The following is a 72089-nucleotide window of genomic DNA, read 5'->3' on the forward strand; positions in this document are numbered from 1 at the left end:
CCTGCTTTGAGGTGTCCAAATTGACAGGCACCAGCCAAAGAAGTTCAATCCAAGATCTGGAAAAGTCCTACAGCCCTCTTGAGCAGCATCTCAGGCCAGGCAGGATACACCAAAACAGAAAGGCACACCTGTGTTCAGCCAACTTTGAAATCCAAGCTCATCAAGAGTGACCTAGCCCAGTCAAGCCAGGTTCCTAATCTCTCTTACTTGCAGGTATCATTTTCAAAAATGAGCTCTCTTCTATGCACTTCCTTAGAAGTTCTTGACTATGTTAACTGTTGTTAGATTTAAACAATGTCAAAGTTAATTCTTCCCTCCTGATTGCAGTTTTGCTTAACCTGGTCCACAGCAGAGGTGGCTAAACCTCCTCCCAACCCAAACCCTGATGTGAAGTAAAAGCATCTACAGACATAGATGTGACCAGAAGACAAAATGAACAGTACAATGCACTTTCTAACCAACTGAAGGACCTTGTGATTGCCAAGTGGCCCACAGTCAAATCACACTGACATGTGTGGTGCACATACCAGCTTCAGTAGCTGTTTCAGGAAACAGGATGGTTTCTGAATGAGAGCATCCCTTAATAGTCACCCTGGTAACAATTTATTTAGAAAATAGCTATAAGCCATGGATTGATATAATCAGAGCGCTAAATAGTATGATCTTTTTGTTGTTTTCAGTAGCCCATAAAATATAATATTGATCTCTTTCAATAGTAGTAATGGAAATGCAAATATAAAATACAAATGTGGTTTTCTCTCCACAGACCTGAGAGGCGCCTGTTTTTCAAACTGGGGACTGACCCCCTCTAGATGTCTACAGTCAGCACAGAGATGCATACTCCTTGTTTTATTCCTTTCCTTCTAGAAAAACTAATTTACCTTCAGCTTGTTGTTTTATCTCCATTGTTCAGTTGCGTCCACCTATTTTCCCTTGGTTTCTGCATCCTTTGGACAGGGACTAATTTTACAATTGTGCCTCATCTGTCACAGTAGGACTGTTCTATGATAGGAGCACTCAAATATATCTGCAAAACCAAATAAATATGCAAATAACTGTAAAAATAAGTAACAATAAAACCTAATAACCAAAATGATGTTTAAGCAATTCTGGCTATTTTGGGCCAGATTAGGCAATTTAAAGTCTGTCATGAAGAAGGATTTGACATGAATACAGCAGAGCCTTTGCAATGTAGCAACTGATTGAACAAAACATCAGGCAATATTTCAGTGTTTCATGCAAAGTATTGCAGTCAGAGGAGAGCTAGTAAATATGATCACTACTTTCCTTCTTGTTGTTTCACTGTTGAAACAGAAGAGAGACAATCAAAATAAGAGGAAGTGGACTTTTGTGTCTTTTTATCATCTGTACTTAGCCAACTTTTATTCCTAACAAGTAAAATTTACTCTGGTAACAATCCCCTTAAATGCTGTGAAATAAATAAACTTTCAAATTGAGTATCTTAAAATTTACCTAATAACTTCATGGTTCTTGGAAATTATAAGATCTTTGAAACAGACACTTTTATGCAATCAATTCATCATAAATTAAGCATAACATTGCAACAGAACAATAAAGATTAATTCAGTTGACTTTAATGTAAATGTAATTTCTGTTTCTCTAGGCGCTTCATAACAATTGGTCAGCATTTAAATATGAGTCAATCTTGGCCTAAAATGAAGTCTGTCCTCACTTTTTTGCTCCAATATTTCTTCTGGCCATACATAATGTAATTGAATCTTGAGAGGAATGGGTATTGTTGCTCTGTCTATGCCTCTACTGCGCACTATCACAAACACACAACTTAGAATTTTGTATCTGGTTGGTCTGGTATGAGTATCATAAATGGAAAAACTTATAGAACATACCCAGCTAAATGAAATTCTACATTTTAAGTAGAAAGAGAGGAAAGTGTTCTAAATTGCATTAAAGAAAATCCCACATTTTTGAAGGAGGAAACAATGTTGCTGTGGTGTTGACCAGAGAATGAAGAAAATTCCATGAAGGAAAGATGCTTTGACCCTATAATTAGACATGGGGATTTAAAAAATGGCATACCAATATTCCAAATAAAAATGGTGAAAAATACTTCTTTTAAAGCAAGGTCAGGATTTTATTAACATAGAACATGCAGAAGGTCCTAAATGTCCTCATGGCCTTAGCCATGAGAAGTTTTTGATAAATCCTGAGCCATTTATGTTACTGGTCACCAGTAACGTGTATGTTTCTCTGATAGACTCACAGAGATATCAGTAAAACCTCGGTGCTGCATCTCACACAAAGACAAAAACTACCAAACAGACCAAAGGAGCTCCCTGCTGCAGGCAAAGGAGAACCTGCAGAAGGTCACTCTGCAGGTGCATGTTGGGAAATTTGCCATAGGAAGGGGCAGGGAGGAATTAAGTCAATTCAAACACGCAAAAATTATGTTCACTGTATGTATAATACTCATGCAACGGCCTTTTGCAATTGTAATACAGACTGCCTTGGGGGAGCTGCAGGAAGAGTTTTGCAAGGAATGAAACTGTTCTTTTAAAAGACAAAAAATTATACATGAATGATAAAGAACACTGAGATGACAGAAATCAGTTACCTGTTCATATTCGACATGCTCCAGAGGCATATCACTGCAGTACAGATTTAACCACTTATCCAAAATTCTCTATAGCTATAGCAACTGCTCAGGCACACCTCTCCTGCTAAATCCACAGCTGAAAATAAACATATCTTGTTTTTCTTCTAAAATTTGCATCTTTGCATTTAAGCCCTTTAGTATTTCCATAACAAACTGTTTAACATGACAGTTAAAAAATTCATTAGCAATGTGTGCATTTAAATATTGATTAAATTTTTAAATTTGTGTGTGTGTGTGGGTGGTTTTTGTTTGGTTATTTGTTTCAAATAGGTTTTGGAGCATGTTTGTAACGAAAAACTGAAATCTGACTTGACAGCATTGATTATGGGATCTATGAATTTAAATGAGCTTGGGTAGGTCCAAAAGGACATGACCACCTTTTCATTTGTAGGAATAATTTGCTGGATAATCCTAACTCTTTTTGCTGAAAAGACTGAAATGTCCAGTAGTCAAAAGGCAAAAGTAAAAATCATCTCAGTTTTTGTTTCAAGGATTTATAAATCAGTATTATTTCACCTGAGTAACGTAAGGAGTTCTGTTTCTAAGAGAGGCTCAAGGGCAATCAGAAGTAGAGAGGCCAAGAGAACTGAGCTCTGTTGTTTTGGTATCTACACCGCTGGTGTTTAGCAACTATTTTACCAGCAATAGAGATCTTGGATAGGTGCCCCTGGGTTTTAATTCCTATTCAGTTGAATTCAATAAGTACCCTATTCTAATGTAACCAAAACAGTGGACGCAGGAATTCAGCTTCCAGCTTTTCATTCCCTCGGCAGGAAATCGTTGCTCTTTTTTCCAAATCACTGAAAAGAAAAAAAAAATCAGGAAAATATTCAGAGAATGAAAATGTTTGAGATAGAAAAGAAGGTAATAATTTACATATGTGCATTGAAAAGTTTTGAAAATTAGTTTTGGACCTCTGCTTGCAGTTGCATTTCTTTCCCACTTACTGTTGCTCTCTAACAGCAAACTTTGTTCAATTCTGTCAGAGCCAACAGGAAAACAGTAGAATATCACCCAGCAGATTCAAACAGCAGGAAAACAGCTTTGCCAAAAAATAAGTAAGTAAATAAATTATTTTTTAAATCACTGATAAGTAATATAAATAAAAGTTTTATTATTGATGCGTCCATGCTATTATCACACACTCTAGAACACTCTTGTGTGGTTTACAGCTTGTTCACTGAGCAGGAAACCATTCAGCTTCACTCTGAGCTCAAAAGCTGCTGCTAATCTAAGTTATTTTGTAATTGTAAGAGTGGGCTAGTTGAAACTCTGAGATTTGTGGTGGTATTTCCCAAACTTTATGCAATTCCAAGGGTGGATGCTTAGCTATAGCTAAAATGAGTGTGCATTAATGCAGTCTTAATGCGATCCCTGGCCAAATCTTCATTGCAAAATAGCTTTTGATGTTGCTTCTGAATACTAAGTACTGCTACTGCAATGATCCACAAATGTTTCTGGGCAGGCTGATACAGAGCTACACTCTGGGTAAATTCTAGGGACAGTCTAGCTCCAGTCCAGTGGGTAAAGAGGGTCATGGTGAGAGAACCAACACCAGAGTAGGGCTTATGTGGTTCTTCCACACCCAGTATATCTCATATATTCTCCATGGCAGAGGAATAGCAGGATGCAAGAATACCACATCAGGTCTAGGGAAAGTGTTATACTTATTTGGCAGAATGGGAAGGGAACCATGTGGAGTGGCACAGCTGCACATGGAAAGAGAGTTTTAGCTCCTGTCTCCCTAAGGAAATTCATCCCTCCAATAATACACTGAATATGTAAAGCATCAATAAGGCTGTTACAATATTTATGTCTACAATGAATGTTTGCAAAATGAGTAGAGCTCTCTGCAACAAACTTGGAGCTGTAAGTGAACATAAAATGTGAGGTTTGACCCAAGATTGTTGAATTTCCAAATCTGCAAAGTCATTTCTCAAATGCACTCTTTATCCTTGCAACTTTCGCTCATTAATTTAAACTGGATTCTTTAGAAGTTTCATAGAACAATGGAAATTTCTAGTATTTAAGGGGATTTTTTTTTCTGTTTTTCTGTATTTAGATCTTGCCCAAACATACATGAAGTAATGAATCCAAATAGACATCGGAAAGGTAAAATTCCTTCACTGCTGAAAAAGGAAGTACTGTATCCTGTTTCTTACTCAGAGTCAATAAAAGTCTGTGATAGATCTGAACATTTTAATATCATAAAAATTAAAATTAATTGGTAGAAAAAATGAAAATCTACTACTAAGGGGATACCCACTAATGCAGACAACTAAAACATGTTTATTTCCACTGTGCACCAAAAAATGTTTGGCTTCATGATGGTATACACTGCAAAAAACTAGGAATAAGTTATTCTCTTGATGCAGACTGAAAACATTAGCTTGGCTGATGGCTTCTAGAAAGCAACTGAGGGAACTTTCTCTTTTCCCTCTGCTGCTACCTTTGAAGGTCTCTCCTCATTTTGCTGTTTGCTGTTCCAAAACAAGACAATGACATAGGATCTCTAAACCTGTTTCCATGACAGATTGTCAGTAGCAAGCATGTGTTTAAACTACATTAATTTCAAAAGCAAATCACTTCATTAACTTAAATTCTTTGTAAATGACACTGCAGTTCACAACTGTAGCTGAGCTGAAACATTTAATGCAAAGCATATAACATTATCTAACTAAAAAGTTAGATAGCACAGCTAGCCAGATAAATTTATTTGATGTACCATATGTTTATAGTGCTAGTTTGCTTAAATGCATTCAATATCCATACAATATAGAAGATTTAGGTTTAGGGCTGGAAAAAGGAGTTCTGGGAAAAATAAAACCCAGCAATCAATCATCTAACTGCAAATCTTTTATTGTTGTGGATAGCTGGCCTTAGCCCAAATGCCCACCATAACTGGTATTTATTCACACGCCTTTTTCATGTCTCTGAAGTGAAACCTGCCTAATCTTTTACTTGGTACTCCAATTAAACCTGTATTATGAAGGAGGCTTGTTTGTCTAGCCCCTCTATATGCTTTAGGAAGATGCCTACATACCTGAGCAGGACAAGGCTTTGCATCATAATTTTGAGCAAGACAGTAAAAAAAGTCGCTCTGAAAACATCTACACAGCTCTTCCTTGCAGCATTTCCAGCTTCAGGGTTTTTTCTACTGAAGTGGTTAGGATACACCCTTGAAGGATCACAGGTTGTGATTTTATTAAATCACAGCCCACAATTCTTTATCACTTTCTGCCACTGGCTGAAACAACACAGTGACTAAAAAACCACTGTGCATTCATAGATTCAGAGAAGCCAATGGGAACAGATTTACCTTCTGCTTTCCCACTTAAAGGGTCATATTTTTGATGTTGGATTTTTGTGTAGGAATTCCTAACCTGCCACCCTTTTAAACAAAACTTTTTTAGGTTACCATGAAACATTAAGGTTGCCACAAAATGCACACACTGTTTTATTCCATTGCAAATTAAAGAGAAGATATTTTTTTCCGTTTTGTCCTTTGACATCAGGCATTCTTTGTCAACTGGCAGAAACACACCCACATGTATGCCTCAGAAATATAACATCTTACTATTATTATAAGTGATAGTCTCTATTTATCAATTTCCCAGGCAAAACACTGAAAAAACTTCCAGAATGAATAAAACATGATGAGTCCCCTATAACTTGAAGAGACTCTAGCCTGTGCCAGCTTTAAATCTTTATCTTGCAGTGAAAAAAATTATACCAGAAGGTCCAGCTGATTGCAGCTACTATCTTCATTATGAAAATTATATTCTTAAATAACAGGAAGAGTGGTTTCTCACTGGTTTGCACTCCTCAGCTAGCACACAGCAAATATTTGGGCAGTTACCTTATGTAGAGGGCAGACCCATGGAAAAGCAGCACCAGGGCTGCTCCCTTGACTGGCCCAGTGCAAAGCAGGCTTAAGAAGAAAGAAGGCAGATGGAGTTCATCCCATCTCCAGTGATTCATGCAGAACAGAAGAGATGATAAACTGACCTGGATATCAAATTGTAAACTGATACTGGATAGCAATACATCACCCCACAGGCTTGTGTTGAACAGGCCCTTTTTAGCATTAAGCCATGAAATGCATGGGCAATAGCATTGATGTTTACCACTGCAACTCACTTTTTTATTGTTGAGGATAAATCATCCACACTGTTTTTATGAACAGAAGTACAAAGGCTAAAAATTAAGACACTGCCTTTTTATTATTATACTGGTATCACCTTTAACTGGGTTTACTTCTGATTAGCACCAGTATAACTGAACAGAAAATCAGACAAGTAGCTTGCATGAATAAGTCTCCTTCCCTGTCACCCAGGAATGATCCTGCAAGCAGAGATTAAAGTACTGCCTATACTGAATAAATGAGCATTCAATGCCATCTGCTGGGGTATACAAAAATATGCAATACCAGGCTCACAGGACCAGAGTGACAAATGCAAAAAGGGTGTTTAGGCAGAAACTTGCTTCTTCCAAAATACAGCTGTAAGGGAGGGTTGTGGGATGCTGGCTGTCCTTAATACCCTTCAGCTATGGGGTACAACCCCTGGACAAGAAGTAATTCTGATTTTAACTCTCTCCTTAGCATAAAAGTGTTTCAGTGCACAACTATCCCTTTTTTCCTAAGCATTACAACATGCGGTAATTATTTGTTATTGGTTGATCGTGATAGAAAGACTTTCATGCTCTGCTTTTGAAATCGGGTCATTATGTAGCCAGAGATTCAAGATTTGTGAGATTGCAGGCAGGCTAAGGATTGAAACAGTCTAGAAGGAGAGCACATACTGGGCAAGGTCATACCCATGGCTGTTTTGCATTAAAGAGTCACTGGGTTAAATGTGTAAATCAGGTGAAGTGCAGAAGCTGGGAGTCTCTGTTGAGCAGCTCTTTGGCCCTGTAGCTCATGCTCTCCTGGCTGTACCTTGGGACAGCTTCATGGGCAGACAAACACCACTGAGAACAGTTTATAGCCTGAGAGCTGGAGCGTTCCCAGATTTGGGATTTTCTTCTGCTACGAAGAGAACAAAACACATTTCTATCCACAGAGGGATTTCCAGACCAGGAGTCCCAGAGATCTCAAAGTTCTGCACCAAGAAGCAAAACTCAGGAGAGAGACAGGAGTTCAAGCACATCCTTTTTTGGGTGTTTTGGGGGGGGCGGGCTTAGATGTGCTCATGATTGTGAAGCCCATTTCCACACAGCTACTTCCTCATGCACTGAACAGGTCCACAAGGCCCTGGGTGGACCTGCTTCATGTCCTTTTTTCCATATCTCTAAAATACTGTAAATAAATACACTAAAAGCTGCAGTTGGCAGACTTTATTCCTTTATATAAGTTACTAGCTACTGTTATAATTTACAACAGAATGGGACCTTCTGACAGCTTTTCTCCATTTTATACAGAAAAGAGAACTATTCCTGCTAACACCTATAATTCTGTAAGTACCACATGTTTTTCCTAAAATTTTACTTTTTTTTTTCACTTGCTGATGTATGTTAATATCATCTTGGCTATAATACTAACAAAAAATGCAATCATCACTGGTTTTTAATGCAAAATAAGGCATAAGAATTGTGAATTATAGATGAGAACTTTTACCTTTTTTTAGCGGAATCTAGACTGGTGAAGTGACTCACCAATTCTCCATTTATGGGCTGAATCTAAAATACACCTTTATCATAAGATCAGGTAAAATTAACAGGAGTCAGGCTGAACAAGGATGTAAGTCATAAATCTCAAGATTAAATATGTAAGCAATACAAATGAAAGCTGAAAAGCAAACAGAGGACATTTCAATATCTTTCCATTTGTATTTGAAATCTGGGTTTGAGTTTCAGTTCAGGCGTATAAGAAAAGACTGAAAATACCTTTTAAATCACAGAAATATGAAAATAAAGCACTGTAATTTCTGTGTTTTAATAAGCAAGTTGGACAAACAAAGGATGACTAAAGAAGTTTGATGCAATCAATACTTATCTTCATATTTCACAGAATGATTAATAACAATCAGATGCTTTATGGCATTAATTCCGAATAGAAGGCAAAAACAGCACAGAGCAGAATTAGGAAAGAATGGTCAGGAAATTATTTACTTATGCTAAGACACTTAAAGAATTATTTAAGAAATTTCTGAGATATTAATTTATTCTCTTTGGGAATTCTCCAGAGTCCCGAGTTTCTAAAATTATGGAAAAGAACAGTGGTAACCACAATTTCTTCCAAGAAAGACAGCAAATCCTGAGGATTTATTTGGACCTGGAAAGATTATTAAACAAAGTCAATCTGAAAGCATATTTTGGAAATAATAGGTCTGATTATGTAAAGAATTGTTAATGTGACATGAAGAACATCTCATCAATTCCTCAAACTAAAAGTAATTTCCTTTCCAGCAGAAATACGACTACAATAATGAGAAAGAAAACAGTAAATATGATATATATTGCTTTTTATTAGGCCTCTGATATTTCCCAGAAGACATTCTCACAAGTACATGCCTGGTCTAGATGAAAATGATTTCATCTAGATGAAAGTGCTTGCACAACTGATTGAAAAAATAGCCACTTTCAGCCTAGCTGACAGTATTGAACTGGATAGATATTGACAGATATTGAACTGGAAAGAGTGGTGCAGAGAAGAACCTGAAAACCCAGGTACCTGCAGGGTCTGTCCAGGGTGTGGTGACATTTTTGTGTACTGTCATAAATACAAACCTCACCCTGCAATGTACTGTAAAGAACACTTCTGGAAGGTCTGCCTCATGTTGTAACAAAGATGTTTACAACATAGAGTGTGCTCACAGGAAAGTAACGCTGGGGATATGAGATTCAAAGTCTTTTAAGTTGGTTGACAGTCCAGGAAAGATTTAAAGTATATTTGCTTAGTGAGGAGAATAAAAAAGTATATAATTATAGGCATTAGTAGAATAAAATTTGAAATAAAGGTGAATAGTAATCAATGTATTTCGTGTCCTTGGAGAGTAAAACAAATTGGCTTCAATTCTAGCACTCAAGAGAAAAAGCATGAGCTGAAAGGGCAGTTAACTGAAGGGTAGAAGGTACATCAGGAAGATATTGATTCCCCATTAGTAATTAGAATAAAACAAACATCAGGGAATAAATTTGAGAATCAAATAAATTTGAGAATAGAAGAAACATCAAAGAAGACCCAAGTGCATGGATGCACCTACGCTGTTGGTAACAAAATGTGACTTGTAGAGGCAGGGGGTACCCTCAGTTGAGATTCCTCAGCAGCAACATTGGCTCTGTGCTGAAGGAAGGCAGCAGTTGTGTTTCAGTGAGTGAACAGTGAAGATGAAGAATGCAGCAGCACTCCATAACACAACCTTGAACAAACCTACACAAGTGTAAAGACACATCCAGAGACATCCTGAGTCACTCTCAGCACCATATTTCCATGGACTCCACTCTTCAATACATAACTCACTATCACTATCACTTGGACTGCACATTTGTTAGCACAAATTCCCCAAAACACTGAATGTTTTTATTTTGAAGTGTGACATTTTTGATGAGCTAGTTAAGATATTCTTGCAAGTAACATATGTAAACAGTCAGTATAATACAAATACCACATGGATAATATTATAATAAAAGATATAGTTTCAAATGTCTGCAATGATCATAAATTAAACACTTTCATTATATTTTCAAGAGCAGAGAGGCAAAATTCAGAGAAACATTTAAGCTGTCTCCCAAATGGCTACTTCATGAATCTAAATTAAAAATTGAGGCACTCAAACCACTTCCTCAACCACTTTCCAACCTTTCAGTTTCTGTCAGAAAATTTCCCATGCACCAAAATGTCTGGTTATGGCAATCATGTATTTCCACACTGAAATCAATCTTGAACTTAGATTTATTTGTATTATCTGTATTTCTCCTCTTCTCTCCAGAGTGAATACTTGACAATGAAGGGCAAGAGTGACTTCCAGCTTTCCTCTGAGCTATCTGAGGAGGAAGACAATATGTATGAGACTGTAAATTCTTCAGTGCTGGAGGCTGTTCACTCTTTGAGAATCCTTCCTGCCAAACCTCTACAAGAATCTGAATATGCAGGTAACATTTTCTGTCTGGGGAAACTGAGCAAAACCTAGAGTTGAAGAGGAGCAGTACAGACCTGGAGTTTTCTGTCCAGATTTTTTTTAAAATTAAATGGTTCAACTGGAAAAAAACACTGGTAGGTGGAAACATGGGAAGAGCTTTGTCTGCTTCTTCATATTCGAGTTACCCTGATCTTCATTAGATTATGCTAAATTAATAATTAAACATTGCTCTTTCATTTTAATATTACCTTCACAAGATAAATTCTATTGTCCCATTCCACATAGAATGTGCAAAAAACTGGCTGATCAGACCCACAGCCATTTCACAAAATCTCACTGCTATTTAAGCCTGGAAACCTTTAAGATTGAAGGCATATTAAAGAACACACTAAACTTTCCTCCAGATGATAATGTAGTATCCTTTCTAAAGGAGTTCTCTGATGCTTTAAATAGCAGTAATAAGCAATTACTGTGAGTGTATTTCTCAAGCATTCTTAACTTTGTAAGGTAGCTGCTTTAATCACCTTCTGGTTTACTGAAGATTTTCTAAGTCACATTTAATGCCTAAACATACAGAGGCAATTAATATCCCATTTATGGAAGTGAAATGTCATCCTAGCTGTGCATTGCTCCAATCCAATATAAACACTCTAAAGGTTTTAAACAGTTTTAGAAAATGGGGGGGAGTCCTAGATGAGAAAGACTGGAAACCATAAACCAGACAGCTTGCTCCAGTTCACATCAAACTCAGCAAACACATTTTCTACTCATTTTTGTGGGAGTTTGTTTGATGTCTAAACAAATAGATGTCTTTTAAAGTGAGTAAATTCATCAGTGTGTGAAAGGACCACAATCAGTCTGAACAACAGATATTCTACATTATGTTCCAAGACTAATTTGTCCATTTTATTTGGAAACTTGAAGTAAATTCCAAATACAGTTTTTATCTTGGTTAGTAGTAAAAACCTTCATTTAGCAGTCAGCATCTTATGTTGTTTATGTAAGATTGCCCTGAACTGGCCAAAAGACATACTTTTTGTTTTGTGATTTAAAGTAAAACACATTAAACAAAAAGCTACTTTTTGCCTATGTATTATGCCCAGTAACTATAATGTGGCAAGATACAGGAGCGAAGAAAGGACTGAAAATATTTTTCAAAAGGGTAAAATTCAATGCTAAAATTTTTGCCATCTTTAGATAAATACAAGTGCCCTTGAGATATAAAATTATTGACTGAAAAATACATGTTAACATACAACCTGAGCATTTCTTTTTGATGGCCAGGGATGCAGGTTTTTATTAAAAGCTAAAGTAAAACTTGAAATACTACCTAGAGAATAAAACCCCTACAACCCTCACAAAACCAGAACATCATGACAGCATTGCCAAGAGCAAAGGTTCAAATGAAAAACAAATTCAGTAATCTAACCACAGTTAAGGTCAAATGTCTGCCTTAACTGTTTACCAGCTTATGAAGGCTTTTATTTATAACCACAGTGGGGACATTAACCATAAAGCTATTACCAGGATCACGCTCATGTTCTCAATATAGCTGCTATAATGGTTGTTAAGTTCTGGAAAAAAAAAAAAAAAGCTATATAAATGATGAGACCTGACCTGAAAAACACATTTTGAACATTGAAACCTCTCCTTCTTCAAACATTATATTACTGAATTACTCAGGCTTGATTTTTCTTCCTCTTTTGCAGATACACGGTGCTTAAGGCCTTCAGGTACCACTTCCCCAACAAGTGAGAACCCATCTCAGCCCCCTCGACACTCAGCTGTAAGCAAAGATACTAAAATTTTTCCGCAAACAGGTTTCCCCTTTTCTGTAATATCCCCCAAAGTGCAGTCTATTTAAAGTCTTGGCCACATCACGTTCATGTGCAGCAGGCAGCCCAAGTTCCTGTGAGCTGTTCCTGTTTCACTTTGCACAGATGCCTCTCCCTGTCTCTTCCTTTCACTCCTTGGCTGCTGGGCTAAGACTCAGAGGCATCCCAGCCAGGAGCAGCACCCTTTCCACTGGCCATACCTTCTGGAATGATGGCTAACATCACACCTTTCTTTTGGTTTATTAACAGATTCACACATTTGATCCGGAGAGGAGAGCAGTGCCAAATGTAAGAGGTATAATTTAAAAAAACCCCACCCATTTCTGCAAACAGAAATAGTAATTTCTACTTCTATAATTAACTTTTGTACATAGGCAGAGATTACAGGTGACAGAATGGACACAGTTTTCAGAACAGCAGCTGCTTTCCAAAATAATCATCCTGCAAATTTTGCAGTACTCTTTCAACTATCTAACACTGAAGTAATTATTTACAGAAGGAGATCTGTTTTATCTCAGGAGTTGTCTGCTCCGACAAGGGGAGAAAAAAGGCCCTTCAGTTTAAAAATCAGATTTTCCTTTTTGCTATGTTGTAAGGACATAAGGGGCAGGGAGAAGCCAATGTCTCCTGAACTCTTTCACCAAAAGCCTGCAAGATCCCCGCTGGGCTTTACTTCTAATAACATAATTATTTTTCACTCCCCATCCTTCTCAGGGGTTTTCCATTAATATATTGTAAAACATAATCTAATAACCATTTTTAACCAGTAATACCAAGTTTACCAATTCCCACTAGGGATTTACATCCTAGGGTGACTATTTACAAAGGCTTTTGGACAATGTTCTGACCTACTCAGAATATGCCAATGGCGGGGTACATCACCTAGCTTTTTTTTTTTTCTCTGCTGCTTTACCTTAAACCCTAAATTTGCTTCAAAATCCTTTAATTTACAGTCAAAAATGTACCTTTAATTTTTGTTCTGTTTCTTGAGGTGAAATCAGAGAAAGGCAATCTTATTCTTCAAGAACTTCATGAAGTCTCCAAATATAAAATCCTCTGATTGACAATTTCACTCAATTGTAGGATTGTTTTGAAAGTAGGTTTCCATACACTTTTTTGCATTTCATTTACTTTGGCTATAGCAGTACCTCATGAAGTCAGCTACTGAAGGATTAAATATATTATTATCTTTGAAAAGGAATTGTATTTTTTATCGTACCATTTTCAAATCTTTGAACACAAGGTAATATGGTTCATAAATTGCAATTGCCAAGCCAAGAAAATGTGACCATTTTGTGTTTGCTGTAACAGCTGATTTTTATAAAGTATTATAATTTGACCAGGCAGAAAAATAACTCAAAGAATTCCATGTAAAACAGCATTTCCTCCCCCCCCCCCCCCATTATTTCACACTGTAATGCAAAATGTAGAGAGAAGTAATTCCTACAGATGATGAGAAAGCACTATATAGGTTGAAAATGGGAGGTTAGATTGATTCTTGTGAGCAAATCCCCATGTAGCCTGGAAAAAAGCTGAATTGCGATAAATTCGAGTAAGCAAGCTTCAAAATCTGCAGAAATCAGTAGGCAAGGACAGTTTGCCAGTTTATCTAAAGCTCTGAATTCCACCAGGATTTAGTAGGTTGGATTTACATGTCTCCATGTGATGTGTGCTGGTGTTAAGATGAGCCAAAGCCAGTACAGGAAGGTAAATTAAACTCTGGTGTTTGAGAATGCAACTGATTCATATTTTTAGTACTTCTTGAGTGAACAGTGCTTATAGAGATCACTGTTATTTTTACATAATAGTTACACTGTTTTTAAATATATCCTAACATTTTTTCATATGCCCAGTGCTATGAAGTGGCCTTGCCACAAGATGGCATAAATAGCACAGAAGACATTTTTTCAGCAGTATTTTCTAGAAATGTTAAACATTTATCATTATTTTATTCAGAGAAATTTCTTTTGGTTTATTTGAAGGAGAGCTTGAGATCTGTTGTATGTCCTTTGCATTAGTTAGGATTTCAGCATGTAGAACTTAGAAAAATGATTTCAATATAGCAAAAATAAAGATTTTTTTTTAGTAGTAAGATGTTAATTAAATAATAAGTCATATTTTGATACATTTGAAAAAATAGAACTGATTTCATTGGTTTTCAGTATTTTTATAAATTTCTATACAAAAATAAAAACAGACAAAAAATGCATCCCCAACTCAATAAGCATATATATATATGCATATAAAGTCTCTGGAAAATATTTAAATTTACAATAACTGAATGAATATCACCCTCAAATGTTTCATTCTGAAAGCAAGAGCAGAGTTCTAGAGGTAGAGCCAGGGGAAGGCAAGGAATGGGGTTGGACTGCCCATAATAATAACAACAATACCAGAATAAAGCTGCAACATCATTTGTGAATTATTGGGTAGCACTCTACTAAGAATTATTTGTAATTATTCTTAGGAGGAAGAGTGAAAATACATGGATACCAGGTAAGCAGAGAATCTCTCATCAATTCAATTTTTTACGGTTTATTTTGCCATTCAATAGATTTTTAAAAGCAGGCTGCCATTTTGCTAGCACTAGCCAAAGGAAAAGAGAACTCCTGTCTACATTTCCTCACTCACTTGCATGCACATGAGGATGTCTTTTATTCCTCAGTGATTTTAAAATGCCATGTTACAGAATGATGTTTTGTGCTGTAGAGCACATAAACCCTTTGACTCTTGACACAGGCATGCCTACTTAATCTAAATTACCCACATTTCTCTCAGGTAAATGAAGTGGGGGTGGAAAAGCTTACAGAGATTTTTGTTTCCTCTCTTTTCCAGGAGCCAACACCTCCCCCACGGTAAGATCACATCAGAGATCACTTACCTGTGCTCCCCGGGGAACTCAGTGCTAATGAATGCTCACATCCATCGCATCCATCTGTGCTGCTCATGGTAATGAGGTGCCTGGAAGTGAGCCAGCATCCTTCCACTGCTGGCTGTCTTTGGACTTAACAGGTTCTGATGTGGAATTAGGGAGAACAAAACACGAGCTCTGAGCATTCATAGCAGGAGCTCAGGCCTGCATCTTCAAAACCAGCCTGGCTGTGCCTGCAGACAAGTCAAAAGCCTAGAAATATTGAATCTGGTTCAACCCAGGTATAAATTGCTGGGGAAAAAAATATTCCACCAATTGAATTCGTGCCTTAGGCTCTGTTCACTGTGATAATATTGACTTCATTCTCACTTAAATCAATTTGCCTCTTTTTTTTTCCTACACATCTAAATCATGTATGGAAATCAACTGGAATATTTCCATTACTCCCACAGAAGACAGACCAAGCCCCATTCCACAAATATGTTTTTCTATATATATTTGTGGAATATGCCCACAAATAAAAAATTAATTACTTCTTGATTTGGTCAAACTCAAATAATAACTGCTATAATTAAAAAATCCTTTCAAAAGGTCATCTAGGAATGGCAAGCTTATTAATAACCTCCATGCCTACACTGACTGCCCTAAAACATAAAAAGAATTTTAAAATATTATTAGCATTACATATTTATATTTGACTCTAAAAAATATGAAATATCATAAAAGGGCAGTAAATCTTCACAAATTCAAAACCGTATTAATGCAGGAAGAAGAGCATTCTCAATTCATTATTCTGTAAAATTTCAAAAATTTGTTTCTGTTTGTATTACAGTGGCCAGAATGGTTCCTAATTCTCTCACTTGACTTAATTTGGGTAGGTAGTGTGCAGGCACACAAGGCTCCCTCCCCAGGAGCCCACCACTGAAGGCAGCTCTGCCAGCCACCTTGGATGCACCTCCAGTTCTGTCCAGCCAACCTCTCCATGCTGCAGCTTCCAGCTGGAGCTGGGCTGTGGCTGCCTGGTCTCAGAGCACACACAGGGCATGCCCACATCCCTCAGAAAACACCGGGCCCATGGCACCTCTGAGTTTTCTGGGATGAAGAACATTTTTTCCTCTGTGTCTGAAACTGGATTGTGTTCCGTGGACCATACACAGAGCCATACCCACCTGGAAATATCCACACTGCAGAGCTGTACTTGGCACACAAGAGCACTATTTAGTGGCACACACACAGTGCAGTAATGTCTTGCAAATGTAGAATATTGTCCAACATTACTGTTGCTGTTGAAGGGCCCTGAAGAGCTCCTGGATCTGAGCTTGGCTCAGCACAAATACATGGAAATACTCTCAGAAAATTCCAGTCTCTTACTTCCAGAACTTGCGCTTAAAACACAGTCCCTGCACCTCCTTTTTTCCCCAATAGCTCTTCAAGGTCTCTTTTGACTTCTCTAGGCCTCTGAAGATGCTGCCAAAGCAGTATCAGCCCCTTCCTCCAGAGCCAAGAATAAGCAGCCAGGTCCTACCCAAGAGGAACACGCTCAGCCGAGACCCCACCTTTCCAATATCAGCAGAAGTCACAAGGTACAGTGCATTCCTCACTTTGTTCCCTGAGAATCAAAACACTCTCGCTGCTCAAACCACAAAATTTTACTTCTGTCATACCTCTGCTTTGCTTAAGAAAGTTATTCTTTAGACAGCTGTGAATAATTGAGAGAAGTGGTATTTAGTGTAATGTGACACTGGCATTTTTTTTAAAAAAAGAAATGACAAAATAATGGTAAAGGAGTAGAAAAGCACACAGAATTTTCATGAACACTTCGTTTAAGATTTTTTTCCTTAATAATATTTAGAGGTCTTGCAACCACTTTTAAGTACAAAAATGCTATTTACTTAGCACAATTAGTGAATCAAGTGCTAGGGAAGCACACTGACTGCTCCAGAGATACAGAAACTCACTCCACATCCCAAAGACATTACATGCAGCAAAAGAAATGACTCATCTGTAGGCAGAAGTCTGGCTTCAGCCCATGGGACCAATGACTCCAAGCTACAAATCACTTCTTGCCCTTTGCATTTTGCACTCCTCAGCCACACAACACCCGTGGGCATTCAGCATCCTTGCACTTGCCTATTTTTTTATAAAGACCTGGCAGTGAGGATGAGCCACCTGAGGCACAAACACGCGTGCCCAGCTGTATGACCCAGCACATGCTCATGCCAGGCTAGGAGTCTGGTTGCTTTTTCCACACGACACACACCTGGCCAGATGAGCAGGAACACACTCTGCTCCCTGCCACACAAGCAGATGTGTGCCTGCTGTGTGACCAAAATTCACATTCATAACGGGGGACAGTGTTGGACACATGCTGGCAACAGGAATGACACAAATCCAGGGGTTATGATGCTCAAATGACTCCTATAGCAGCCAGAAGCTGTGTCAATCTTGTCCATCCTCCCTTAAATGATTTCAATTTCAGCTCATCAGGATGGAATTTTGCTTCATTTTACAGAGATCACTTCAAATCCTTTGGGGGGAAAATAAGCTTAGAAATCAAGAAAATAATCTTTGGCTTAAAGTATGTATTTAATGAGTGAGCTCTAATTATGGGTTATTGGGTTGTGTTTTTTTCCTGAATGGTGCTTAAATTTTTTCATGGCTTAGGTTCCAAAATATGTTGTTTGCTAAGACATTTTATTAATATGAAGTGGCTTCATACTCAGATGCAAGACCTGACATAGAGCTGCAAAGTTCCAAATCCCACAACTGAACCCCTCCCTTGGTAGGGCAGCACAGATTGAAAGCTTTTTGAGAAATGTTATAATCCATGCTGCCAGCAGATATCAGTATGCAGAGCGCTTGGATTTAAAAGGTCCTATTATAAAGCCAAATTCTGTAATATAAATACATGTCATGGCTGTTGTACTAGGGAGTTTTATTACATGAGTAAAACAGAAGTGGAACAGAATAAGACAACACAATATCTGGGAAGGCACTTGACAAATTTCCTACAAGCACTTCACTCAAAATATTTCTCACTCATCCTCAGTCCAGTTACAGCTTTGTAAGAAGAAAACAGACCCATGAGCTGCAGAGGGAAGGACTATGGCACCACAGCTTACAGCCCTTTGCTAGACTGAAAGCAAAGCTGTCCCACCAAATATGTGATTTAGGAGTGCAAGTCTTGTTTTCCAACAAAAATTGGAAGACATATAAAATTTAACACATCATTATTTATACACTCTAAAAAATAGCTTTATAAAAAAATAGGCAAGTGCAAGGTCCTGGAAGGTATGTTAGAAGCTCTGATGTGATTGAAACTTTTCTATGCCTGTGGTAAGCAGGCCATGCAAGGGCCATGTCCCTTGGAGGTGGAGGCCAGCCCTGCAAGCACATCTTTAATGTCATGGAACTTGACCACACATCCAGAGTCCTGAATATGAACTTTCACACACTAAGGAATGGCCCTGGAGACCAAGCGAACAAATGAAAGAAACTGACACAAAAACAACTATCCAAAGCAAAACAGTTCCTCTCCTTTCTCCTAGCCTTCTTGAATAATACTGATAATCTCCAAATTTCTTGCCTCAGGCCTCCATGTTGGTTGATGTTTTCAACACAGACATGAGGAAGAGAGCCCTTGTCCCTGTTGAAAAACAGCTCCCAGGGTTTCCTATACCAGATCTTCCTTTTGTCTTCTGACTGATTTAGCAAAATATCTCACTGTCATATTTTTTCAGTCCAGGAGACAGGCTAAGCAGGGACTAAAACTCAGAGCCTTCCAAAAACTACTAGATGCTTATTCACACCTTATGTTGCTAAATAGCTTGTAAAATCTGGTACCCTGCCTCTTTCATTAGGAGATACAAGCTACTAAAAGCTGCCATAAGCTTTCATCATAACCAAAACATCTAACAGAATTTGTCAGACTCAATACCTCATCCATTTTTTTTTTTGAAGGAGAATATTTCCTTCCCAGGAAAGGATACTTCTGTTGATCAGGCATATCAGGAGAAGGCAGAAAAATACCTTAACACCTATTTAATCAGGGCCATGAGGAACATTCTCCACTCATCTTTCCCTGTTTTGCACCTCCTTTCCCCTACACTTTCCATTTCAGCTCTGTGAATGTTTCATTTTTTAAATTCTTCAGTCTTTAAGGAACTTACTTCCATTTATAGCTGACTCTAACATGTGTAATAAGACTTTTTGGCATGAGATGAGAAGTGCTGAAGTTGATACTCCTCTTTTTCCCTTCCATCCAGTATAAATCCTTAACAAAGTTGTCTTTTACCGTAATGAATTCAGTGGATGCTATTCTTTTTTTAAGGAGGTCCAAGATAATTCTCCTGAAAATAATTCATGTAAAAAATAACCAGCCTCTGAACTTCTCTAGCAGTAGCAAAATCCTTCCCTTGTCAAGACGTAATCATCACTGATGATGTACTCAAAGTGATTTTTATCATAATTAAATATTTTGTTTATTATTCTTTCTTTTCCAGGCATTCTTCTGTTAGGAAATCAAATACAGTAAGTATTCATCTTTGTAAGTATTAGGACCATAAAATCCAAACACATTCCATGGCTATGTATGTATATGTAATAGTATTTTAGCCTATTAGGTTAAAAAACATGTAAGAGTCACATTAGCTTTGTGTCATAAAAGTGTCCATATTTAATATGTGTTGCAATTTCAATACTGCTACTTCCTGAATGGATGAGGTCAGTTTCTGAATTTGTTTGTAGAAATAAAAACAAAGGTACATTGTAAAGCTCCCTGTCCAACTGCCCACATAAAGCATCTCTTGTAACTGCCTGATGGGGATGCCTGTGAAGAGGGAGACACTCTCCTTCAGACAAACAGAGAATCCACATACATTTTTACAAGCAGAAAACTGAAATTTTAAGGTCAATAGAGGAGTCTAATAGCATTAATGTAATATAAATACTTGAAGTATAAGATGACCCATTTCAATATGAAACAAGAATGGACAAATTTTAAATCCAGTTTTAACAGTGCCTGCTATCCCCCAGCTCCCTTTGGCCTCTCCTTCCCCACTCACTTTCTACTCAGACCAATGAAGTAAAGCAGAGGTTTTAGCAATAAGGGGGTTTAGTTATGACAAGAGGTTTCCTATAAAGCTTATTAAGAAATACAGTCCCTACAATCATGCAGAGTGTTAAAGAATGTTTGTAAAATTTGGAAAGAGGTTATCATTTATAGCATTTTGTGCTTCTTACTGAATGTTTTAGTTCCTGCACTAATGTGTTCCTACTGAATTGGTTTTATTTTTCTCTCATTAAAGGGAACAGAAGAAAGGAATCTAGAGTAGTTAATCCCAACTGTTTCCTTCTACAGCAGGTTGAAGCACAAATCTGCAGACTTGTCTAAATTTTAAATCCATTGAGTTTTTCTTCCCCACAGCTCTGACTAGGAGGCTGCCCCAAACCTCACTCCTCCTGATTAGAAGCTTTAGTTTGAAAGATGGTGACAAAAACATGGTTTGATAGCAATATTGTAATCAACACTTACTGCTTAAAAAAATGATATATTGGCAAGAAAGACACCATTTAAAAAAAAAAAAGGTTTTTCTTCTCCTGGATGCTGACTCATTACAAACCAAATACGAAAACACTCCCAAGAAAAATAAATATCTTACATCTGTAATTAATATTTCTGGCTGAACAGTGTACAGCTGCACAAATACTTCAGCTCTTAACAGACTCTTAGTTTGGTTACATCTTAAGGAGAAATAGTGTGTGTCTCATGACATGGAAAAGATAAAATTTAATTTTGGTCACTTCCCATTCCTATAGATATGCAGGCCTAGACAGTTTCAGTGTGACCTGGAGAAGAGAATGTGCCCTTGTCAGGGTTTCAAACACCAAAGAGCAGGTTTGAGAGAAGGACTGCCCCTCACCACAACCCAGCCAGGCTGCAGGAAAGGGTACTGAGGGGCCTCTTGAAATTGGAAAGAACAAAGGCAAAATGCAACCTAAGAATGAACTAAACCTTCTGCTCAGCTCAGAAGGACCTGGGGACCAAAGGCTGAACACGAGCTCTGGTGTATCCTGGATAGCCATAAAGGCCAAGAGCATCCCAGAGAACAGGGGAAGGGACAATTCCCTTTTGACTTTACTCACCACTCACTGGACAACACCTGCAGAACTGCTCAGAGAGGGTCAGCACAGGGTCTCCAGGACGTGGAGTGCCTGTGAAATGAGTCTGGTGGGACTGGGCTGCCCTTGCCTGGAGAGGGACGGCCCTGGGGGAGCCCAACAGCTGCCAGGCAGTGTCTGAGGGATGTTTGTCAAAAAGGCAGAGCATGGTGCACCACAGAGTGCATAGGGGAAGTACAAGAGGCAACAGTCTTGAAATGATGAAGGTTTCAATCAGAAATAGGGGAAAAAATAATTATGAGGGTATTGAAAGAGGTTTGCAAGAGAGGTTTGCAAGACCTGGTTAAAGCTCTGAGATCCCAGGTCTCATCTCACAGTTCTCCCTGCTTTAAGCAGGTCCTTGGGCTAGGACCTGCCCAGGTCTTGTTCAGCCTGAATAAGACTTAAAATTTCCAAGTAATCAGTAAACATAATTGGGGAAGTAACTTATAAGGAAAGTTCAAAATGCAGTACCTACCAAAAAACCTTTTTTTTTCTCTTTAATATTTATGCATTATAGTCTTAGATGCATCAAATTAACAAACAAAATAATTTATATTACCATTATTTTTATCTGTGAATCAAAATAATAAAGAAATACAGTGAAAGTTTAGGAGCCAAACTCCAATCTTTAGAAACCTATCATTCTTAATTTTAACATAATGTGTTGGATTAAGACTCTCCACACAGTGATTTTGAATGAAATATCTGCCATGACAGTAAAATAATTGTGCTGTCAGTTAAGGAGCCTAAAAAGAAGTGACTGATTTTAATCTTTGGGTCTCTCCAGTCAGCCATAATCAATCTCAATTTAATACAAGATCAAGGAAGGAAAACCATATTCTAAGTTAAATTGATACACAGTAGCCATCATGAAATGGTGATCTTTGCAGTAAACCACATGTTCACTTACACCCCTAAAAAGCATAATTCTCATTGTTGCTAGCAGACTGAGATCAGCATTCAGCCCAGGTTTTTGACAAAGTGATCAGTTATTAATGATTGAATGTCTATAAATGACTTAAAACTGGTGGATAGTTGGATCTGTAGTTGGGGTAAATTCAAGTTACAAATCCAAAGAAAAATATTTACTATGTTATCATTTTATACAGGTACCTGGAAGACAGCAAGGTCAGTATTCAATATTATTATAATAATTTGTTTTCTTTCCTTTATATTCCAAAACTAAAATATTCTATCATTAAAATTCTAACTGAAACAAGAGACATTCCCCAGGTATACATCTGCTACGCATGGAGAGAGTTAGAAACCTCAACAGTTGCTGATGAGCAGCAGAAAAAAGGAAACTTAACTTGGCCTTAGCTACAGCTATTTGGGGAGCCAGGGTAACACATTTGTCCTAAGCAAGTGTCTTTTGGTTTTGGGGAAAATGAGAGTGTTGGTGCCTAAAAAAAACTCCAAAAGAGATCTGCACAGAGGACATCACCCTTCTGATAATCTTGCTGCTCTACCATTATTTGAGGGTGAGAATTTTGGAATAAAGTTTTTGAAAAGCTTTAGGCTTTTAAAGCTAATTTTTCTTTTAAAATTTGAAACCTCCAATGTTTTAAAAACATGTCAATTCTTTAAATGTACATACAGGTTTGAAAAAAGGGCTCAAACCACTCACTGTGTCCATGTGCACAAAGGTCCATGACAAACAACATTACTCCAAAATACTTTGAAGACAAATACAGGTTACATGGCTTTCACGCTGTTTATACTTTGTGTTAATTTAATAAGTTCATCATTTCCTCTGGCTTTTCCTTTTGTGGATTAAGGCACTATTTCCTGATTTTCAGCAAGAAATAGAATCGACTGCTTTAATAAATTCAATGCCTATCCTGTCCTATAAAAAGAATTTATGAACTCTCCACATACTTCTTGTTCAACATTCTACATTATTTACTATTATGTGAAGCCATATTTGGCATCAGCAAACCCTGTAATGTCCCCCATGTAACATTCAGTCCTAGTCCAAATGTTTCCCACTGAAATCATTAGCTGACTCATTCAAGCCAGACTGATTACAGCCCCTTAAGGTTTTCTATTGAACTGCCTCACCCTGATGTACCCTGAATTTACTTAATTCATTTCACAGGAGTTGCTAGATGCTCTCAGTTAGACCAAAGGGGAAATACTAAGTTCTTATCCTTTTTACTAACAGTTACAAGTTTGGGGAAGAAACCTGAAGTACCTTTTCAAGCACAACATCATCCTCCTGAAGCCAGGTAGGAATAGAAGAATTTAATGAGTTTGTACTGGATGCTTCAAAGACTAAACATTCTGCCCTAGAAAATTGCACTTCACTGTGCAACAACAGCAAAATGATACCACTTTCTGATGCCATGCAGTGATATCTTTTGCCCTGATGTATGTCAAGAACATCTTTGGGAATTTCTTTCAAGCCTTTGTAATTGCACAGCCAATTTTTATCTTTAATAGCATGCTGCTGTATTACATTTCTGCTGCTATTTCTGTGACAGGTTGTTAAATATATTTTATAAAGAAGTTCTGCTATCTCCAGCCTCAGAATTTCCTCTCCCCCTCATTTTCTATTTTTATTTACAAAGGATACACACCTGGCTCTCCAAAGGCTGATTATTTTTCCACAGAAATCTTCCATAGTTAGACCTACTTTGTTTTTCTAACCTATACAAATCTTTCCTTTCTAAATGTCTATAATCTCTATTCCACTGAAATATGCAACAAAACTCAAAAATATAGGAGACAGCATAGGAAGTGTATGAATGATTTAACATCCTCCCTAGACAAATACAGTATCTCTCATGCAACATTGTTTACAATAAAGGCATTTCACTGGGATAAAATTACTGTATGGAGCAAATATGACCATATTTGTGACCCCTAGTATTCTCTTTCTTCTTATGCTTCTGTTGTGAGAAGTTATTTGGTCAGTATTCCTCCTGGTGTAACACAACAAAATACTACCTGGCCAGCCACTCAGGAGTGGTCTAGAAAATCAGAAGAGGCAGGGAGGAACTGCTCCCTGGGCCTTCCTATAGAGGCACTGGGAACATCACCTGAAATTAGCAGTGAACAAAAGCAACTGTGCTTTACTACACATGCAGTGTATCCTTTTATGAAGACTAAAAACCCCCAAAACTCTGTGCAATTTGAAAAAGTGGCTCAGAAAATAAGGGAAATCTGTCAAAAGACACTAAATACAAAATTACCACCCAAAACCTGGGAAGGCCCAAAACTGCCATCAGTAAGAGAAAGGGGTATTCTGGGGAAGCACAGCTATGCATTGCTCTCTAATTTGACTCTTACACTGCCAGTATAAGAAATATTTTTCTGACATTATTTTATTCATTGCTTTTTCCTAGCCCTCAAAGTACACGGAGCTCTAAGAACATTTGCAGATCAGGTAAGAACCAGAGATTGCTTTGAAAGCCAAACTAAACATGGAAAAATCAGAATAAGAAACAGATTCAGGTTGCTATGCTTGTATGTCTGCACTGAGGATTTTCAATGCACTTCCTACTGCCCTTGACTACACAGCATACTTTTACTCTCCTGTAACTGTCTCTGCAAATGTCCTTTTTGATCAAAAAAACAAACCCCTAAGCTGTGCCACGAACCTATGAGTGCTTAACATGAACTTATGGTAAAAAGAAATACCACCAGGAAGAACATATGGACTTCATTATGTGTTCAGGTCAAGTAGGATTCAAATTAACTGTGGTCACTGCCAGGCAAACCAAACCCACCTCCCCCAGCTTTGCTTCACAGGCCCCAGCTCCCGGATTCTGGGGGGTCCCTCCATTGAGCCTCTTCCTTCTTGTGCTGGGGTGCAATTGCACACACTCTCCTCTGGACACCTACTAAAAACCCTTCTGTACAGAATCCACAAGGCTCATCTAGGTCTCTGTTTGCTGCTGCCACTGCAGACACTTCCCACCATCCTTACCAGGGCTTTTGCTCCTTTAGGCTCTCTGGGACAGCAGAGTATCTTTTTTCCTCTGTCAATTCCTTGCCCTCCTGAAACAACAGGGGGAGAACAAATAAGTAGCCTTTCCCCTGCTACTCTATAATTGCCTTTAAAGTCTATATTTGGCTTAAAGAATATTGTAAGAACAAATATTAATTTTATTAAATCTTATTTCTTGACAAGGTGTCGTTAGCTCCCTCTCAGCCAGACTTGGTACATAAGCATTGCAAGAGAATTTTAATTTTACCCTTCTTATCCCACACCTTAAGACACATCAGGAAAAAGATCTGCAAAAAATACACAGCACAGGTCCAAAGCAACTATGGCCCTAGCAGAGGGGTCTCTTTAAAATAAATCTAGGGATGCCAGCCACTAAAAATGCAATGCAAACAAAAATGCAAAAATCATGATCCAATAAGCTGAACAGTAAGAACATATCACATTTTGACAAGTCAAAGTGATTGCAGAAACAACAGGTTGATGACTGGTGCCAGGCCCTTTGAACAGTGGTTTCATTACTGAACAGACTGAACCGCCTGCTAAATATCATGGCTCTTTGTCTACTGCTATCTTGTTTTAAAAGCAAAAGTAACACAGTTATAAATCAGAACAGGGAACAAATATGAACAAATATAAATGGAACGGTGAAAGGCAGTGAAAACCACTCCCCCTCTTAAAAGAAAGTCATCCTAGTAAAATTTAATATTGCTATATGCTACACACCAGCATAACAATAATAAACTGATAAAGCATGAGCAGATAAAGCACAATTAAATACCACCTGTCTCTGGTGAGAGTAACCAGAAGGTAAAGATGGAAGCCATTGATAAACACATTTTTCTCATTTACTTTTAAAATAGACACTGGATCATTTCTCCCACAAGCATTGCATGAAAAACACAAAACTGTTTTCCGTTATACAGCAGAATATGGTGGTTTTTATCTTCAATTAACAATTTTTCCTCATGTCACACATCTGAAAATTACATTTGATCTCCACATTGAAAGGAAGCCCTTGCTTTTCTGAGGCTGTTTCTGCATCCTCACAGTCAGCCCAGGCCTCCTGTATTACATGACTTCTTGTGCTCCTGACCAATCCCTGCATTTCCTTAGCTCCACAGAGACCTGGGTAGCTGGGTCCAGCTTGTAAAGACAGCAAATCACATTTGCTGTGGGAGAAGGATTTCAGCTACTCCAGGCCCCTGTGCCAGCAGCACTGCATGGAGAGGCACACTCAGCCAAAGACCAACAGCTTCTCCTTAATGCAACAGCAACCTCAGCCCTTGGTACTGAATTTGTTAACTCAAACAAGTCACAGAGAAAACTGAAACTCAGCAGCATGGCAGAGCTTCTGAATCATCTGAGATTTCAACAGCTTAGTAGAAACAATCCTCGTTGGCAATGGAATAATGAGAGGCTTTAATATGATCCAATGTAACAGCAACACAAATAAATCCAACACAAATAAAAGGGCTCAAAGGTGAAAGTAGAACAGAATGAACCACTATCCTTGTCCTATATTTAGTATTTTATTTAGCATTTGCTGTTTCATTTACAGTTTATTATTTTGCTATGTCCACAATAGCCTGTCAGACTGAAGTCAATTAAAAACCATCAGGAATCTTATGTGTTAAATCTCTGGGGGCATTAATCTGAAATCATTGATGCGGCATTAGCATAAGACCACTCTTAACACACAGCTCTAAATTTTAAAGGTTAATATCAAAATACTCTAAATTAAAAGTACTATGCTCAAAAATACTAAGTAAAACATAGTGTAAAATTAAATTATAGCTTTTAAGAATGCAACCTTTTTTCTTCTGAATTTACTTTTACAGGTTCCACATTAAGTGTAGATAATTTGACAGTGAAGAAGCCACCACCTCCTACATCATACGCAGCATGCAAAAATAAATCAAAACATTTGCTTGTAGAACAGGAAATGCAATCTCTTACCAAACCCACTGAAAAGGTAAAGAACAGCTTTGCTACATAAAAATACAAGTCTTTAGGAAACAGGATTAACACTATATGGTACCACCCCGGATTCCCTCTGAAAGCTGTGGGTGTTCAGCACCATTTAGAAAGTCCAATATGAGCTCTTGAAACCATGGATAAGAATGTAAATGTCTAATTTAATTAACAATTCCTAACAGGACTTCTCAATATAGATGCATTACCATTATATACTGTGCTGCATATGCTTTAAATGCAGATTAGATAGAATCTGATTTTTATTCTGCTTGTTGTTAATTTCTATACACTGATTACGCTATCTTAAAATTAAGGATTTAAACAAATGTGAGTGGTATGTTGGAGAATATGATCGCCATAAAGCAGAGAAGATCCTGTTACAGAAAAACACTGTAAGTACCATTTATGTCAAAACATGGGATGTGAACTCCTGGGGGAAAATTTCTGTAAGCTGTCCACAATGGCATACAAGTTTTGTTGTGAACTAACCATACAATCCATCATTTAAATCTGTATCTTTCAGGATGAGACATTCTTGGTTAGAGATTGTTCAAAGAAATCAAAGGCTGAACCATACGTGTTGGTTGTTTATTATGGAAGAAGAGTATACAACATTAAAGTACGGTTCCTGGAAGAGAGCCAACAATACGCCTTGGGAACAGGGCTCAGAGGAGAGTGTGTAAGTAAAATCCCATCTGCTGTAACAGCCCATGGCTTTTATGTTAGACCTCACAAGTTCTTAATACTAAATATTAGTTACAAACTCTCCCACATAACAAACTTGTTGTTTCGTTAAAGTTTCTTTTACAATACCCGAATTTTAAGTGTCTCAAAATTCGAGCAGCTTCAACATAATTTAATACCAAATCTTGCATACCATGCTGAAATTCATATTTTCATCAATTTTAAAATCTTCTAAGTACTTACAATACTTCTATCTATTGTAAGTAGCACCTGCAAACTAAAAAGGAAAGAGAAGCTCTACCTTTTCTGGTATACATATTATTTTAGCATATTTTTAAACTTGTGATAATTTAAGCAGGCATTTTCAAACATATACAGCTCCACATAATATGACAGCAGGACCTAGTGCTATGAAGCAATAGGATAACAGTTGTCATGGATATTCAGAAGCAATTAAATCATGTGGGTCCCTAGCAATCAGTCTTTCAGATATGGTAAATTTCAATTAGAAAATCCCTTTAGATGAACAAAGCTTCTTTACATAATTAAATTCAATTATAGTCATGATAAAAGTCTAATCCTTATTTTTCATATATGGTTAAATGATAAACACTGTATCTGCAAGTCTTTCACACAAGAAAAAAATAATTAAAACTGAAAGTCAACTCCATAAAAATGTGGTACTTGCAAAACAAAACAAAAGAACCAAACAAAGATTTTAAAAAAGACAAACACAATGTAAAATTTAAAGAATGCTCAACTACAGAACAAAAAAGCAAGGCAACAAACTCCTATGGGTCATTAGCTATGTAAATCACAAACAGAAATCCAACTCAGGTGAACCAGCAAAAACTCTGTAGCTGAATCTTCAATTATATCCTTTTCATGCATGTCAACACTTTTCAGAACTTACCTTTTGTATGGTTAGACTTTAAAAAGCCTGAAATCACAAGTGACCCAAGATGATTTAAGGCATTTGATGGGTCCAAAGCTTATATTAAAATTTTTATTAGAAAACATGGGATAGGATCCATAAGCTTTCACAAGAGGAACAATGTTTACTGGCAAGTTGTTCTTCAGGGACATTTGCTTAATGATAAAGGGGGAAAAATCCTTCATTATGCAAGCACGGTGAAACAGTTTGGAAGCTGGAAGGTTGCACAAATCAAGACCTGCACTGCATCATCCTGGTGCTGCTGTAGTGACCATCAGTATTCTGTAAAGCACTGGCTTCATTACTGACCTGAAACTCCCAGATGATTTCCTGGAATTTTAGTATGACTTAGGAGAAAACAAGTTTAGTTTTCCATGGTTCTAACATTGTTTAGTCTTCCTGTAATGGCTCTAATACAAACAGGCTCAGAACAGACACAATGACACCAATAAGGCATGCTACAGCATAATGTAGTATATGTGTATTCTCAGTAGAGAACAAAGATCCAGAACTAAATTTTCATTAGGTTAACAGTTTTAACGATTAAGGTAACTGGAAAATTACTTGAACAGTACATGAACAATTTTTACTGAACTAAAAGGAAGGAGAACACAATCCCTCCCATCTCAGGAAATACCAAAATATATGACTTTGTTGTTTGTTCCAACTTCTGCACAGACAGTACATATCTTAAACAGTGGGTCTGGACTGACTAGTCAAATTGCAAAGTACAGCTCCAAAATAAGAATTCCAAGCATCCAGTTAACAGCACAAAGAACATCCAAGACTTGGCTCTACCAGGCCAAATCTGTAATCATGACTGCCTACCTTATGCCTTCTTCTTGGAGGATTCTTTCTCTTTAACTCAAATCTTCCCCTGGATCAAGCACAACAGAAAAAATCAGAACTGCTTTGCTGGTCAACTAAGTGTTGCACCAGGGAATCACAAACATGGCAATCTTCCACTCCTATGCATTATTCTCAGCAGTAGACATGAAAATAGAACAGGGCACAAAGCACATATGCAGTAATGAACAACCAGTGGCACCAACATTGCTCAGAAGAGCTTCTTCCATCTCAGGCATTCTCATAGGGTTCTTCAAAAGGGCTCTTTCTTGAAAATTCTCACCTCAATTTTTGCAGCTTATCTAAGGGGTTTTTTCCAAAGAAAGTGACAACACTTTGTAAGGCTGTGAATTACAGAAAATTGCTGTCTATAATTTTTAGTACCCATTAAAAAGCTTTCCAGAGCATTCTGCTTAGCCCCTCTGCAGGCATACCCTTTGTTACACCACATTTTGCAGTGCAGCCAGACCTTGCTGCTTCATCTAGATTAGCTGAATATTCCCTCTTCAAGCCAATGAGAAAGAAAACTAAACACCAACCAACATGTGCAGACCTATTACATTTTTCCACAGTTGGTGATTATATTCAGAGATTTGGTCTTGCAGTGTGTTTTCACTTTTGAATTAATCTATTTTCATCCATTAAAAACACATTTTTCCTCACACATAAATATAATTATTCAAAGTTTCTGTATCTTATTGCAACTTCCGATTTTTACTATACAGCCTACAAGTTGTTAACATATTGTATCACCAAATAAGATTTTAAATTAACAGTTATTTTTCAAAATGTATTTCATTTAACTCTCATGAGTGCTTTTATTATTAGTTCCCATGTAGCCCTGTAAGGTCGTAAGGAGGAAAAAAGGGATTGATCATCAGATTTTTATGGTAAAAGTAACTGAAGTTCCATGCAGCCAAATTAGTATCAAACTCAAATATAAAAAATTGAAGGATAAAAAAAAGAAAATAATTTACTCTCTTAGTGGAGCTACATTTTTGCTAGCTATTTAGCCACAGATGTTCACACCTACATATTTAATATACCATATTGAGCTTTCTAAAGGCCAAATTACATAAAGCTATAAAGTTCAGATCCCCAAATGACACATACATGGAATTTAGGAACTTATATTCAAAACTGAGCACCCTTTACTTGGCTGTTGCTTTCCTCTATTCCAGACAATGTCACTATTAAAGACCCAGAGATCCTTGTAACACTGGCTTTTTTCATCTGCATAGTTCTTTTGAAAATGATGAAATACAAACCTTGCTCATATTTAAAGCTGATCATGACACAGAGTTTACATATTTTTCTTATCTCCTTTTCAAAACTAGATCTGCCACATGTAAAATACATGGTTTTAGCATCTCTGCAGTATCAGTCTCAAATCCCAGAGCAGTGAAAAATGTGTAAAAATGAAAGACAGAAGTAGGCTTCTCTTTATCTTGGTGCCTGCTTTACACAGAAGATCAGAGCAGAGCCTGATGTGTATCTCTGGATCTCCCTGTTCCAGCCACAGATACTTTCTCCATCCTCACCACTGCATTTGCAGTGACCTTTCATCTTCAAACTGTAAGTCATAACAGTCACATAACTTCACTCAATTAATTTCCATGTGAGCCAAAAGGATTAGCTGCACCCACCTTCAGCAGCCACCAAACTGGCCTGGCCCATCCCAGCAGATCAGGGAGCATTCCCACATTGCCTCCCAGTGACAGTGTCATGTCAACAGTTACTGCAGGAAAAGTGGCACAACAAACAGCCAGGACCTTCAGCTCAGTGAGGTTTACAAGATAAGCATCTTGTCCACAGCTTAAATGACAACTCAGGGATGAAAGGTCTCCTTCAGGATGTGCAACATAGCCCAGAGTTACACCACCCCTCCAACACAATTGAGAGCTACACCTTTCACAAGCAACCCTTGAGACCCTACTCCCATCTCCCCAGAACTGGAGACCTGCAGATGGGAAATTCCTACAGCAGCAGAGATGGGCTGAATCTCTTCACACAGCAAAGGGAAACCAATCAAATACTGAATTTTCTTCATCTTTATGTCTCTAGGTGTCTTTACACCTAAGAAAATGTGGAGTTCCATTAAAAGAGCAGAGAACATCAAATTCTGAGACATTTTTCACCCATTACCAAAGAGCTAGAAAAATGAACAATGTGGCATTAACCTAGTGAAGCCTAATTACATTTCCAAAGCAGATGAACAATCATTGTAGACTTTCTGACTTCCCAACCAGAAAACATTCAAACACAGGAAAAGAACAGGCGCTGGAAGTGTTAATTTAGAATAAAAAAAGTAATGAGTACTTTCATAAGGCATGAAATACAGACCACAGTTTTGCCTCAGTTTTCAGTAGCAACAGTGACTTTGAACATAAGCAAAGACAAAACAAATGCATACGTGTAAAAATTATCAAAACAAAACTTGAAAAAATTACCATACTAGCTTTGAGATCAAACAATTTTCATCTTAATACAGGAACAGTTTGCCCAAATCACATCCTTAATCAGATTCTGTCGTTATAAACTAGGTGTCAATCAGGTGGGGGTGATAGACACTACCATGAGACACCACCAAGTGTAGAATGAAGAGCCATGCTTACAGCAAATGTTATATAAATAGGTGATAAGTACTAATGGTCAAAGTAAGCTTTCATTACTGTGTGCAGTTCTGGTGGTTCAATACAATGAGTAATACAAAGGCTAGCTCCAGAGGAAAACACTGATATGATGAGAGCTTTGTGGTGTGATGAGAGCTTAGAAGGTACACACAGGGAACAGAACTCTTAAACTGAAGGACTGCTAATCATTGGAATGGGATTCTTCCACTAGGGCAGATGAGAATAAACACCTTGTGTAGTTTTCTCTTGCTGTTTGATCAGGTCAGCAACCTTGAACCAGACCTTTATCACTTGAGGAGTTGCCTGGAGAATGTCATTACTTGAGCATGAGAGAACATGATGCTTCTTGTTCCATACTTCAAAGGGATTCTATAGCAACTGTCTCAATAAACTGAATGGGAAAACAAAGTGTAATTTAATAAGGTACATTGAAGCTTGCAGTGTAAAATATCATGTACCGCTAATTAAGTGTAATTGGGCAGGAAAAAAAAACTAGTAACAATTTATAGTTGCTTCATCATTTCAATATCTATTCTCACATCTGGCATCATAACCTTTTATATGTGATACTGCACTACCAGGGCTTAGAAATGCTTCCTTTCCCTAAGGAGCTAGTTGCTTTGTCCTGCATATGACAGAGACACAAAAAAGAAATATGAGGATCAAAATATGGTGCTTTTCCTTTTAGAATTGCTTTCATCTAATCATAATTCCATGCAAAATGTTACCTATTTTAATACTATCATTTGCAAGTCTTTTACTGTTATAGATTAAACCATCTAGCAACTTCAATCTCAGTCACTGATTACTATCTTTCCCCCCACAGAAATTTAATTCCGTGGAAGAGATCATTGACTTCTACAGATCTGTTCCCATAACGCTCATTGACGGAAAGGATCAGTCAGGAAACCACAGAGAACAATGCTACCTCACACATCCATTCAAGGCATGCTGATATGGACAATGCTACCTCACACATCCATTCAAGGCAGGCTGATCTTTGCTGCCTCATTGTCGCTGATTCATCTGTACAGATATAAATAGAACACTTCTTGAAATGTCTCAGAAATCAGATTCGCCTCTTGAGCAAGGAGCTCCCCATAATATAATGAAGCATTCTACAGATCTACTCCATTTTTTGTTTGTTGCACTTTCACTTTGAGGGTACAAGTAAAGAATATGTCGACATATTAATTCACAGGAAGGCGTTGAGACCGACTCCTGATATCTTGACAATGACTGAGCAATTTGCTTATCTTGCACTGTATCTTCTTATTTTCAGATGAAAATCAAACTTGCCCCTGCTTACCTAAATGTCATTTAAACTCTGCTAAGTAGCAAAACCTAATAAAGTATACCACAGTCATTAAATAAATCTTCTTGCTTTTAAAAATACACATGAAACACTGTGTGTCACAGTTCTCACTGTCTAACAATTTCATGTGGTGTGCATATGTTTGCTCAACAACAAGCTGTGCTCAGCTGCCACTGAAGTTAGTGTCAGTTGATGCTTACAGGCACTGGAGATTTTAAAGCTAGCTGTAATTATGTAAATTCTATTATTCAATGAGTACTTACTCTCCAACTTAAGTAGCAGATACTTGTATGCCATACCTGAGCCTTCAAACACTTACATGGTAGGACCATTATGCAAACAGTCACTTTGAATTCATACCATATGCAAATGTAGAGATAAAAATCTTAAGTAGAAAGAGTAGATGTACTTCAAACCCAGCAAGAAAACATGTTTTAGTATGTATGAGCAAAGAACATGAGAATGTGATTATTTTTCCAGAAAAAAATACAGAAATATTTATTCATACAATTTTGGGTTTTGGAAGCCTACCTAAATTCTGTATGTATATGAAGGCTAACTACAGTTCCATATGTACACGAAGGGATTTTTCTGTACAGCACTGATAACCTGCCTAACCACACTAGAAGTCTGACTAGGTTATTGTAATATACCAAAAAAGGTATATTACAATAACCTAGTTACTTTAGAACCTCAGTCACTCTATCCTTTTAGAATAGGAACAAGAAGAACAAAACCACTCAAGCCCAAAACCACAACATTCCAACCCAATTTATGACATAATATGTAGTGGTACAAACTAGCTCTAAAAAAATTCAGCAGTTGATTATTATTTTCTTTGAATCATTTTATTTCTCATTGCTGAGTCAAAAGGGAAGAAAACATCCACTGTAAATTATTTCTCTCAAACTGATGACACTGTTAAACTTGAAGGAAATTTTCCTGACATATTTTTATCTAATAAAAGTAAAAAAACAGAAGCTGCTAAAATGGAGTTTAGCAGAGTTCATAACAAAAAGCATGACATAATCTGCTTTAAGAATTTCATAACCACAATACAATTTAACTTACAAAAGGTTTTCATGTTGAAACAAAAAAAAAATCTACATAAAAAACCATAAAAACCCCAAGGTTTAACAATTTAGATAACAGATTATGGCAGTGACATACAGAGCTTTGCAGATGTCTACTAAAGTAAACTTGCTTACAGAAGACAAGCATTACTAGTGTACTTAAACCACCCAGAATCCACAAAGCTGAGCAGCAACACTTTCTCCATTTCCCCCAGTACAGCTTTCATGAGCAATGTTCTGATTTTGCCAGTGACAACTCTTACAAAGCAAATTCAAAACTATTTATTTGGTAGCTTCTACAGAAACAAAGTTAATTCAACCAGTAACCTGTATTGAAGGAATTAAAACAAAAGAGGAATGCTAACCATGGGGTTTTTTGTGTTAACCATTTCAGTATTCATTTTATATGTTATGCTATAATTTTAAAATCACAACTATTTTCACCATTGAAAGTGCAAATAGCACTGTTAGGTTTGGCATCAAAGCGTATGAAGTGGGGGAAAAAAACCCTCAAGTGTACCCATCTAAAAAAATATAATTCCATTTGAATACAAAATGAGAACTGTCATTTCCTTATTACTGACGAAACAGGAAAAACAAAGTTTGTTCTGTGGAATAGTTTAGTCTGATACAAATGATACAAAAATTTTCCATGTGTACACGATGAAAAGATCTGACTTAAAGCACCAGCTATCGGAAGGATTTTAACACTGTATTGCAAAATTATGGGAAAGCAATAAGTGGTTTTGAAAGTAAACCTCAGTCAGATGTAGTTTTAAAATATTTACATTCTAATGTAGATATGATAAATATTTTATCAAAACAATGTATAATCTGCTGGAGTATATAAAAAAATATTCCCAGCTAAACTGTTTACAAAAATGCACCATCAGTGAAAGGATTTAGGGACTACCAGTTTACCAGAGAAGTCCCAGTTCAAACATAGAACACACATCCAGCATTAGAGTCAGTATTGATTTTCATATTTTTAAAACTGTAACACATTATTTTAATCATAAGTATGTGCTTCAATATACTTCATTCTATATGATTCCAAAATGATTTAAAATTGACAAGATGAAGAGAAACATCCACAGCTCACATACAGAAACAGTAACTTCAGTGTCATCCATCCCTCTTTTTTACTAAAAAGCTGTCATTTGGCCCTGATTTAGAGAAGTGTTTAAGCAATTGAGCAATGTTTTACACTGCACTGAAGTCAGTACACATCAGACATAATCTGTAACTAGGCACATGCTTGTATGAATTTGAGGCCTACAAAAAATAAATTGTAACAACATCTAAATTCTTAAATACGATGAAAGATTGCACTGAAAATCTGGTTCAACACTGTCATGTAAAAGCTGTGCAACGTGGCTTTTCAGTTTGAAAAGTCTTCAACAAGCTCCCTAGTAAATCAGCTCACCAACTAGAGTTCTAACCAAATACTGAGTCTGTAAATGCTTCTATCACACACAAGGTGGTACAGAGTTTATGTCTGGCTAATACTATTTTAGAACAGCCTTGAGGCCATTTAGAGAAATGCTTTTCACTATCAGCCCAAGCCTGAAGGTATCTCTGGCTTGATGGCACAGAATCCTCCCGGTGTTCTGCTCCCTCTCATCTACACAACACAGTCTAGGTAAAGACTCAGTACTAAACAAAAGTAAATTTTTTGTGCTATCTGACCTAGAAGGAGTAACTGATTCCATAGATTTTTTCATTTACACCCTTGTACCTCCTCTGAAGTCAGCAGAAGTGTTTTTATTCCACTGAAACACAGCGCTTGCATTTAAATTTTACTTTTTATGTGTAATGCTTAATTTGCCACTAAAACCTATGACTTACACTTGCTGTCCATGGAGGACCAAAAGTGCATTTCCATACAGATGTGCTCGATCTTTGAAACACCATGCTGTAATAAAGCAAACTAATCCTGTTAAATTTACAAAGATCCCATCATCTAAGATTTTAATCCATACAGACCTAGCACAAACCACGTACAGCATAGTATCCTAAGGTAACTACAAAGATGTTTGCATAGCAAATCTTCTTCAAATTTTTCCTATGGAACAGATGAAGCTGGTCTCCAATACAAATTTCAATCACAAGAGTGCAAAGTGGTGCTTAATCCTCACTATTAGCTTCTCTATCTCTCGGTACCTCTACTCTCTTCTTCACTTTGCTAACAGCAAAGGACTTTTGGCAAAATAAAGCAGTTATTTCCTCCATTTTAGGCAAGTTAGTGTCACTCATTAAAAGCAAGAGGGGAAACCTCCCCTAGGCTCTCACTTAACGTTTTCTTGCTTGAAGAGAAAGAACATCCCAGCCCTTGGTTGCCTCTATTAAGTGTCTCTGTCCATGACTTATCCATTCTTCTTGGTCCATATATACTCTCCCACAAAACCAACACTTAAAGAGACACCTAAGTGCTTCAGCTGGTGAAGTTTCCACCACTTGATAGTTGTTTTTGTGGGTCTTTTTTAGCTTCATTTTTAGCATACTCCGCTTTTTTGCTTGGTTTCCTGTCTCACCATTCTGAAGAGTAAGACGCTTTCGATAACGTTTGACACCAAGACAACTACTTGTCCTTTCTGACAGAACTACTTTCAGGACTTGACCTTTATACTTGTTGATAGTCTTCATGACATTAATTATCTCTGGTGAATCAACATCAGGATGGTTTAGTACCACAACTGGCTGATTACGACGAGGGCATTTTATCAACTGATTCGTTTTCAGAGGAAGAAGTCGAAGACGCCTTGCTGTCAACAGGTATGACATATCAGAACTTGAAGTGGTTTCTGACTGAGCTCTTGTTTTCCTCTTAGGAAGTTCTCTGAATCTCGTTTGTCTTGCCTTATTTTTGGGACTTTTTGAATAGGGCTTGCTTTGCTTGCTCACATCACTGCTTTTCTGAAATGCTACACTAGTTTGCTTGCTGTTATTTTTAGCACTTGCCTCTCGCTTTGGTCTTTGCCTGAGTGATATAGTTTGGGACTCAGCACTTGGTTCACTCTGATTAGGCAAACATGGGAAATTACTGCTGAGTGCCTCAGAAACACTGATGGGGACTGGGCGAGGCAGGAACATTTCATTGTGATGCACAGGAGCTGATGTTTCACCCCTGTTTTCTATTCCACATGAGCTTTGACTGCTGGTAGCATTCAGCACTCTCAGCATTGTCCCTTTGGGGATGAACACCGGGGTAGCAACATGGGAATTTTTAGTTACCCTGTTTTTAGAAGTTCTTGCAAATGTAAAGAGCTGATCTTCACTGTGTTCTTCACTCATCACACTTCTTCCACCATGTGCTTCAGACAAAGTTGCAGGCTGTTCCACTTCAGTGGCACAAACAGCTCCCTCACAGCTTCCTGAACTTTCTTGAGGCAAAAGTAACTTTTTACTAGAAGCCTGACATCTCAAGGGCGCGGATTTCATGTTAGGTTCAGCAGCAGACATGAGCTGAGCAATCTTTCTACACAGCAATGTTGCTGATTTCTTCCTGCGTATTGTGTCATCCCATCTGACATCCTCTGGAACATTTTCAGTCCCAGAGCTAAGAGAAAATACAGATGAAATAACAGGTCCTTCAAAAGGACTGCCTTTATTTTCCATCTTCTGTAGTTCAAGTGATTCCAGAAGATGACTACTCTTTTGGCTTATGGTTTCAGTTCTCTTTACTTTACTCAAGCCACATGTTATATCCTCAAAAGCTGCAGTTTTAGTAATGTGGAAGTTTTTTCCTCCTTCAGAGGATGCAATAAATTTTTTATCAAAACCCTTTCCAGCTATATGTGCTTCAGTAGAGCTGACTGGTAGATTCCTATGTTCTTTGTCAACCCTCTTCACAGACAATGTATCCTTTTCTTTATGGACAGCAGAAAAATTTTTGCCCGCCTGAGCAGCTTCTACTGAAGCAATCTTGGAATTTTTACCTTCAGAAACGGAAGCGTATTTTGGACTGTATGTATCTTTGCCTTCTTCATAACAGTACAGATCGTTATGCAAGTTATTTTTTCCATCTACTTTCCCCCTTGAGGATTTAAGATCACTTTTTTTTTCAGCATTGTTCTTCACCAGAGACTGAGAACAAAGTTCTGTAACACCTGAATGGACATCAATACCTTTCACCAAATGAAAGCATAATTTTGATGTATCTTCCCTCTGTACAGATATGGAGCTATAGCCTGAGAGCTGAGAATCAGAAGAACAAAAACATTCAGAATTCTTGTCATGTGTACTATCCAAATTAAGCTGGTTACTAACACTGGATAATTTGTTTACATTCACTTCCATAGTTAGTAACTCATTTTGACAGACAGAAGATGTTTTCTTTACTTCTTCAGATCGTTCTATACTTTGATTCTCAAGTTCCTCTTCTGCACAGTTCACAGATTTGTAAGTTGCTTCTTTCATAGGAATTAGTTTAAGAACCAGCTGTTGTGCTCCATTCACTATTTTCAGCTCTACTATCTGAGCTAAACAGTTGGAAGGAACTACAAGTTCAGATGGTGCAATTACTGTTAAAGGCATCCCAGGTTGTAAAGGCTCTGTTTTTGGAGAATAAACCTCAACCTCCACACTTTGATTCTCACATACACTCAGTTCAGATGGCTCCAATATTGTCTCATCCTGGATGGATGATGTGTTTATGCTACATTCTACATTTTGAGATGAGCAGAGTGTTTTAGTTGCTTTACTTGGAATCTCACAAACCATATCTGAAGACAAATTTGAAAGTTCATTTTGGAAAGGAATTTCATTGTATTTCTGCTTTTTACATAAAGTGCTTTGACTCTGCTTCTTTTGCTTGTGGTTCATGAGAGCACTTGACAGGCGTTTTCTGGGTGTTTCATGTACTCTTCTCGTGTGTTTAACTATATAGTCATGTCTAACAGCACCATATTCACAGTACTCACACTGATATGGAAAGGTTCCAGTGTGCTTCACCAAATGTCTCTGGAATTCTCCTTTGGTGTAGGATACATAACTACAGTGGGAACAAAGAAATTTAATTTCTTCATGTTGCCCTACGTGCTTTTTATACTGTAAAGGATCCTTTGTTGAAAATCTGCATTTATCACAGTAGTATTTGCCTGGCAGAAAATTTTTTACTTTAAACGTTTTCTGGGTTTTACTTGGGGTTTTTCTTTCACGTTTTTCATAGTATGCAGCATTGGCACCTTCAGGAACAAAATCGAAAGCTGGTGGTTCAATATGACTGCACTTCTTGCAGATGAAATTTCTGTCTTCAGTCCACTCAAGCTTCTTATGCTTCTCCATATCTTGCATTGAAATTTTCTGAACATTTCTGCACTTTATACAGCTTATCAGTGACAACTTACTGGTCTCAGCCTCAGTTCCTTGGTAACAGCAGTTCTGGTCATCTGCCCCTTTTGATAGATTTATTTTATCATCAGATTGCTTTGGGGATGTAGTTAAAGAATTATTTTTATCATTAATTTGGCCAGAGTACAATCTTGGTAAAATTTCCCTCATTTTTTTCAACTGCATTTCAGATGAAGCAACTCTGCATCATTTTCTTTAAACACAACATCAACAGACTGAATGTTTCCTTGGTATTAGTCCTGTGTATAATTTCTTATCAATCAATGATTCAGGCTACTAATCTGCAGAATACAAGCTTTGGAAGAAATGATGTTCAAGCAACTGCATCCATATTATATTCCATGTTCTTAGTCGATCAGCTTGCAGCACTAAAGAATAAAAAGCAGAACATTAAGTCAATTAAGATTCAATGATCACTGAAATACAATGAACTAATAATTGAACTATTAGTGGACGACAATTGAATTACAGAGTGCAAGTTTACTCTCAATATACCACTGATTATATTCTGTATATACAACCAATAACTCTAAAACATACCAAATCAAATAATCCTTTAACATTTGCTCTCATTCAAAACATTCCCAAATTTGTGTAATTACCTGCTATCAAAACCTGAAGAGTTTATGGTATCTCTCCCATGTCATGAAAAATCTTACACTTAAGAAACATATTTATAAGCCAAACAAGATACCTGATAACAGAACTGAGCAGCAGAGTATGATTTCAGTTCATATATAGCCCTCAACTCAGGACAAGATATCAAGAAACATGCAACTTCCATTTTTATGTGAATTGCAGGGAAAGAGAATGTGACTAGGATGGTTACTAGAAACACAGAACTACTAGTCTGTTTTTAAATAAAAGAATTTTTAAGCTAGCATGGAATTCCCCGACATACAGAAGGATGTTCTTTTCTAATCAGTGCCAATGTTTCAGATACAAACAGTCTTGAACACTAATTTGTAACAAGATGTGATTTATGCTTCACATGTTCTCAAAGCAATGAAGTCAAAACAATCTGTGGCTGCAAAATTAATCACTTTTTCTTCTATTAATATTACAGTGTAATCACATCTATATATGTGGACAAGCATATAAATAATTCACTTCATCCTGATAAAACAGAACGTCAATCAAGCAAAATAAACAATGCAACATAAGGCAGAGGGAGATCAGTAATATCACTGTAAAACACCAAATTAACACATGCAATATGTTTGGCCCACAGGTTCCAGCACTCTGTCTCTCTACTATATTTAGCAGGAAGAAGATCTCAGCCTTTAAGCTTTTGGCAAGACTAAGAAACTACTATTATTTAGAAAATAAACAATCAAATTAGGCTTTTGAGACATACATGAAGTCCAACCAACACCTTTCTTATTTAACATCATTAGCTATACTGTTGCACACACTTGCAATCACAAAGACTCAATTGCATGAGGTTACTTCTGTTTTCCAATACACCCTACAAAAGGCTTCTTCTCCTGAAGTCCAGACCCTCACCAAGTATACCTACAGAGATCAGGGCCTGATAGGATGCCAAAAGCACAGTGCTGAGTTCACTTAAAGCAGCTTCCCATCACAATAATCACATGGCAATCAAGAAATTAAACTACAATACTGGAAAGACATTGAGGTGCCTGAGCAAGTCCAGAGAAAGGCAACAGAGCTGGTGAAAGGTCTAGAGAGTAAATCTTACAAGGGGTGGCTGAGGGAGCTTGGGGTATTGAAAAGGGGGCTCACTGCTCTCTGTAGCTACCTGAAAGGAGGCTGTGGCCAGGTGGGTGTCAGCCTCTTCTCCCAGGTAAAAAGTGACAGGAAGAGAGGAAATTGCCTCAAGTTGCACCAGAGCACATTTAGATAGAATATTAAGAAAAATTTTTCATTGAAAGGGTTGTCAATAATTGGAACAGGTTATCTATGGAAGCGGTGGAGTTACCTTCTGGGGATGGAGTTAACATGCCTGGGGATATTAAAGACATGTAAAGTGGCACTCAAGGTTAGCTTGGCAGTGCTGGGTTAAAGATTGGACTTGATAATCTTGTAGGTCTTTTCCAGCCTAAATAATTCTGTGATCTCCCCAGCAACTTGACAGGAGTAAATATCTGATCCAAGAAGGTTTTCCTGCATCTTATTTGCTCACAACCCAGAAAGCAATTATACTATGGCATCAAAAGCAGCCTAGCCAGCACATTCAGGGAGGCAATTGTCCCATTTTGCTCTCTGAGACCACATCTGAACTGCAGCTGCATCCAGCTTTGGGGCACCCAACACAAGGAAGATGTTCAGTGTCTCTCCTCTGGACCCATTCAAAGCTTATCACAGAGCTGAAGCACTTCTCCCACAAGGACAGGCTGAGAGAGTTGGGGTTGTTTAGCCCAAAGAGGTGGCTTCACGGAGACCTTATAGCACCTTCAAGCACTGAAAGGGAGCTTCCAAGAAGGCTGGAGAGGGACTTTTCACAAGAGCATGCAGTGATAGGAGAAGAGGAAATGGCTTCAAGTTGAAGAAAGGTAGATTTAAATTTGATATTAGGAAGAAATTCATTACTGTGAGGGTGGTGAGGCACTGGAACAGGCTGTGCAGAGAAGCTGTGCAGAGATGCTCCATCCCTGGCAGTGTTCAAGACCAGGCTGGATGGAGCCCTGAGCAATCTGGTCTAGTGGAAAGCATTTTTTCTCGTGGCAGGAGGTCTCTTCCAACACAAACCACTCAGTGATTCCATGATCTTCCTTATACTTCATCAATAACTGCTGTATCAGCACTGCCCTAAATACAGGGCTCTTCAAAGTGTTCTAATGTAGTCACAAACATCAGCAAAAGTAAGTTAGAAAACTGGTTAGGGACAACATAACAAGCTCTTAAAACTCCTTAGCGGGTAGTTCTAGAATTGTAGTAATCTTGTCTCATTGCAATGCAGACAGCTGTGAAAATGCACACAATTTGAAAAACAAATCAATGGCAGCCTTGCAGGAAGGAGGAAAGTATACCTGATTGCTGTATCATGATCTGGAGAATTTTCTTCAAGCAATTCTAGCGTGGACAACATTATGTGCTCTATTACCCTGATTCTAAAGACTGAAAAGCAAAATGTTTGTGGTAGTTCAGATGGAACATCCTTCCCTGGCTAGTACCACTTTCTAGACTTAAGACTAAACTGCTGACACACAAGTGTGGTGGTAGGCCTATGTTCAGGACCTCCACTGTTTTGTTTCAGGAGAAAGATGATAAGAGGTCTTGATAAGCTCAAGATCCAGACCAAAGATGCTTTATGCATTTCTATACAGCTTTAAGAAAGAAGTAACATGGCATTTGAAAGGAAATGGGGAAGCTGTATCAGTATTTGCCTTTTTCTGCTGTTAACATCTATCCATTAATACTGAAACTGCCCTCCATGTGAACTAACTGAAAGCAAGGTATAGAAAATTTGTGCCATCAGCATCCTTGACCACAAAAACAAAGTATAAACCCAGAGAATTTTCTTGTATTTTTTAAACTCAGTAGATTTCACTTTATGGGAGAACATGAAAAAGAACCCACAACCTTTAAAGGGCAAGAAAGTACAAGAAACAAGGTCCAACATTTTCAGAAGACTTCAATTTAACAGTTCTGGGCTTCTCAATCCAAGACTATGCCAGAAAAATTTAACAAAGGCAATTCAAAGAACAGCTTTGTGCCCTCCCAATCTCTTGCCCACCCCATGGCTACTCAATAAAATGGGGGGGAGAAGAAAACCTTGACATTGTGCAAACATTGTTCAGCAACAACCAAAACACCAGTGTGTTATCAAGACTGTTTTAGCCACAGCACTGTACAGGCTGCTTTCAAGAAATTTAACTCCATCCCAGCCAGACCCAGTAAAAGGTAAAAAAAAAAGAACTGAATAACCAGTTGATGGCAAAGTAACATCTCTGCTGTCTTCCTAGCTAGTTTTTCACCATGTACCCTGAACACCAACCTATTAATAACAAAGGTTTTGATACAAACAGCACCAATTTATATTTATTTTGGATAAAACAAGCCCAAAATTATATTGTAATTTCATGCCTGTATTAAAAAAAAAAAAATGAGAAAGCCAAGATCATAAATGTACACAGGGAGGTGAACATTACATACATTCACTCCATACCACTGGGGAAGGTGGGGAGGGGGAAGGAATTCCCCTAAAGATTTGTTTTGGTATTTGAAGGATTGGCAGAAACATGCTTCAGAAGATTTAATTAAAAGATAATCGATTTTTGAGTTATAATCATATGCAGTGCACATAGACCAACCCAAAAATATCATTAGAGGAAGACCTCGAAGTCTACAAAGAGTCTCAATAGAAAACAAGGGAATGGGATGGATGAAAAATTAAATAAGAGACACTAAGACTGACAATGTCAATTCCAGTTAATGTCTTCACAGGAATGAATTCAGAAAAAGAAAAAAATGTATTAAGAAATACAACAAAGTACCCAAATTAGGAAACATTAAAAAAAAGATAATCCAGTTTGGAGAGGAAAAAAAAAAAGCACATGGAAAAAAGACATCACAAGAAAGATCAACCAAATTTTCCCATTCACTCCTACTGAACACCTGCAATTCAGTGACATTAAAAGGTCAGACATTCAACAAAACAAACATTTCCACCTTTCACACGACAGTATCATATCTTGAACTTTGCTGTTCAAGACACAAGAGACTAACAGATGCACAGAAATTAAAAGGCATTCTAAACTCTGGATATCCCAGCTACATAAAGGTTAAAAAATAAGGATGCATTGAAACAAAGGAAAATAGGACGAAACATCCTCTGCAGCCTGACTAAGCCAAATTCAACCAGTACAAGGGTTTTTGCACTGCAGTAGCTTACAAACCACTGATGTGGCCATGGTCAGACTGGAAATTTCTATTTACTTCAAATACATCAAAAATTTGTTCATCATTTCAAAGAAGAACACGTCCATTCCAAGGCTTTAGGTTCCTTTAGTTCAAACTACATGCTGCTATCAATGAAAAGGGTGCGATGAGCAGGATGTATTTAGCCTATGTGAACAGATAAATGAGCCCTTCTTCAGCAAAGCACACACCTCTCATGCACAAAGATCACAGACTGCAGCCAATAATCAGGGTGTGCTTTGGTACTGAAAAGCCATCCCCAAGAAAAACAAGTTTAAACAGAATTGGAGGACACTGTGCATCACTGCATCAGGAGGATGCAGTGTATAAAATTTGAGCCACTGTGAAAAATGTCAATCTCTATGCATGCTTAAAATTACCTTGCCTGTATTTTGCAATTTTACAGATATATATATATACATACACACACACTCACATATACACTGACTGTTTAACATCAACTACCTCTGTTCAGAGAGTTAACTGTTCTACTGACCCAACTACACAGCTGCCAATTAACAGTCACTAATTTTAGGCCTAATGACTGGGAGAGAGCCAGAGTGCTTCACTCAAGTATTACATATTGCATTAATTAAAATAATTAATTTTGTATTAAAAACAAACAATTCAAATGCACCAAAGAAATTTCGCCTACAAGTATTTCTTCTTAAAAAGCCATTTTGTCTCACAATAACAGCTCATCACACAGTCGCAACAGTTCTTGGTTTTCAGCTGAAATTCACATGAGGTTTTTCAAAGCAAAATGAAGAGTGACAATGCAGACAATTAAGAAGAGCAATGACCATGCACCAAGTTTTTAGAGCCCATTTTTATTAAAAAATATACAGTTCTTTCACTCTACAGAAAAAATCAATTACACTTCAAATGTTTATTGCTTACAAAGTCATGCAAAACACCGATTGAAAGGAAATCACTATTTTTTGAATGCATAAGTGAAAATTTGTCCAACCTACTAACATTTTTGGCATTGTATGAATGCAGTTACATGTATGTACCATGCAGCATTCTACTGAAATGGAGGTTGCCTCCCTGCGGCTCAAGGAACAAGGCCTAGCTTTATTTGTATCTGAAAGAGACACATTTCTGTCACATCATTCAACTGCTTGGTGGTCTTCCTGCAAAAAGCTAAACAGAGCACTACCAAATAACTACTGTATCAAAAGCAGTATTCTAGAGTGCTCAGAGACGTTTGTCGAGTTGTTTATCATTACATGTATGATCATTTTTTTAAATCTGTGCTGTTCATTGCATCATTTCACACAATTTACAATGATTTTCAAAGTCTTTCTGCATATCCAGAGCATACTGACTAGTATAAAGCATTACCCTACTCTTGAGCTCTAAGGCCTGTAGGAAATACAGCAAGGAAGTATGGCACTGAAGAAAATGGGAGAAGAGGGGGAAGAGTGCCATTAAAAGCACATATCCCTCCATACCCTCATCTCAAAGCACTCATGTAGATGTTAAAATTGATTTCCACAGATTTCATTCCTGATAAAATCAGCCACATACGGTTTGTACGTGCAAGAAAAGAGCCTTGACTGCAACCACCTACTGCAGTAACAATGCACAACAGACTGCTAGAAAAATCCTGTAAAGCACCACTAGTCTTCTTAACTATAAAGCAGACTTTTTAAATTAAATGTACATTGCAGGACATTTTGGCTACATATACGATAACACTGGATTATTTTTTAGAAGAAAATCGGTTTATATACCTAAATTATTTCAAGGGTCCAATGTAGCACTTTTCAATGATAGACTGTCTTGCAACAAAATTCAATATGGGATTCAATTAAGCCAATCTTATGCCCAAACACTCAAAAGAACCTTATCTGCACACAAAACACAGGACGTTCTATTTAGCTCATGAATACATTTACTAACCCGAGAACTCCTTTTCTTCAGGATGACCAAGACGACAAACCTGGACAACAGCTTTAGTCCAGACGAGTCCAAAGCGGCCTGATGGCGTCCACGAGACAGCGAGCACCAAAACCCTCCTTTTCTTGGGCATCCAGCCCGCCCACGCACCGGCTCCCCGCGGAAGGGCGGCCTGCCCCGGCCGCGGGCGGCGCGAGGCGGCCCAAGGAGCGCGGCGCCGCGGGGGATGCGGAGCGGGGCGGGCGCTGCGCGGGCCCGAGCGCAACCTCCGCCCGCCGCCGCCGCCGCGCACTGCCGCCGCCGGCCCGCAGGGGGCAGCACCGCGCGCCGCGCCCGCTCCGGCCCCGCGGCTCCGCGCAGGGAGGGCGGCGGCAGCCGCGGGCCCGGGGCCTTACCTGGCTCGGAGCGGGACGAGGGGGATGGAGAAAGGGCAGCGTCCCTGGGCGCTGACCCCGCCAGCCGCCGCCGCCGCCGCTGCCGTTGTCTCCGGACACAGGAGGAGCGCAGCGCCGCCCCGCGTCCCGCGCGGCCGCTGCCGCCCCGCCCTGCGGCGCTCATTCCGGTAGGGAGGGCGAGCGACCCCCCGCCGCGGGCCCGGCCCGGCCCCCGCCCGCGCGGCGGCGGAACTGACCTCAGCGCGCCCCGCCCGCCGCGCGTAGAGCTCTACCGAGCGCGGCACCTGCCGCGGCCCGGCCCGGCGGCACCGCGAGAGCACAGCCCGGGAGCCCCCGTGAGGGGCGCCGGCTCCGCCTGGTGCCCGCGGGCCGCGCTGACACAACAGGCCAAAGGATGCGCTGTGTTCCCAATGTAACCTCCCTAGATCCCTTCGATCCCGTTGGGTTTCGCTAGGGTATGGTGTGGGCACACACTTCACGGGCATCAGTAAAGTGCTGCAATGACGTGGTTGTGTATTTTCATATCCTTTCTATGGAATCCAGATGTCTTTTGAAATTAAGTGTTCTTAGCAAAATTTGAAGGGAGAAAAAGAGGATTTAACTGACTGTGTATTGCCCTATAAAGTACCTTTGATATGACTGCATTATCAAATCACTGCATGTTAAAAACAAACCATGCCTGACTCAGGGCCCGAAGTCTTGCCAGAAGAGGTCTTTGGAATGAAGCTTTTTCGTACACGTCTTCAAAGCTGAACACTGTTGCTGTGACACATTTTCCAATCCATTCTCTACTGGAATGATTGAGGAGTGCTTAATCTTGTCTAGGCATGGACATACATCCTCAGGGATCTGGGATTTTGGGATAGGCTCTTCAGAAAGGGAAAACTATATACAGGGAAGCCTGGGGGGAAAGAATCCTCTCAATTATAATTGTTTTAGTTCCAAAATGAGATCTTGCCTTCAAAGAGTCTGTTACATCTTTTGATTAGCAGTGTAAGAAAGCATTCTCAGTGGCAGTTTGGAACACTGTAGTTTACTGGATATCTTTAAACTTGTGAAGAAAGTTTTCTGGCTGATAGAGCCTGTTGGGATTTCTAGAAGGTTTTTGACAAAGACTGTCAAAGAAACAAAACTGTAGTGGGCTAAGACCAAGTGTCTTGGCATGAGTAGCTGTTTAAAGGCAGAGTGATTGTGTGGTGCTTGTAGCATAGAGATGAGGGGTGCACTGCTGGATCAATCTCTGCTTGGACCTGCTCAACATACAAGTGACTTGAAAAGGGAGATGGGCACTCAGGTGACCTTCTGATCATACCAAGCTATTGAGGGACCTGAGGACAAAAACCCACTAAAGATCTGGGAAGGACATTGCTCAGATGAATAACTAGAGAGTAAAATGGCAGATTAGATTTTGGATAGATTATGGTGATGCACAGTGAAGAAAACCATCCTGACTTCAAATAAAAAATCAACTCTAAGATGACTAGTACTGTACAGGAGCAAAATCTTGGCCTTAGAAAAAGATTCTGTGAAAATCTCACTTCAGTGCTTAATCGAGTTGATAAAAATCAGCCTTATGCTGAGATTTGAAAGAAAGCAGAGGACAAAGCAGATTAATGCCGCTGTGTAAATTCATGGTTAAACACATTTTAAAAGCTCTTTGAGTTTTTAAGTTCCCTCAGCTCAGGAAAGACAGAGTAGTAGTGGAAAAGGTTCAGTGAAAGGTAAAAAGGATGATCAAAGGTACTTTACTCTCAACTTCATGAAAGGACAGCTAAGGAAGCTTCTATCCCAAAAAAAAAAAAAAAAAAAAAAAAAAAAAGAAAGATTACTATTGATAAAGGGCTAAAAATCATGAGTGATCACTGAAATTTTGAGCAGTTACAGAGTTACAGTTGGAAGTTGTGTGTGTGGATCCCATGAAGGCCACCAGGGACAATTTGCAATTATTGACTGGTGTCGGCTATCCTGCAGAGGTGATTATGTAGTGTTATGAAAGTTTACTTCCCTGTTAAATCAATCAGTCTTTGTAATATGAACATGTATTCAATTTGTTACCATGTATTAGTTCACATAGTACAGTGAAATGGAATGAGATGGTGGAATTTTACTGGAGACTTTGAGTTTGTTCATACTCAAGTAAAACAAAATAAAGGACAGCCCAGCCCTGGAAATAAGGACTTTGCTTCTTGGAGGCATAGATCTGTCCATGAAAGATAAAGGACACCCATAGATAACCCAGATAAAGCCAGAATTCTAGTCACTGTAATATGTCTTTGAAACCTTTCCAGTGTCATCTGGCAAAATTGACCCCAGGGACATCTGGATCAATAGACAAGCAGCCAGAATGCTGCAGAAATACATTTGCCTGGCAAAATCTTACAATTATTAGAAATCAATAGTGTGGGTCTTAGTCATTAGTCAAATCATGTTCTACTGGCGTGGTTGAAGGGTACAGGAACCATGTGTAAAACCACTTTCAGGGTGACCCAGTTTGGCTGGGATACCTCATGCACATGAACAAATATTTACTCTTGTAATTCTATACTTTGTTTCCTGGCCTCTCTTGGTCAGCACCGATTGTTGCAAATTTTCATAAAAGTGAGCTACACTTAGCAGATAGGTTTTTTCAAAAACAGATAAATTAGGAATGTTCCTAAAATACAAGATTATAATAGTTTACACAATATTTCAAGAAAGAGTTTGCTACCCAGCAGGTTTTCTCACCTCATCTGTCTGTATCTGAGAAAGTCCAGACTGCAATAAATATACTTCATATCAGTAAAATGGAATCAGTTATCTGCTGCTCAACACTGATTAAGCATTTTCACCTCTCTTCTTAGATATGTGTAGCTACCCAGCTCTGAGGTTAGAATGACAATTTCCTCTAACAAATGCAAATAGAGTATTCAGTATTTAAATAAGGCCAAACAATTTTCATCCAGAAAAAAGCCTTGTTATGGAATGCTTGAGAGACAATTTGCATCTTCCTCAGTGTTTTACAGCTACATAAATTCAGTCCCTCTCCTGCAGTTTTCTAACCTCTAATTGTTCAAAGTGACTCGATTTCCTGTGAATGCTCTCATCTTTGCAGACAGGAGTTGGACCCGATCAGATCAGATCAGATCAGATCAGAGCTCCTCTTTTTTACTTAGGCTCCAGCCCTGAATTGAATTAGAGCACCAAGCAGGGAGTTTCCACCTTATCTGTCCCCTTTGGTTTGCCATGTCCAAGCCAACTTTGGTGACCTCTGAATTCCCAGCTCTTGCCTGATCTTTTGTCCCTTCTCAATTTGTCCTGTGATTCAGCCACCCACAGGGCTGGTTGGTTGTTCCTGAGCCATCCTGCTGAGGCTGCAAAGGGAGGGCTTGTTACCCAAGGCTTGTTACCCAAGTAGGAAATGCTGATGGCAGTGCTGCTAATTGGCAAACAGAAGCAGCATCCAAGCAAGAAGCCTCCTTAACCTCCTGCATCCTTTGCAGCATTGCTGTCCATGAAATTGGTGCTGTCACCAGAAATTCACCACAGCTCCTCAGTTAACTCTGCTTGTCCTGTTGCCATCCTGCATTCCTTTCCATCCATCCCCTAACAAAATTATCTGATATGAAGTGCTGATTGTTGCTTGTGAATCCATACGAACCACAGGTAGACAGAATCACAGAATGGGAGGGACCACACTAGGTCATCTGGTCCAATCTCTGTGCTCAAGCAGAGCCATCCCAGAGCACATGGCACAGGGTCATGTCCAGATGGTTCTTGAAGATCTCCAGTGAGGGAGGCTTCACAACCTCTGTTCCAAAATCTGTTCCACTGCTCAGTCCTCTGCACAGAAAAGAAGTTCTTCCTCAATATTCCTGTGCATTGATTTCGTTCCATTGCCTCTTGTCCTGTTGCTTGGCACCACTGGGAAGAGCCTGTTTCCATCCTCTTCATGAAGCCTCCCTTCAGATACTTACAGATATTGGTGAGGACTCAGTTGTCTCTTCTTGAGACTGAACAAGCCCAGCTCCTTCAGCTTTGAAGCTCAACAACAAAACCATAAAACAGCTGTGTTTAGAGAAGGTTACCAAAAAAAAGAAAATAAAGAGGATGAGTAAATGAGCTACAAGATGAATCAGGTGCTCTAGGTGCTTCTCTTGGAACAGTTTTGCTTTGTGTGTTACTAAATTCACAAGCTCTTCTGTCACTGAAAATGTTGGCAGAAATCAAACTCTGTAACACAATTATTAGTACTAGATTGCAGGCATTATTTTATTACAGCACTGGAGGCATGCCAGCTCTTTCCCTGAACATGGATAGCACTTTCAAGACTATTCACTATTTGTACATTTTAGCAAACAAAGAAATTAATGTTCATTGGCTGTAATTTATATAATTCCCTTCATTACTTATTATTCTGTCTTCTCTTGGTTGTTGATTGATTTGCTTCTTCTCATGCTGATTCGCCCATATTTTCAGGTTTTTTATTATCTTTTTTCCAGGTAAAGAGAGTTTCAGTACAATTGCTGAATTGTCTTTGTTAGTTTCGTCTTTATCTCAGGGTTCTGCAAAATGTCCTTGTGGTTCATCAATTCTGCATTCCTAGTGTCCAGTTTCAGCAATGTATCTCTTGCCCAGGTCTGAGATCACTGAAGCATATCAAGGTTGATTACAGTTCTTTTAGCAAAACTTAAGGTTTCAGTAATTTTCCCCAACCATGTCCCCACCAGAGCAGCTAGTGGCAAACCTTGTTGTGTGAATCAGTGCATAGAGGTAACCAGGGTGATCACTAAGCTGAAGTGCAAAGAGTGGATTTATTTCACTGAAAACACTGGGTGGCAGAGAAACAGGCTCTGTCAAGCTTAGTTCATCCTCAGAAAGAGAGGCACATGGGGAAAGGGGCTCTGTCAGCCTCAGTTCAGCCTTGCAGCCCATGAAGATGGGCAGGAGCTCACTGCCTGCCCTGGGGTATCAAAGGGCTTCACACATATACAGTTTATCCCAAGGCTGTGCTTCCATTGTCTCCTTCTCCCAGCAGGAGGCTCAAGTATGTGCATGAGTGTGTTATCCCTACACAGCACTCCTACTTCCTCAAAACAGGTAAACAACACCAGGCATAATAAATGGAGTTTTCCCACACTGACATCCTGAGCAGAACTATTCCCTCCTCACCAAATCTTCCAGTTTTAACCCCTTCCTCCCAGCATTTGCTAAATGCTGGCTACAATGGCATATGACAGAGTGGAAAATTAGACTTCTTATGATTCATTGAAACAATTAATTATAAAAGTGAGTTAAAGCAATTGGAAAAGTTATTAGGAAAGTTATATAATTTCCAACACTCCCCCCAGAAAAGTAGAAAAAGCAATGTGCTGGAAAACCAGTGGCGATAACTCAAGTTGAAAATGAAGAAGGGCACTTTTTTGAGACAGAGTTTCTCTCAGAGCCAATGCAGTACCTTCACATAATAGTTTCTCCTGTCCCTTTTCAGGACACTGATAAAACTATAGCCAAGTGAATATGGGGGTTTTTTTCACTCTATAGGCTGCAATAATGCAATAGTACAGTCTACGAAACTCAGGGAATGCACTTTGTACAGCTAAACTTTTTTGAGTGGAACATTTTGGCTTCCAGGTTAGAAATATACTACCTGGTAAGCATTCAGAAGACGTAAAGAGAAATACAATCTTTGTTTTCCATAACGTGCACACAATGGCAGTAGTCAGGATTTCAAACAGCAAGAGCAGAAGATTCAGCTCTTGAGTTTCCCAGCCCTGCATGTTACAGGCTTGGACTTTGGAGGTACCAGCTGAATTGGTGCTTTGCGTTTCTGTGGCTGCTCTTGGTGCAGTTTGATGCGTTCCCTCTTCAAGTGGCGGAGCAAAGTGCGTACAGCATATGGCGCATTCTGGAGGTTTCTTCAGGCACAGCTCGCTGCTGCAGAGCAGATCTCTCGCTCCTACCCCGTGCTGGGCATTATGGCCGTGCGGAGGCTCCGAGCAGCTTTCGGGTTTGGCGCCGCCGGCCGCGGGCTCGGCTCGCGGGGCTCTGCTGCCCTCCAGCGGCCGCCGCCGCGCTGCGCGCCCGGGCCCGGCCTGCCCGAGGGGATCGATCGCGCCTGGAGCGCCGGGGGCGGGAACCGCGCGTCCCGGGCGCTGCTCGCTCCTCTCGTGCCGCGACATTCCTGGCGTTTCCACCCGTTCGTGGTGACCTCACCACCGCACGGACGGGATCTCCTCTCTCCCCGAGCGCGCACGCAGGCACAGCGCCGGCCCCGTGCTCCTGAGCTACGTGGCAGCGCCGCTGCTGCCTCCCACCAAGCACAACACGCTGGCATGGCACGGCACGGCACGGCACGGCACGGCACGGCACGGCACGGCATGGCATGGCATGGCACGAAATGGCATGGCACGGCACGGCATGGCACGGCATGGCATGGCATAGCACGGCACGGCACGGCGTGGGCCGGTAGCCAGCGCTGCAGGGCAGCTGCTTGGACTGAGTCATGGCCACTCCAGCAAGCAGCCTGGTTTGACAGTCTTACAGGAAACACTCTCCTGTAGACCTCAGCTCGTTTATTATTATTTGATTTGGGAAATAGATTTAAGGGGTGAAGGCTGTGGGCTGTGCAGTCACATAAGCCTAGTATGGAGGGGCTTGACAGCTGGCCTGCAAGCAAAGCTGAATTAATAGAAGAAATAACAATTGATGATTTTTGAATGTATCCATAGCAAGGAAGAAGACAAGGCTGTCAGCATGGAAATAGATTAGAAAAGATACATGAAAATTTTTGTAAGCTAGACTACGTGCATAAGTAGATGTGTATATCTGCCTTATTAAATTTCTGTAAAACTTTTGCCAATTATATTGACACTAATTGCTTTGCAACAATGAATATAATAAATTATTGTGATGTGGTTAATGACTTAAGATCATGCTTTGTTAAGAGTATATAAGCTGGAGAACATGCAGAATAAAAAACTTTTCTTCTTGGACCCTGATCACGTGCATGTCACGTCCGGCCTAACAGTGACATTCTTGATCCTTTGGGAACTCAGCAGATGAAAGTCAAGCTGGAGAAGGAAGAGCCAGCTCAGAGTGTGGTCAGGGCAGGAACTGGGATGAGGTTCTGAACTATTGGAGACTGGAACTCCTGCAATGGCTTTGCAGCAGACAGGCTGTGGGCAAACATTAATTTGGGGGTAGCTTGGACACTTTTTGAAGGACAGTAAGCAATGCTTACCTGAAAGAAAGAGACCCAAGGTGAGCTCGAGACCCTCCTGTCACCATGTTCCCTGCCGGTGGCTGAGCTAACAAAAGCCCTTGGGTAAGGGCCTGGGGACTGCAGCCATCAGCCAGCACATCTGCAGGGGCAACCCCAGGAAGGACAATGGGCAGTGGTGAGCATTCCTTACTGCTGCCTCAAAGAGAATGGGGAGTGAGCAAAAAGAAAAATTAATATTCAATCAGTTAGACTAAAAACACACCCAGTTACAAGTCAACAGTTCTGCCTCATCATTTATTTTTGTGATTCACAGCTATTCCTTAAAAAATATTTGAAACTACCTAGGCATAGGATAACAGTCTTAAGCATGCAGTAAAATGTGTTCATGGTATGATGTGTCCTGTAAACCAATACATCAGGAGAAATCTGAAATAGAGTCTGCATTTTACACAGAAATTAGAAAACTAGTGTTTAGCCAAATACCATTAGAAAGTCATAATACACTTTTCAGACCTTTCAGATTTCAAATTTCATTGCCTTAGATTTCTCTATTGCAACTATTATAAGAGTATTTTCAGATAACTGCCCATTCTGTGAAGTTTTGTTTTGCCATCTATGATGAAATTAGAGACAGGCAGAATATTATCCCTCTTAAATCTCTACATAGCTAAACCCTGTTAAAGGTATAGAGGTCATAAATGACATTCTTTTATTTAAAAGAACTTTACTATGTGACTTTTTCTAAAAGTATCTTAGTTAGATATTAAAAAAAAAAAAAAAAAAGAAAAACAGTAATGATGTAAATCCAGACTGCTCAATGAGTGCCTTTTTCTTTAGAATAGTGAGGAAGAGCAAAATACAATTTGGGGGCCATTTTTAGTTTTGTTTTTCTCCAATAACTCAGAAATCCAAGACATCACTTGTGTTTTACTTTTGTATCTATGGATTTTAATTCCTGAAGAAGTAAAGGTGAAGAATTAGTAGAAGCAAATGTTTTTTAATCATTGTCAAGGTTCTAAAATTAGCAAATATATGTTTCAGTCAAGCCTGAGAACAGCATTTGCTTTTGGCTGCTTGACATCCCAAAGCACTGGAGCTGCTCTGCCAGCACAAAGCACCATGAATAGCATGAGACATACTTTAAGAAATGTGAGCCTTCAGTAGAACCCTGTGTCATGATGTGGTATCAAAAATGCCTCATTTTGGATCAAAATCACATTTAAGGGACATCTTTTAATTTTTTTTATTAATTTTCTTCAATTTGTCTTAAAAAGAGATGAGAAGGTTAACATTCTTTATAGCTTCTGGCTTACATTTTTTCTTGCACCTGTAGATGCTGTGAAATGTTTCTGACATCTGATAGTTAAGGGTGCCAATGGTGTACCTGTTCAATTTAAGAGAACAATGGAGTTTTTAGGACAGTCTTCCAGCAAGCCTATTACTATGAAAGTTATTTCCCAGTTTATCATTTGAAGCAAAAGAACCTAAATTTTAGAAAATGCTGCAGTCACAAATTTTCCATACTTAAGACTGATTTTTAAGTTTCCTGCTGCTATGGCAGCCTTAGCAATAAATGCATTTTAAATATCCCTTTGATGAGTTCACAAGTGTCTATTGAACTCTCTTTGTGGTGAACTACCATTTCATTTCCATTCAAAGACTCCCATTGCTTTTTTTACATCAATCATTCTCTCTCCAATCTAATATTAAGGAAGAAAGAGGTAATGTTTCATATTTGTACAATCACAAAAGAAATCTTACCAAATTCCTTGGTCTTCTCACACAGTCATAAGCATAGTGAGAGGAAACATTACATCACATTACCAAGCAGCTCCAAAACAGAGCCTCAAAAACCTTGGGTGCTCACATATCTGAAAAACAACTTTGTAAGCATCAGGTACAGCACACTGAACGCTATAAACTCAGGATTATCATCTCTGCTGTTTATCAGCAATGATATCTAATAAAAAGACACACCTGCTCCCTGTACACTTCATCTGTAGATATTTCTATTTTACATCTACCCAGAAGCGAAGGATGATAATAAATTACTAGAGGTGAAGCTTAAAAATAAGTCTCTTTACTATAACCACTTTCAACCCCACATATCCCAAGTTAGCCTCTTTCTTTAGGAGCTTTAAACCTCTTTAGTTCTACACACAATCCCAAAAGGCCAGAGATACCTGGTGGTCTGTGGGAGCTTACATGAGTAATTGGGGAGGTCTCTTGGCTTCACCATTTATCTGCCTGTGGCTGGTTTGATGGCATCAGTCTGGACAGTTCAGAGAACAGCTCTGCAGAAGGCCTGTGTTGGGAGAACTGTGCTGGCTGAATATTAGACACTGGGGGCTTCTCTTTGAGGACTGATACACCTCATTTCTTCTGCAGCTTTTACAAGCCACATTGGAAGGAAGTAGATACAAACAGCTTATGGTGAGGAAAAACTTATATATATATGCACCCTGAATTTTTTTTTATATATATACACGTGTTCAGTCTTGTAATCACCGCTTAAAAATGTGCACTGTTATAGAAAGGATTTCTATTTTTAAATAAAAGTCAGTTAATTTACTTTGAACAGATAATGGGTGCAGGTAATCTTTTGAATACACCTAATGAGCTTATTTGGCTTTTTGAAGTCAATTTTACGTCTCAACAGGCATCTTTAGTGATATTTTTAGTTGCAGTAAATAATTTCATAAAATAATGAGGTTTTCAAGAGGGAATTTAGTCAAGCTAGAATCCTAAGACTAGAATACATTTCTTAGCAACTGCAGATTGGCATTTTTTTTTAAGAGAGTACAGTCTTCATCTCCATTTCTGGAAACTATTCCACGTAAAGGGAACCAGCACAGTAGAATTCCAATGGAGACGCTCCTTAGGCTGTTACTTTACTGTAGTGTGTTTTAATTTGCATTACTATTGCTAAAACATGGCCTGGAGTTAAAAATTATTAAATTTATTAAGTCCTTAAAATTAACTGTTTTTCTGCATAAAATCTTGAGTTTAGATTTGTAGCTTTAAACAGCCATTTTATTCTAGAAGCAGATGAATAGTCTGTTTTCATTTTATTAATGAAGTTTCTGAGAGTCCTGCTTAAATAAATCGCCCTAAGACCCCATCTACCTCTTCAAATGAACTTTAAAGTACTTGCCCAATCCACATCACTGACCTGTTTAATAACACAAGATGCTGCATGGATTGCTAGTACCTTTAACTATATTTTGGCATAATTAAAATTAAGAGGTGCAAATGGCTCCACTTTTCCACTGTAATGCAATTTTACCAATATTAAATTTACTTTATTGCTGTTCCTAATTTTTTGTAACAAATGTTTATCAAGACACTTCATAACACAATTATAAATATCATGAGATTTGTGTTCAATTCTGTGTTTAAAAGTCAGTCATCAACTGACTAAAACAAAATATGGATTTATGATTCATTCTCTTTATGCTCAAAAGTGTATTAATTTCTCACTGCCATCTTTATTCCAAGTTTCAAAGGCAGGATTCAAAATCCACTACAGCTGATGGAAGTATTTCCATTGATTTTCACTAGGTTTTGGTCAAGCCCCAGATGTCGATGAACAAGCTGAAACTCACAGAATCTCCTTGTTTACAGAAGTGATGAAGCAGGTCAAAATCCTCATTTAATCTCACTGTGGGGGATAGGCCACTGATGAAAGAGCACACTAGCAAAAGGCAGATTTTGAAGAGACAGACCTGAAACAACCTGCTGTGCAAGTGCCATTTAATTACCTTCGTTCTCTGATCTTAATTTCTCTTGATACAACCTGCTACAGACTGAACATTTCAGAATAAACGTAAGGCTATTTCTGTTCCCTTTGTTTTCAATTACCTTTGATGCTGGCATAATGGCTGAATGTACACGATGTTGTACAGTGCAGTGGGAAGCTTGAAGAGAGTTTTACCCCTGGGTGAGACTGTGTGGCCCTGTCAGACCACCCAGGGAAATCCTTGACTCCAGCTGTTTCCCTCTGCCCTAAAGCCCAATGTTTTTGTGCTGCCCTTTCCTCTCATGGACATCCTTCTAGGTTTGAAATCAGCAGCAATTGAACTGTCTCCACTTTTTCTTTCTACCCCAACATGTACATATCTTTCTTAAAGTGCATAGTCAGGTGGATTATTGCATAGGTTGTGTAAAACTAGGTGACTTTTGAAAGACACCATTGTTGTTGACTCTGCTAGTGGCCACATCCATCAATCATCATTTAATGAATCTGTTCAGAGGCTGAGTTTGAGTCTCCATGTACAGAGGAGGAGACCCCAAACTGCAGGATAAGCAGCTGACAATATGAAACAGGCATTGCATGGCAGGCACACCAGTTCTGAAATGTGGAATAACAAAGGATGAAAAGTCAAGCTATTTCCTTTGCACACCATTTCTAAGAGCAACCATAATTCTCACAAGTTCACAAACCTAGATGAGACTTCAGGTGAGAGACCTGTGAGAAACCAGCGCAGCTTTGTTGTCTCCAGATCAGTGACCATTTACATCAGCTGTCAGTCCAGATAGGTGACCCAAAACTTGGGACAGTCAATTCCTCTGAGGAATTTACTTCTGCACCATAGGTCAGTATAGAAGCCTCATGTGGCTCTAGTTGACGTTCATCTCCAGGAATATTATCATAACATTTGCAAGTAGAAAGTGTTTGGTGGTATATTCATAACCCCAGCATGATCTTCAATTAACACTCTCTTTCATGAGGGAAAGACCAAAGGTTCCCAAGGCCTCTTGTTCCTCCTAGCAGCACACACACACACACACACAAATTCTTCTACTGCAAATATATCTGTCAGCACAAAAGAAGAAATATTCTTGTCAGTGTCAGTTACCAAATGTATTTCTGTGTTTAGAATTCAGGGTAATTTATTCTAATGATTTTCCTAAGAATCTATACACACTGTTTAAGTTTCTGTTTGCTCTCATATCAGCTGTTATACCAGATAGGGTCTAGACATATACAAGATAGGGTCTGCTGATTTTAGCAACTGAGTACTTGGATGCAAAATGAGCAGACTCACTGAAGCAGATGAATAAGCCTCTACAGAACACCCACAACGTTACAATATTTTCCTCCATGCTACTGCAAGAACACAAAGAAGAAAAACAAACTCAAATAGAATATTTCACAATATTAAACAATATTCATTCTCTTGGGATTGTCTGAATCAGAATTCTAAGTGGCTTGAAAGCTTGAAAACAGTTAAATGGAAAAAAAATACTCATTTAATAGTGCTGTGCACAGTACTCCACTGGAGTACAGCAAGTAGAGAAATTATATATGGTCATAAAAAAATTAAATCAGTTCAAAAGCCTTTTTGCTACCTCTTTAGCATATAATTTCACAGACAATCTGAATCAGATATAATATTGTTTCAGTCTGTTGACTCTTATCCACAACCTCAGGACAGGAAATATCTGCCTTTTTCTTCTTTTCTCTCTGTTGAAATACCCTGTGTTGTGCCTTCAAAATTGTTGATAGACCTTTTCCCCAGAGCAGTTTCTTTAATGAATGTTTAGTTCTATCACCAAGCAGTTAGTGGTGAATTTTTGGTTAGAACAGAAGGTGCTCTTCATGGAAGAAGACAGGGCAAAAACGGAAAAAGCCTTTGTTGCAATTTCCAGCTCTGTGGCACTGACAGAAGAGTCTTTGCACATCCATATGCTTAAGGCATTAATGCACAAGATGGGCAATGACAGCAGAATTAGTGTCAATATAGCATATTATACAGGTCTGTGAACCCTGCACTGCCCCAGATTCCTGAATCTAAAAAAAAATATTGCAGCATGACCAAGTGCAGGTTGTCAAATGACAATGTAAGTTTTATAAAAAGCAGTAATCTAGAAAATATGGACGTGTCCTACCTAGTAGATTCCACATGGAATATGCATGCTACTGAAGGAAAAGTAGACAGTTATGAAGCATTTTCAATCACAGAAGCAAAGTGGAAACAGAATAAATTATGATAGACCTAAATTTACAAAAAAAAAAAAAAATATACACTTAGAAATCTCTTTAAGGAAAAAAGTATAAGGACAGTTTATTTTTTAAAAAGAACTACATATTGTCTAAGGTAGAAATCTTAGGACTGTCTTGTGTGATGAAAACTTGGTTGAATTAAAATATGTCTCTGCATAAAAAGAGGGGATATTAACCTTTCCTATTCAAATTAGGCATGCCTTTGAAAGAGAATTTAAATTGAGTAGTAGCCTGGAAGCTTTGATTTACATCAAATATTTGGATATATACTTCCAACATGTAAAGCAGGCAGCAACTGAAAATTATCTGAATCAAAACAAGATTTTCAAAATCATCACTGAATTATTTGGAACAAAGGCCATGAGTATTGGGAACAAAACCAAGAGTGAGAAAAATATTAAAGCACAGATGATTCACGTAGGAAAATCTTCTATGTAAAATAATAGCCTCTCTGACTACTACTGGAATTGAAAATTATATTGCAATATCAACTAGATAGTCAAGTGCTCAGGTCAGAAAAACAAGTCAAATGCTAGAAATTACAAAGAAAGGAACAGAGGACACAATAGGAAACTTTTGTATTTTTCCCCATGTGAACCCCATGTGCCTGCACCTTGGCTATTCTGGGATGTAACTCAGAAACTAGAATGGGTTCAGAGAAGGACAGCAGGGATGATAAAAGTCTGGACCAGCTCTGTGAGGAGCAAGTGCCAGCACGTGAAACTGCTGAGGAGGGAATACAGTGGAGGCCTCTGCAGCCATTAGCAACAGAGAGAATAAAGGGAGACCAATTGTGTTTTACAGTTCAAGAGACAGCAGTATTACTCTCAAATAAAGCAAGAGGCAGCAGGTGCAGAAAAAATGACAGGAGGTGACCTTCCACACAATGAGTGAATAAGATATAAAAACTCTTGAGATAGTGTTGTTCAATGCAAAAGAGTATTTGGATTCAATAAGTGGTTGGGCAAATGCAAGAAGAAATATCCACAGGTAACTAAGTTAAGGGGCATCACTCTCTGAAAACACCACTATGTGATCACTGGGATTTTTGTTGTGCACCAGACATCTGCTGGTTTTTGCTAGATTTGTGGGTTAGAAGGACCATTGGCTTAATGTGTCATTTTTATACTCTTAGGTTGCTGTAGTTTTGTGCTTCTGTCTTAACAAATTTTATTTGTATTGTGCATTAGGTTGATACACAATGCAAATTATCTTCTACCTCTCAAAAAAGACAGGAGCATCAGAGAGCTGTTGCTAGGGATCTGTAAACTAGAATTAAATAGTAAGTTAGTGATAGTGATTTTACCATCAAAAACAGCAAAAGGCATTTCTTACATAAAGGCAGGTTTGTTGCCACACAAGCAGAAGGAATATTAAAAAGTGATATAACAAGATTGCTACTTACAAATCTAAAGGCATTTGTGGTGCTTTAGCATATGGGAATTTAAGTTACCCATTGATACTTGGCTCAGATTTCAGAAAACAGCATAACTACTTTTTAAATGTTACATAATATGACTATTTAGCATATCTTTTTTCATATTATCCCTTTCTAAAAAAATTATAATCCCTGACAACTGATCAAAACCTTGGAACATTTTCGATGTTAGATAAGGTAGAAGCTTAGAGACGAGTTCATTAACTAAGCACAGAAAGGAGCAGCAGTGTAAGTACCCAGGAAAGTAAGCTATGAATAAGGTGAGAAAAGCTCAGTGAGGTCTGTCCAAAACAATCTTTCAGCAGTAGCAGCAGAATGACCAATGACTGAAAACAGTTAATCCAAACCTCTCTGTCCTTTAAAGGTGCTTCAAGAACCCCTACAAAACTGTCGTGATACTGCAGCATGACCAGCTCATAAAATTCACTCCTTTGGTTTTACTGGGATTAAAGTGTGTCCTGCAAGTACTAGTGTTTCTCTGTATCTTCAATAATTGCATTCAGTTTCTTGGCTGAACTAGTTTAGGGGAGAATTTACTGCTGATAGAGCCTGTCAGTGCTGCTCAGCAATCCTGCAGTGATTGCTCCTCAGGACACTTACGCTGCCTGTGCAGGGCTGTGGAGGCAGTAGCTGGGGGATGATGGATGTGGGCTGCATATTCAAAGGCTGATATAACCTACTGAGACTCAACATCTTGGGCTTCTTCTAATATTAACAGTCAGAGCTGGGGTCCTTCAGAAAGAGGTTCAGGATGAAATTCTGATTTCACTACTTTGAATTTCTCTCTGGAGTGCTTATCTCTCTGCACTGATGTGCAGGGAGCTAGGGCACTGGGCTTGCTATGCTAATATTGAGCTTTGGGACATTCTTGCCCTTTGAAGATCTGTCACTGCCTGCCAGAAGCCTGTTGGATTTTGCAGTAACACCACAAAGTCCCGAGAGCAGAGGCTCCAGCTTGGCTGGAAACACAAACCACAGAAGGTCAATGACTCATGGGTGCCGGAATGCAGCCTTGGGAGCTGGGAAGAGCTGGTTTGGGGAGCTGGGCAGGGCTGGCTGGGGGAGCAGGGAATTGCAAAGAGAGCAGAGATGTCATTTATGTATGTAAATCATCCTGCACATAGTGAAAACACAAGATAACAGGCAAGTGTAGATAACAGACACAGTCCCTACTAGGGGACAAAGGAAGAGCAGAAGTTGCTCCAGCACCCTCTCTTCCAGTCACAGAAGAGTAATGTCTGAGCAGTGTCACTGCTCCATCATTGCTACCAGCTCCCTCACTTTCTGTAATGAGGGAACACTTTCTAATTTGCCACCCCCTTCCTTTTGCTCCCATGATCCAGCAGTTCAATGTAAAGATTTTTCCTTATCAAATCCTCAGGTTAAGTAAATAAGTACATTGAAGAGCAGCTTGAAAATCTCTGTTTTCTGCTTCTACTTTCCCACAGGAAAGTGTGATTTATTACCCCAGTGATTTATTATCAAACCAATGTGAAATTGGGTTCAGGAGTTGTGATAATGTGCATGCATTGGAAATGTTTAACAGTTTAGAAGTGAAATTAAAATTATGAGATGGCGAAGTGAACTGTGAAAATACCTGTTATATGAGAGAGACTAAGAACCAATGGCTCAATGAATGTCACTAGTTTTTCCGTAGTGTTTAAAAATGACACTTGAATGCACACAAAAAGTTATTTCCAGAGTAGATAACTGAATTCTACCTATTTAATTTACAACACTTAGCAATGACTGCTGACCTGCAGAACTGTCTCTTTATCCCTTCATAGATGGAATAAGACATCCCATTGCTAAGTGGACTAGATTTGATTTGTCTCCCTAAAAGGCTTCATATGTTTCAGGAAAAGTCTTCCAGATGAAGTAAAGCAAATCTTATTTCCTCCTGTGTGACTATTCTGACATTAGAGCAAAATAGTCACTAGAACAATGACACACTTCAAGAGCTTTAGTAGCTAAAGTCACAGAAATTCATGCACTACCTCCTTTGTAGCTGCCATCATAATTTCTCTAGTTACCTTCTTCATCAGGCACTCTGCCTGATTTACACCTTGGAGCTTGCTGCATTTGAAATTGCATTGTTATTGCCACACCTTTGAAAGATAGAATCTGGAGTTCAGTCACCACAACGCAAATATCACCCCCAAGTAGGGGCCTCCTACTCCTCGGTGTTTGTTCTCAGCCAGGTGCCAGTGATGCTCTGCCTGTGTGAATCTCATTTGCATCTTTGTATTAAGAATGCCTGTCAAATACACAAACTTCATAGCTCTCCAGGTACAGACTGGGGAATGTTTACTTTTTTATTAATAACCAACATAATAGAACAATAAAGTGCAGGATGAATAAATGAGCTCTGTTGAAAGGGGTGAGAAAGTCCTTAGTTTAGGGGAGAAGTGTCACACCAATCTCCAAGGATGTCAGAGATGGAGAACTTCCAGAAAGGGACCAATAAGGATTTTTTTTCTGATAAATGTAACCTCTGACATAAAACCTGGGTGAAGAGAGGGGTTCCTAATTGTGTGGGCCAGCTTAGAGACTTTATGGCGGTTTTTTGTTTTTCCTTTTTGGTATGAAAATATAAAAGAACAATTTTTTTTTTTTCACTGATGTCATTAATGAGACTACTCATAACTGTGTAGCTGTCCTGGGTGTTTGTGAAGTTGTAAACAAATACTTTCCACACCATCTATCTTAATCTAAATCAAGTGAAACAGGATATCAGCCTTTGGATAGTTTTACACAACTTTTGCCCTTAAAAGTAGGAAACTGAAATTTTCAATGAGGACATTTTGTCCCAGCAAGTTGTTTTGGGATATTCAGTTGGTAATATGTTTTTCCACAAAGGCTGCTCAAATCAGTTTGAGATGTAGAATCATATGAGTCAAGAAGGATGTAACACACTGAGGGCTGTGCCTGACACCCAGCAGTCCCCAGGGTATATTAAGCAATTGTCACTTCTTCATACAGCTTAGCACACTTTTTTCATTAATTGTTAGAAAGCATTAGGAATTCCTCTCATGCCTTCTATCCAGTAATCATTATTACAGTCATTACCAAGTTAATTGCACTAAGCAGTCATGATTTTAATACTTTTCTTGTCACCTGTTTAAAAGGAGTGTATATAAGCATTACATAATGCAGCTACTTAGTCACAGCATTGGAAATGGAATTCAGACATCCAATGGAATTATACTACTCTCTAAGCTCACAATGTTAAAACAACAAAAAGCAAAATAGGAAATTGGAATGAAGGCAAAAAACTTGTTCTGTTTTAATTAAGGAACAGTTCTTACAACTTAAGTTAGACTAAAGGCATGCAAAAATATAAACCAAGATAAAACTTCCCATTACATCTTATTTTAGCTGGAACTGCAAACTGAGCTAAGAATATGAACAAAAGATCAGAGCATGTGCCTCAAACAGGGGTATATAAAAGAAAGATAATGGGCAAAAGAGAAAAGAACTGTGTTAAATTGAAGTGACAGTTGTTTTACATTTCTTAATGTTAAATGAACTACCTCAGAACAGAAACAAAATCTAAGAAACATTACAGTTCAGGTGCTTTTATCATGTTTAACCCTTTTTGCATAGATGAGAGAAATGGCTTCTTGAAAAGAGACAGTTAAATAGGACAAAATCCTTCGTATGCTTTATATTGAAGAAAAATCACCAAAGTTCCAATAGTTCATAAGAAGAATACAGTAATACATTATAAACTGCATACTAATCATAGGAAAAATATTTGAAAGTATGAAGGTCATATCCAGTCAATCCACAGCCCAATCCCCTTGGGCTTTACCTTGTATTTTGAATAGCATAAATAAAATTACACAAATATTTTCCTTTGAAAAACAGGAGGAGAAATGGTGCAGAGTGGTAGTGGGCCAGGAGGATGCTCCATGCCTGCACCTCTACCTGTGTCCTCCTTCCACTCCAGGCTGTTTGGAGGACAGTGGCACTCTGAACCCATACTTTTTGTTCTCTGTCTTCTCCTGTTTTCCTGGTTCTCCTGCTGCTCTGATGATGCTGCCCAGCCCTACTCCATCAGCTCCCAGTGCAGGGCTGAACATTGTGGGGTGAGATGCAGTGCACTGAGTGTTAACAGTCACTGAACCATTGAGTTCAGTGAGATGCAGGGCACTGAGTGTTAACAGAGTCGCTGAACCATTGAATTCAGTGAAATGCAGGGCACTGAGTGTTAACAGAGTCACTGAACCATTTTGTCATGGCTCCAGCTGTGCTCCTTGCTAAGAGTTTCCTGCCAGCAATACACTGCAATAGTGAAGGCTACAAATGTATTGCAGCTGTCAGCCAGATGTAAATAACAACCAGTTGCATTCAACGTGTCAGACCAATGCAAGAATAGAGCCTGAGGAATCTATTTTGTTTGGAAGAGAACCAAACCTTAGCCATAGTTCTGTCCAAATGATTAAACTGAAGCTGCAGTGCACTAAGGAAAGAATTTAGGATTGCTATTAAATAAAGATTGAGTACTGAAAACCTTCTTCATGAGGACAAAATGTCAAATTAATGTACATTTGCAGTCAGGACACAACTGTGGAAAGTTACCTCAATTTAAGTCACTGACTGAGGTGTGGGAAGTAAAAGAGTGATTTCAATTGCTTCCTCAAAGAGGAAACTGGAATGAGAAGTCAGTATAACAAGTCATTTGTTTACTCCCCAACTCCACCAAACATGGCTCAAGCATGAGGCAAAATTTGCAGTTAATTACAGATGATTGAAATGGTGAAAAACAAATCTAAAAGTAATGCCAAACGAAGCAGAAACAGAACACAGCATTTGGGGAGGTGGCCAAGAAGATCCAGTTAAGCATCACAGCTCAAGTGGCAGCTGTAGCAGAGATCAGTTGGTCTGTGGAGGCCACAGATATCACACTGAAGGGAGGTTGTTCCTTTGCCCAGAGACTTGCAGATACTTCATATTGGTAACAGTTCCTGACAAAGCAATACAACTTTTAAGACACTGAATGATGTTTATAGTGATTATAAAATGTAAATTGTATAGGCTGATATTAGATTATTCTAACATTTATAAGATTTATATCATGCCTGAGATACTTCTTTGTTACTTCTGGCAGGAAATGGCCTTGTCCTGGCAGCAGCAGGATGTGATGCATTAACAGCTGTGCTGGAGCCTGCTAAAATAACAGCAAAGATTTTCAGATGCAATAGCTGTCCTTCAGTTACTCTAATTATGCTTTATTAAAATGCCAGCTGGAAACAGCAACCATCTCTTCTGTTGCCAAATAATTACCAGCTTTAATAAAGATGGCAAGTTAAAAACTTCAATGGGCATTTCTGGCTAATGTCTATACCTAAATATCAATTTCTTCTATCAAAAGAGGACAAAGTCAAGGCAGAAGTTAGAGTAACATGGCCTTCATGTTTTATAGATGAAGTCCTTCATGAATGTGTCTACACTATAGTTTAATTTTTCATTTGATAAATACTGAATTCCTTCTCTTGCTGGCACATTTGAACTTTGATGAAATGGAGATTTTGTGTAGAAATAATTAAATTACTTAGCAGAGGTGCCATTTTAATCTTAGTGGAAAACAGAAAGTTAAATGGGGTCCATTTTACTGGGTTCTGAGTTTTGACAAGAATTAAAATAAATGTTCTTTCTTTCTGTAAAACTTGCTTGGAGAAGTGCCATCAAATCATTCTTTACCAATAAATAAACATTTTCAGCATTTAATGCAGTTGACAAACAAGACCATTTCCTCCAAACTGGGATTCCTTTAAGGTGTGTTTTATTTTCCCACACCAGCTACCCCCAGCCCATCTGGAACCCATTCTGGTTCTGTCTTCTGGAAGTTAATACAGCTATTGATTAGCCATTTCTTAAAACAGCGCCATTTACAAGACAGTAATGAGCATCATTTCACATAAAGTTAAATGTTTACATGAACTGATTTTTCAGTTTTCCAGAATAAATTTATCCTTATTTTCCTGGCTATGGCTGTTAGCATAATTTTTTTCTATAATGCCCCAATTCTTCTGGAATCAACAACACTCAGAGGGCTTGTTACACTGCAATACTCAGCAAAAATGCTGTAAAATTGTCCAGGATTTCAATTTCTTCAAGGACAGTATTTTAGTTCACAGTTATGCCTATGAACCTGGCATTCACAAAACACAAATGGTGAGATTAAGTCAAAGATGATCTCTGTCTGACCTAAATCACTTCAGAATAGTAGAAGTTATTAGTACAATGTGAGTCTTTCCTTCTACATGACTTACATCCTGTTTTCAAGGCCAGACTAGTCAGGGTGTCTCTATAGCTTTGAAATCTAATCCCTGTCTTTTCATAGGACTGTGGGTGGGTTTGGCTAGAAAACTTCTCAATGATAAGATATTGTTGTAGTGCAATTTTATTCTGAAAACATCAAAATTTTTGGCCTAGTATTCCTCCTCTTGTGGATCCTGTTTGACAGCCAAAGTTTATAAATTAATATGAGCCTTGTCAATACTGTGTTTTATTCAAATATTTCATCAATTAAGGGGAATTTTGTTCAGATAATGTGAGGGATATGAAAGCTAGACCTCTTGTTATGCTTTTTAAACTATTTTCTTGTGAGTCTCAAGGCAATGAACCGATGCCTCCTGGATGTCATTTCAATATCTATTTTCAGCACAGAAATGAAACCTGAATTGCATATATTAGTATCAGGGAGAATCATAAATGTTGAAGCTATGGGAAACAAAAATACCAAATTTGAGACCCACCAGCTGGTTTTTCTACATACAATGATGCAGCCTGGTTCAGAGCTATTTTCTAAAAGCCCAGCCTGCTATTCCTATAAATGAAAATAATTTACACACTGAACTTTATAGCAGATTTCTTGTAAATTGTCTGAATAATAATCACTCTTGGGACAATATTTCTGCTTTTATTATCCTTGTGTGCCATGGGTGGATTTCTCAGCATTTCAGTTCTCATATTTCTGTGGTTGTTTACTTACCTTCCCTTTAGCAGAAAGGGAGTGATCATATGCTGTGGCCTCAATATGACACAGACAGAGCATGTTTCAAAAACCACACACATAATCTTTGTGGAGAACTCACACATGCTGCTACAAGGCACAGAAAGCTGGTTTATTGCTAAATGTCATTTTCTTCTTCCACAGGACAGAAACAGAGTGGCAGAAGAACAGAAAAGAATCACAAGCAGCTCAGCTCTCTCCTGCATCCTCCTGCATTATTTTGCCATGCCAGAGGCAGGTAGCTGACCCACCTGAGTAGCTCTGGATGACTAATGGGCAGGAGGACTTTCACAGGCCTTGACTGTGCAGATGTTGCAATCATCTGGAAGAACATCTGAAATGCTTGAACATTTGAGTGCAGATAAAATATTGTTGTAGTGCAACAATCAGTCTGAACTGACTGCTCTGTGAGGAGGTCTCCTCTTTCCATTGCATCTCCTGAGATGAAACCAATTCCATGCAGGGCAGCCCCACTTGCCAGGGCCTGCAGTCCCACCCTCCTGGTCAGCATTTGCCCCCCTTGGCTGCCACTGCCTTTGCCTCAAGAGTGAGCTGCCCTGTGTGTCCCTTGACTGTCATGTGTGACCATGGTTTGGCTGGTAAAACCTGATCAGGGGGGATTGCTGGCTGCTGAAGGCACGTAAACAACTGCTGAAATGCCATCCCAGTGCATGTGTTCAAAATGGCCCTCGTTTTAGGGTCAGTATTGCGTAAAGGATGTGGCTTAGAGCAGAGTGCTGAGCTCCCCAAAATGTGGGGTGAAAAAGCACAAGAGGAAACAACACTTTATCAAGTTACTCTAGCTTTTCCAGATAATAATTAAAGTTTTTATTGATCCTCCATCCTTGTGAGACCCCTGAGCACGGACTACAATTTCTTAAAATTATGTATTTGTCTCTTTGCAGCCTTTTTAAACTTCACAAGTATCTGTCAGTCCCTCCATGAGCCTCAGAGCATCAGGACTTGCCATTTAAGAAGTACTGCTGTCCAGAGAACACAGAGGAAAATGTGCCCCAGGTATGCCCAGCACTGGCAATGAGCAGCTCAGAGCAGTGCAGGTTGCTCACACACATGGATGGCAACACTGGGCAAGCAGTGTGTGAAAAATGAGCTCTTCTCTCTGCAGCAGGGCATTGTCAGCCTAGTGCAAGGGGCTTGGGCACCGTGGTTGCTGATGCTTGGTACCAGAGTGAAACCCTGAAACTGGGCTCATGTGTGCGAGGTGATTATTCACCTTCTCTCCCGGGACACTTAGGGCTGAGACAGCATCAGACATTTAGTATAGACAGCTGTGAGCCTGCATTTTGTGTGCTATACAAAATTATTTCTTTTGCCATTTCTCTGGCAACCACTTCAATTATGCAGGGAAAACTGCCTTGGCATTTTGAGTGTGAGGGTTGTTAATTTTACAGAACAATCCCTTAAATGGGCAGAAACTCAAATATAAATTCATAATGCTACTGCACCTACCTGAAAATGTACACTAACATCCATGGCAATTACTCTTGAAAAAACAATTGGTTAGTTTCAGGGTTTAAAAGATTTATAGTAACACATGCAAATTTAAAGGAGGCTGTGCAATCCAGTCATTAGGACTCTATGCACAGGCATCCTGGCAACTGTTTACCTCTCTTATGGCCTTGTTGATGTACTTGAGCAAATCGCTTCATTGCTGGTCCTATGTCACACCCAAGAATGTCTGAACTGCTGTTAGACACCACCAGAAAAAGGAGCAATGTGTAAGAAGGTGACAGGTATCTTAATGCAGAAAACAACCCATCAAGAAAACATATATCCTTCTAGGAATTACTGATTAGAGTGCCTCAGAGACAACTAATCCTATGCACCAAAACATATCACCAAATCTCAAGCTGAAAGTCTCAAAAATAACTCATGCAGGTAATAATTATTCTGCATATGGTGGAGATTTGACCAACTAAAACAATGCAGTGAAAAAAGTCCCATCAAAATACAGAAAATACTATGTAGAAAAACTTCTTTTGTATAATTTCTATTCTCTTCATGACAGAAACATATTGTACCACCAAGTGTCAAATGGGGATAAAAAGACTGAACTCCTCCAAATTGCTTTAGGGTATCTTTCAAAAATTAAACACTCATGGAGTTTTGTCATTTCTGATCATACCACATTACACAGGGAAGTACAGACATGAATTAATCTACCCATGAAATTCAATTACACATGTTTACATGGTCAAGAATGAGAGTCATGGAAACAAATAGTAAATATAGGCTGAGAAAATAATTATAGATACTGTTGTTTTGACTGACAATGAAATCAATCTTGCAGTCAGAACCCACTGTTCTTACTCAAGCAGGAAAAAGTAAAATTGCAGACAGACTGGCTTACACAGAGTAGTTAGAAACAGTAGTAAATAGGCAAATGGGAGAAAATACTGAATCAATTGCATAGAGATGAAAACCCTCAACAGACATTACAGAGAGATATATTTGCATACAGTTATATCATTATATAGAGGGATATTGATGACCAGATATATCACTTTATGGGTATGGAGAGATATATATGCGCTTAAATAAGCCACCCTCCCCAACTGGTTACTGTTTAAAATAAATGTGTAAAATTGTTAAGAAATCAGTGTTCTTAGAAAACTGAAAGTACTAAGAATGTGAGACAGGGAAAATTAGGATAAGTGTGAAAATATTTCTAGGGCTGTATGAAGAAAGCTTATAGAATGAGTTAAAAAGTTTAACATAGTAACTGTGGGTGGGGTTTTTATATCTCTCTGAGAAATGATACTACTGTGATACTTGTACCAAGTGCAAGATTGACAGCTATGATGCTAACCATTAAAAAAGTTAAGCTTCTGGTTTGTACATTTAAAGAATGTTAGATATCATGACATGA

At 38.7% G+C, this 72089-nt stretch overlaps 2 protein-coding genes across 3 annotated transcripts; one reads left to right on the forward strand and one right to left on the reverse strand.

Moving 5' to 3' along the window:
- Positions 1 to 4707: 4707 nt before the first annotated feature.
- Positions 4708 to 33563, forward strand: CLNK (cytokine dependent hematopoietic cell linker). The gene is made up of 16 exons (XM_054290964.1): positions 4708 to 4747; positions 8057 to 8091; positions 10567 to 10729; positions 12426 to 12502; positions 12801 to 12846; positions 15019 to 15047; positions 15387 to 15406; positions 16878 to 17006; positions 19926 to 19953; positions 22695 to 22713; positions 23750 to 23813; positions 24933 to 24973; positions 27376 to 27509; positions 27826 to 27903; positions 28035 to 28190; positions 33435 to 33563. Exons 1-16 carry the CDS (start codon positions 4723 to 4725, stop codon positions 33561 to 33563), a joined length of 1173 nt encoding a protein of 390 aa, XP_054146939.1. The 5' UTR covers positions 4708 to 4722.
- Positions 33564 to 34485: 922 nt separating this feature from the next.
- ZNF518B (zinc finger protein 518B) lies at positions 34486 to 47602 on the reverse strand. Of its 2 annotated transcripts, none has more exons than XM_054295710.1 (2): positions 47533 to 47602; positions 34486 to 40716 (listed from the first exon to the last, which is right to left on the reverse strand). In XM_054295710.1, exon 2 carries the CDS (start codon positions 40511 to 40513, stop codon positions 37289 to 37291), a length of 3225 nt encoding a protein of 1074 aa, XP_054151685.1. In that variant the 5' UTR covers positions 40514 to 40716; positions 47533 to 47602; the 3' UTR covers positions 34486 to 37288. The 2 variants fall into 2 exon arrangements, with proteins under 2 accessions (XP_054151685.1, XP_054151684.1); XM_054295709.1 differs by lacking the exon at positions 47533 to 47602 and adding an exon at positions 47141 to 47282.
- Between the last annotated feature and the right edge of the window lie 24487 nt (positions 47603 to 72089).

Source organism: Melozone crissalis, unplaced genomic scaffold, assembly GCF_028551555.1.
Source record: "Melozone crissalis strain CALT ecotype California unplaced genomic scaffold, PUWL_Pcris_2 ptg000006l_1, whole genome shotgun sequence".
Classification (NCBI taxonomy): Eukaryota; Metazoa; Chordata; class Aves; order Passeriformes; family Passerellidae; genus Melozone; species Melozone crissalis.

Coding starts and splice junctions, on each gene's coding strand:
- CLNK (XM_054290964.1), top strand. CDS start 4,723: ATGAATCCAAATAGACATCGGAAAG. Junction 8,092..10,566: donor CTGCTAACACCTATAATTCT/GTAAGTACCACA, acceptor TCTTCTCTCCAG/AGTGAATACTTGACAATGAA. Junction 15,407..16,877: donor GAGCCAACACCTCCCCCACG/GTAAGATCACAT, acceptor TGACTTCTCTAG/GCCTCTGAAGATGCTGCCAA.
- ZNF518B (XM_054295710.1), bottom strand. CDS start 40,513: ATGCAGTTGAAAAAAATGAGGGAAATTTTACCAAGATTGTACTCTGGC.